We start from the raw sequence: 72,089 nt of genomic DNA, 5'->3' as shown, positions 1-72,089 counted from the left end.
TATGAACCTTCAGATGTTGCCAAATGTCCATGTATAAAACACGAATTTCCTGGTGAGTATTTTTCCTCCAATTTTTCAGATAATGTTGCTTGCAATTTCACCTAAAGCTCCTGAAAATTTCAAGGAAAAATATTCATGACTTTTCTCAAAAATAAAAATGTTATGGAAGGAAATTTGGCAACTCTCTAATGTTCATACGGCGTTCTTCCTTGGCACGGCAGAAGTGACCATGAATGATCAGGGTCCTTCATTTTTTCCCTTTCCCCTCCCGTCTTCTTTTTACGCTACAACTTTTTTGTTACATCCTCACATGCCCTGAGACTGCGGATTGACACACATTGTACGCAAATAAGGGTTGCAAAAAGTCAATTTCATAATTGGCTCGTGAAGTGTCAGCCCGCGGGCGTGGGTTGGAGACAGGAGACATCCGTCTTGGTGCTCACCCCTCGTGCGGTTGAGCGCATTATGAAAATGATACGCGCGCTGCGCCGGATGAAAACGGACAAAAAAAAAACCCAGAACAATACCGTAAAAAAGGAGGAGAAACGTGTTGCAACACAATAAATTAATAAAACAAGAAACATATACACTCGCTCTCGTAAGTGACTCGGTGCGTGGGTCTATTTAAAATCATTACCAGTCGCTCGGATAAAAAAGACAAAACAACACTTAAGCAGACCGCCGCCGGGGACGTATTGCCGATGTCAAAGTTTTGAGGGGTAGTTGCCGCGGTGGGTATATCGGCTGGCTGCCCTTAAGAGCGTCGAAACAATGCAACGATATTGTCACCCGGATGATACAGGAGGGAGGGAGTCAACTATCCCGAACTCTCTCATCAAAAACAACTCGCTGATTGCCGATTGATTGCTCTGACGTGGCCGAGTAGTTTTTTTATCCGATTCGAGGGTTGGCCATGAGCACATCATTCGATACTGTGCTTTTTATCTTTCGGATGACCGATTTATGTGATGAGAATTTTTTCCACGATTTCCTCGTTTTTCGTTTTTTTTCCCCCTCACTCGGTGCCTCTTCAATGCTCTTTTGCCGTGTACTGCCCTATTGAGCTCATGGTCTGATTATCAATTGAGTTGAACTGTTTGATTGATCTTTAATGGGATGACATGCAGAATGCGTGTCCTCAACTGTAGTGGGAAAAGCTCTATCTTTTTCGCACGGTAAGTTATCAATCGCAAAGTTTTGACTAGTAATACAAATTAAACGCTGTCCTGTTAACTTGATTTATTAGTGTGTGCATACGTGTAAAAAGTCTTTAGCAAATCAGTGATATCTACATTGAGAGGTTGAAAAATGACGATTGGAATAACCTAGGACGACTAACATATGTTTGATTGGAAATTAGAGGACATACGACCTATTGCGATAATAATACTCGATTTATGTCTACTCCTCTCATTTTTAGCAATGTCAGGTCTGGTTCTTTTGGTGAATGCAGTTTTTGATAGACAAAGACTAGAATTGTTATTTTTTATGTAGTATACTTAATGGTTTGAATAACATTTTTTACTGTAATGAGACATTTACTTCTGTAGGTAAGAATCTTGATCTCCGGTTAACGCACGTTTGAAAAGTTATAAAAAAGTACATGTAAATACTCCATTTTCACCAAAAAATACATTTTCGGCGAAAGTGATAGGTTCCAGCCTAAGGAAGTTAAAACCTCGTGTTCCCGCGGCTCTGTAGTTTCCTAAATACACAAATATTCACGCATTTTTATGTAAAATTTGCGCACATTAAGATGGAAATATGGAATGAGCTGATATGCTTGGATCGCGATATAGTTGTCTTCCAAAATTTACCTTTTGGATAATTTGACTTAAGAATACTTATTTTAAACGTCCACCGTTACATTGTCCTTGTTATTATGTGTAATGTCACGCTCATTGTCATTTCTGAAATCCCCGGTGAGACGTCATTTAAAGTACGCACATTATGTTTCAGAAAATCATTATATTTCTCATAAATAATTGACGATCTTATTCCTTCCGTCTTTCTTGAAAATTGAAAACTTTCTTATTCCTTATACCGTGTTCCTCCATTACGAATCTCAGCTCAGACGCAGAATGTTTAACTTCCTCTCCGAAAGATTGTTCTTTTATTGAAAAAAATTAATACCTCTTTCAGTTTCGCTCGGCAGCCCTTTTGAAGACATCCTCGAGATTGCGAGTGAGCCAGAAAGCGTCTTGGTGCTTAGCACTGCCGTGCTAAGGAAGAACGCCGTATGAGCCTTCAGACGTTGCCAAGTTTCCTTCGATAAAACCCGAATTTTCTGGGAAAATCGTTAAAATTATTTTCCAAAATTTTCAGACAATTTTGTGCGCAATTTAATCTAAAATATCTGCAAATTTCAAGGAAAAATATCCAAGAATGTCATCAAAAATACATGTTTTATCGAGGAAAATTTGGCAACTCTCGAATGTTCATACGGCGTTCTTCCTTAGCACAGCAGAGCACGTCTCCAGACTCCTTCTTCACTTACCGCCCTCCGCCAAACCGAGCTAAAACCGCGGCTCCACGCCGAGCTCTCGTTGCATTTACGTCGTTGTTGCCTGAAGGGACAGCCCTTGTGAGATCTGAGCAAGTGCGTGCGCCCACATTTCGGGGTCGCAACAAAGATTTCGAGACACCGGAGCGCCTTTTCGCGGAGACCCTTGACTCGAGAGTCCCTGGATTTGAAAAGCTCCATCTCCACCGAGAGGCATGTCATTATGAAAACTTGTCTTGGTATTTATTTAATGAGGGTGACATAACCGAAATCAATGTTTACACTCCGAGCTCCTTCTGAAATTGAAGCCCCCGCGCGGAGCACGACTGCGGGGAGGGGTGACAATTGATCCTTTCGTCGTTTTTGAGGGTGAATGCTGGGTTTCGGTTCACGTATCGCTGTTGAAAGTTGAAATTTTCGTCTTATTCTACGTTACAGTGCTGATAGAACTTTCTTGATTTTTGAGATGAATAAATAGACTTTTTGGTTTAATAAAACCCGCTTGGCGTATTCACTCATATACTTCCTTTTAAATAGCACTAAATGTAAGACAATCTTAAGCGTGCTAAAAACTTCGTACGTGGGACCCGAAGTTGAGATCTCTGAAGTTTCCGGATCACGTATCTAAAAACTTGAGGTCGAGCTGCCGAAGTTCGGGTCAGACATCTGAAGTATTTGCGACATATACCGAAGGATTCGAGTCACATGTCTGAAGTACTCCGGTACATACCGAAAGCTATGAATATTTTTCCTTTAAATTTTCAGAATATTTAGGTGAAATCGCGAACAAATTATCTGAAAAATTGGAAGAAAAATATCCATAAGTTTAATGGGGAAGTCGTGTTTTATTAAAAGAAATTTGGCATCGCCTGGAGGTCCATACGGCGTTCTTCCTTAGCACGGCAGTATAGCCACCCGTCTATTCCCTGATTTGTCAATCATTTCTCCACGTAAGACAGATATTATCCCCCTCTTTCATTCCCGTTTGCCCTAGTCCAGCGCATCTAAAAATACCTTAAAATCATTATGAGGGGTAGCTTAATTACTGCTTTGAATGGACTCAAAAGAGTGATGCCAATGCGTTTCCGGAAAACGCTCAAAACGCCTCCGCTTCAAATGGGTCAGCTAGTTACCCTGTATTGAATTCCGAGCGGCGAGAGGCAATTTGTGAGGCATATGTTTTGGGTGCTTGAAAATAAACGCCATCCCTCGAGTCCGCCGCAGCGGAGGTGGACAACATTCACACGCCCTGACCCCGCCGGCGCGCGGTGCATCGGATAAAATGATTCGATGTCAACACAGTCATGAATGCGGTCGAGGATGGGTCGACCCGCCGACCCGGCGATCAAATAATGGGAGCGTATAATCCAAAGTGCAATAAAGAGTTAGTCAAGGCCGGTGTGTGTGTACAGGGCGAAATGTCAAAAACTGAGGAAGCTACTTGATGAGAAAGCCACACAGCATGACGAGCCTGCCGTTGCCACGACGGTCAACCCCACCAAAAATCGTCGCTCCTCTGTCGTAAGAGCGTATCTCTATCACTACACGAGCTTCGGGAAACAAAGAGTTATATAGGGAACAGGGCTCACTTGAAAATAGAGATATGCCCTTACGTCGGAGGAGCGACGGAATCAGGGCGGAATCAGGGCGCGCGGCAGCCCCGCGGAGGGCAGGCATAAATCAGTGTCAGGAGTTAATAGAGGGTATTGTTAGGGGCGGCAATTTACAAGCCCCGTGTCAGAATTATTGGGTCATATTTACCCTTTGAATGAAGAGAGCGGGGTCTAATTAAATCGGCCGAGCGCTAAAAATAATGATGATCCTTGTCTTGCGGAGGATTCCGGCGAGTGATGCTTGAGTGACTGGTGACGGGCACGCATCATTGCTGACGAGGTCCGGTCCCGGGACCCGGCCGCCGCCGCCAAGGGTAGTTTTCGCACGTGTGATACAATGCATCCCCGGTTTCGAGGGTGGTGGCCGGGGGTTGATGCTCCCGTGTCCGTCCCGTCCGATGCACCGCGGCTCCAGTTGCACAATATGCTCGACGTCCTTCGCTCGCATCACGCGTTGCGTTATGTGCATAATTCACCTCCCTCCCCCTCCCCAGTCGTTCCGGACCACTTTCCGCTCTCATCAGTATGTCCCGGCACAACTTCATTCAATTTTTTTTATTGAGAGGAGGTACGGTGTAGTGTAAAAAGTCACTGCGGTTTTTTACTTTGTTTGTTATTGAAAACATTGCGGTATCTATTGATTCCATCGGGGAAATTCCCACCAGGGATCGGCACTCCTGTCTATCAATAGGCAAGATTTTCTCTATCCGTCAAGCATGACCCTTTCATATCCTCTTCGTTTTGACTCGGGAGCTCTTTGAGGGTCGGTTATGTTTTGAGTTAAGGGTTTTATTCCGATGTGCTCCGCTAAGTTTGAAATTATCGAGGTTTGAGAAAATATATTTAGTTTAAAAGTTGACAAAGAAGGTATTTGAAGGTTTTCAACTCTCATTTTGGTGGGTTTTAGTTTAAACATGGAGGTGAAATCCGGACTTTGATGCGGCCACTCTGCTTAAATTGCTTTGTCTTTAATTTTACTCAACTGCGCGTATAAGAATATATAAAATTTAACAAACCAAAAAATTATGGCTCTGCCGAAATTTCCTTCAAATTTTGAGTTGTGAAAAAAAAAGAAAAAAAGGAAAGAATGAAAGAAAGAAAGGCGCGCGCTTTATTTGAGCATAAATATTTTAAATTTGAATGTACTTATTCATTTATAATCCATAGAAAATCCATCACTCAGAATTTAAAATTTTGAAACAAATTCAATTTTTAAAACATAAAAATGAGAAATCTCCTCCCCCCTCCCTCCCCCTCGCCTCGTCGGTCGTTCCGGACCGCTTTCCGCTCTCATCAGTATGTCCCGGCACAACTTCATTCGATTTTTTTATTGAAAGGAGGTACGGTGTAGTGTAAAAAGTCACTGCGGTTTTTTACTTTGTTTGTTATTGAAAACATTGCGGTATCTATTGATTCCATCGGGGAAATTCCCACCAGGGATCGGCACTCCTGTCTATCAATAGGCAAGATTTTTCTCTATCCGTCAAGCATGACCCTTTCATATCCTCTTCGTTTTGACTCGGGAGCTCTTTGAGGGTCGGTTATGTTTTGAGTTAAGGGTTTTATTCCGATATGCTCCGCTAAGTTTGAAATTATCGAGGTTTGAGAAAATATATTTAGTTTAAAAGTTGATAAAGAGAGTATTTGAAGGATTTCGACTCTCTTTTTATTGGGTTTTAGTTTAAATTTGGACATACGAATGAGAACTTTGCGAAGTGTCTCATTCAAATTAAAAACAACTTCCAATATTCCTTGACAAAAAATGTGAGAAGTGCAAAATATCACTTTAGAAATGATATGGCATTCATGATGTTTGCCGTCATAGGGTCTTGGAAGCTTGCACGTGAATTAAATAAAGCTTCAATTTATCATTTGTTGACAGGCCATAATTAAAAAATCATTACTACCTACTCCTACAATGTTTGACCTGACTTCTCCTTTTCCAGAGCTGTTGTCAGTGCTAAATTTAAAAACTTGGCGTTTATAATTTTTTGATAAGTTGGAATTATCAACCTTAAATGCATGTTTTCATGAATCACACAGTAATGACCAATCCAACTCAGACATGAAAAAAAAAATAATTTGTATGTACTTTCAAAACTCTTCAAGTGAGTAAAATGTCTTGATTTTATTTTCATTTCATTTTCCCATACCATGCAACAATTAAAATCATCAGGACGCTGATTAAAAGCATCGATGAAAAGCTCCAAAAGTTTCGGCTCGTTTGATGTGACATTCTTCCTGGACGGTAACCGTTGAAAGATTGAAAGGAAGCAGAGAATCACGTTTGAGAGCTGAGCGAAGGTAATTATAAAACTTAGCGAGGAAATGGTATAATTTTGAAATACTTTCAGGGCGGACGAATTACAGCGAGAGAAAAAAATGCTTGAATGAGCGAGGAAAAAGTCCATTAGAACTTTTATCCAGGTCCGCGTCTAACACAGCCCGTTATTAGGTATGAGAAAAACAAAGACGCGACGGAGGAAAGCGAGATCAAAGAAAAAAGTTCTCCGTTCAAAGCGGGTGAATTGAGAGCGGGTCAAATCATTCGACCGATCACAAAACGGACGCCCTTTTGCAGTCACCTAATGCGAGTCATTTACATCTCGCTTCTCGCAAAGGACAAAATAAGAATCCGTGAAACAGGGAGGAGTTTCGCCTCAAACAATGTTTACCGAGGGTCTCCTGAAAGGATGTCCTGTCGCATTACGTTGAACCGGCTTGGAGACATAGGGTCCAAATCACTTCATCATTGTACTGTTCTTCATTAAAATCATTTGACGTAAAATGGACTAAAGTAAGGTCTGAATTCGACTCTTGAATGGGATTGAGTGAAAGGATGGTGTCAAGACTTTACTTAATTGTACATGTGAATTCACAAAAATTGTACTGATTACCTCTCTCCTCTCTTAATTTTTTGTTGATGTGTGTTTGTTAATGTAATGAGGTGCCTCACGTGAACCTACTAAAAATATTCTGTCTGTAAAACTAGTTTTCCATCAAAATAAATATTAAACGCATTTCATAGAATACTTTTATACCGTGAAAGCTAATTTTCAGTAAACTTAGTCGGCATACTTAACAGTGTAGCCTTACTTACTAGCTTTTCCTCAGAGCAGCAGTATAGAACACCATACTTGCAGTTACAACAGTTAGTTTTGCCGCTTGGTAAACATTTTATTGTGACAGCGTGGCACACAGGACTGGAGATATAGAAGAAACGTCTGCCTCTCTTCTTTGGTGCCAGAATGGTTGAGAAACCGTGCTTGATGGTGTCGCCACCAAGGCAATCTGTGCTTGATTGAACGGGCATTTTCCACCATTTCCTCCACGCCGTGATCTTTGGAATCCGTCTGCGGATAAGCGGAGAAACCGTGAGCGAACTCGGGCGGAAAAAGTGCAGATAAAATGTTTTATGCGCTTTCAACCCCTAAAAACTGATATTGGCGGAGAGAACCTGCGTAAGTACCCAGCATTTATCTGCCAAAATAGATAAAAATCGCTCAAATTTCCCTCCCGAGTTATAAAAAGCGGCCCCGAAAAAAGACGTCAAAAAACAGTTTAGTTTGGATTAATCTAGAGCCTGCCATTAATGGCCGAAAAGAGAAAGTCTATTATACTTCCGCTATAAAGTCAAAAAGCTGTAAAGTGGTCGAGGGTTGGTGACTAGGGAGGGGCGCAGAGGACATCTGAAAGGGCCGGAGGGGGGGGGGAAGGGGCAAAGGCGCATTCCTCTCGCTTTTTACGAGGCTGAACTGAGACAGCGTAACATTGGCGAGGCGTGCTTTGCGATGTATCGATTGATCTGCCATTTAAACCTATGGGGAATGATCGATAAGCAGGGTGTTTGCAACGAACTTCTCAATAATCGATATTTTACTATAGTTTTAAATGGGAAAATATCGATAGTCGATCATTCACGCTTCGCCACTGCAGCGTAACTTCCAGAAGGAGGCAATCACTGTTCCCGCCACTGCTGAAATGCTGACCGATTCCAATCCCTCGTTGGCCCGCTTCTGCCCCGCGTAATTTATTGCGTCACTCTGCTCGTAAAAGGCCGTCAATTCACCCTTACGTGAACCCTGGAGAGTATAGAGATATGCGGACGGTGGGGCTTATCACAAGGTTTAGATACGCCCTTTTGGCAGTAGGGCGACGATTGGTCCTTTCCCTGTTCGATACGTTTTCCATCACCTCAGGTTTCTATCAACTACTTGTTTTTACGGCCGACGATCCCGGATTGATTCGGCCTTTGATAGAGCGAAACGACGGGACCTTTTGCTGCCGAGCTAAGGAGAAACGTCATATGGACATCCAGACGGCGCCTTTCTGATATTAAGCATCACATTTTCTAGCAAGTGTATACATACATATTTATTTTTAAAAAATTTAACATGATTTTAAATGCAACTTAATCTAGATAGTGACGAGAATTAGGAAAAAAACACTCATAGATTTTCTTAAAAATACATTTTTGGTCAGAAGGAAGTTGGCAACCTTTGACGGCTCAAACGGCGTTTTTATCTGACACGACGGTTTGGTCAGGGCGTTTTATTCATTAATTTGTCGCGTTTCGTAAGCTGTCATGATGACTCATCTGGCGGAAAGTTCGTGCCGTACTAATTTGAAGCGCTTTTCCGCGCTATTTGGAGATGTTCCTACATCATGCAAGAGCTGGAGATTGATCTCTAGTGACCAGTCCATGATGGCCTCGATTTGATTGAATCGCCCAAAAAAGAAAAAAAAGTAGGTCTGGAATTGGGGTGAGACTCAGGTCTCATCAAACCTGCGACACGGATATACTGCATGTCCATCATGAGTTGGACTGATTTCGATGTCCATTCCACGGGCAATGAAGCGTTTGGCTATGTGTATGTGTGCGTGAAGAGGGGACGAGGGGATGTTGAAGGATCAGCACTTTTTAGGCTCTTTACACTCGGAGAAAAAGGAATCTTGGGTACTTTCGTCGCGAGAAGTGAGAAGATGTGATTGGCCGCAGGAACTCAGGCGAGATCGGTATATGTACGGCGCGACGGTTGGAAGTGGCAAATACTGGAAAAAAGAAGTAGCTTGGATCTTTAGTCCGGACTCTGAAAAAAATTGATTAGAAAACAATTTTTTCTTGTCAATTTTTTAAATTTAGGTTTTAAATTTAAATTTGTCTTTTTTAATTCAGAGTATTTCAGACTCTTGATTCAATCGGATCTTTACTCGAATCGAGAGACAAAACTCTTAATTGAAGCGAATTTCCTTTCGATTCAAGCAAAAATCCGATCGAAAAAAGAGTATTTTTCCAAGTCTAATTTTTTAAAAGTCTGAACTCTGGATACAAGGGACTTTATTTCCAGTGAAGCTTGCACAGGCGCAGGAAAACATGCAGAACAAATATGCAGGGATTGCAGGGTGTCCTACGGTATAACATGTCAAACAGCATGAAAGTGTTTAATCGATCAAAATAAATTGTTTCATATTTTACGAAGTTTTTCGGTACATTAAATTTTGGGAAAATTCTACTCCTGAATTTTAGCAACGGTTATGAACTAAAACTCGCGCATGTTGACTGTGGTCCAATTATTGAAACACGTAAATTCCACTCTAAAAAATACCGACGTCCGAATAGACGAGTTGACCTCTATACTGGAGGAGATTAAATTTCACACAGAGATGGTAGAAGAGAAAACCTCAGCACTAAGAAAATTATTCAGTCAAAATCTCCCGGAAGAGAATCTCTCCAAAGTTCCTGAGCGTCTCATTGAAACGATGGAATAACGATTGAAACATAGAGATTTCCCGTTGACTGAACAAAAAGTCTCTTCCGGGATATAAATCGAAATTTCTCCTGATCCAACGGAAATTTCTCCCAGAGAAAGGAAATATCCCAAACCCAATAAAATTGACGCAAGTCGTTCGACAGATACATGAAGATCACCCTTGCGCGGACGAAAAAGTGGGAGAAACGCGTGAAACGAGTGTGATTAAAATATCAAGCGCTCGACACATCGCTGTCAAAAAAACACGCTCCTCTTGTTGTGGGCAGCTTAGGCTGTAATATTGTAATTACCGCCCGTATGATGGAGGAAATCTTAAGTGGTGGCGTGCCCGAGGCCAGAGACAGGGGCTGCAGCGGCACTGGCGTTGGGCGCACGCAAATAATGCGATCATCCCCGACCGTGGGGAGGGGTAGGGGTCCTCAAATCCAGCCTCGGAAGAATACAATTAACTCCCCGTTTCCCCGTCGAAGACACCGAGATAACCCACCAAAATACTCACCCAAAAAAACCAGGTCACGAGGCCGGGCACCGGAACAATGTCCGGTGCGCGGCGCTGAGAGGGAAAGAGGCGGCTGGTGTAAATAAACTCGGGCGCTTTTTCGGACGAATCCGGGAAAATAATAATCATAACAATCCGCGAGCGGCGGTCGCGGCGAGGAAGTTGTCAATAGCATGTAGCGATTAGCACCGTTTACATAGTTGCGGGAATCTTTTATGCATTAAACGTGGAATCGAGGGGTATTTTGGTCGGCGCTGTCAACGCGGTGGGTTGTGCTGTTGACTCGTATTGTTGACGCGCCGTCGAATTAAACGTGACGAAAAAATTGATTTCGGCGATTGGACCGTGGCCACTCTCCGCACGAGTTTGATGTATTACGTCATAACCAGTGCTGAGCATCATCACTTTGGCTGAAAAATATCCGTCGAGAGCAGTTGGACCCCTCCCACGATTGACTCAGGTCGTTGGTAAATGCTCTTTTAATAGAGCCAAAATGTGAATGTTTGATCTGCCACGAAGGGATGTAAAAGAGAAAATTCCTGGGAATGCCCGGTTGAAATCTACTTTTCCGGGAGGTTGTGACAGAAACATACAATTATGCCTGTAAATATTGCTTCATCCAGTATATCATTTAAAATCCTCATAATTATGACGCTAATTTGGTTTTTCTACTCGAGTCTTAGTGATTGATAACAAAAAATGTACTAAAAAAGTAATTAGTTTCCTCTGAAATCTCGATAGTGCAGAAAATTCCGATTTGCCGTGCATGCGAGTCATATCGATGACCAAAGTGCGACGTTGCATACTTTCTGTCATACTTAATTTCTCCTTCGGAAAACTAGTCAACGTAATTTTTTTAAAACTCTCCTCAAATTTTCCTCTGTGTTCCGCGTGAAAGCAATGTGTGACAGGATATTCAAGATTTTAAGCTTTCTCAATTTCACGACAGTATCAAACCGAGACACTTGCGTAAAAAATACCGTTGAGGTGTGAACAATCAAGAAATGAAAACAGAGGAAGGCCTTCGAACATACACTGCTCTTTGATACCACTATTCGTGCTCTTTGGATGTGCTTGAAGTATCATCAAAATTGAAGGCGAATCAAGACCCTTGGTCTTGACTTTGACTTCGTGCTGCGTTTAAGGATGCTGTTTCTCCATCAAAACAAAACTACTGTGGCATTAACCCCCGACATTAGGGCAACGTTTATCTTTGTTTTTATCAATTTTATGTCCTTGCGGAGCCGAGACACCTGATAAATTCAGCTGAGACGTGAACAGTCAAGAGATGACAACAGAATAAGGTTCTCAAACTCACACGGCTCTTAGATACCACTATACGTGCTCTTTGGATGTGCTAGAAGTATCATCAAAATTGAAGGCGGAATGAGACATCGGGTCTTCACTCCATAAAAGACGACCTTTTTTCGGCAAACCGAAATGACTATCCCCATAATTCGAGCATATCGATGGCTAAGCTGCAAAACTGTGTCTCTTTCTTTTGGGACGTTGCAGACTTTATCCCAAAATCCGATAATTTTGTTACACCTTTTAATGTGATTGAACGAATTCCACGATATTACAAGCAAATAAAACCTCACTATCTACGCTTTTGAAGCATCTGCAAGCGACGCGCACAATTTTTTTACTCTGAGAGCTTTTTAAAGCCTAAGTTGACTGAGGCAATTAGAGGTAGATTCTCAATCCGGTGGCCATTCTCGGTCTATAAAGAGACTCTACTGGAACCCTCCTCGATTTTCCAAAATACTGACTACTCAGCATATTTGATCACCTGCATATGAGCCACTAAAATTTTCTCGCAGAAATCTGTTGATTTTGAGATCAGGCACATAAAAAAAAAGTTTCATAGGAAACTTTAGGAGGAGAAATGGCAGAAAAGCACACAGAGAGGGATTAAACAGACCACTACGCACACTTTGATAGGATCCCCTTGGATTGCGCATCGTAAGTAGGCCAATAACAAATGAGCTCCGATTTCCTAAAATCGTAATGCTTTCTTTCATGAGAGCGGGCTCGGGGGTCGCCGGTCGGACGCGGAAAGCGGCGCAAAATGCGAAAAACAACAATGACTTCCCCTCGCGACGCGGTGATGGAGCAGCTCCTCCGGCCGGCGCATCCTCTTCCAATTTTTCCACGTCTTCATTTATGTTTGTTTTCTGAGTTCGGTTTCCACGACTTCGGGCCCAAATCACCTCTCATTTCCTCCGAGCATTTATTTCACTGCGCGGGATTTCCAAAGTTTCCTATTAGCCTTTCTCGAGTCATCGCCCACAGTCCCCGTCGCCGGGTCAACCCCAGTGGCGTGGCGTGCTTTGCGATATATCGATTGATCTACCATTTGAACCTATGCAAAAGGATCGATAGTCAGGGTGTTCGCAGCGAACACCTTAATAATCGATTATTTACCATAGCTTCAAATGGGGAAATATCAATTTATCGATACATTCACCCCTCGCCACTCTCATCCCCCGCGTGGTCCACCCTGGTCCATCAGCGCGGACTTGGACTAATTATTCTCCTTCCTGGTCTCGTCTGTCTCCTGGCTAATGGACCCCTAACAACCACTTACTCCGTGCGAAGAGTGTGGCTCTGATTCCCCGAAAAAGTCATCATTTTTTCACTCGGCGCTGAGAAAAGAATACATTTCCGTCGTATAGATAACTAAAGTGCAAAAGCACGTATCTCCAGTGCAGAATTTCAAAATTTCCGCTCTTATTTTAATTTTTTGAGGAATAATAAGCCAACTTTACATTTGAAATTCGTTTAGAATATTCTGCTCATTTAGATGAAAAATTAGACGGTTTTCAAAGAATTACATTGACTAGCAAATTACTCATGATAAAAGAAATAAATATTGAGCTTTCAGCCGATTTTCTCCTTAATAATAGGTAATTTTTAAAGAAACATTCTCGTGCACACTGATTTTTGAAAGCATGGACTGAGTTAACATATTATTGAAGGGAAAATCGGTTGAAAGCTAAATATTTCCTTCTTTCTTTTATTAAGAGCATCCATCTATTTTCAACACGTATTTGTTTAGCTGTGAAATTTTGCATATTTTCATATTTTTAAGGAGGGACTAACCTATTTTTTAAAGTGCCTCTTCTTTAATCAGTTTACAGCTAACAAGTTCATGTGAGCATCACCCACTACACGGTCTTGTCCTTTCATTCTGCTTCCTTTTATCTAAAATATTCATTATTCCCCCTGTGATCAAACCACAATGATTTTGAAAGCTACCATCAAGAGGCTTCAAGAGCAAAGCCCAGAACATTCACGGGTTCAGCTCTTGAGTATACCTCTCTCCACAACGCTAGTTCTCACAGGATCTCATTGGTATCCATGCCGGAGGGCATTCGCGATGCGGGTGTCACAGAAGTTGCGCAAGAAAAGGTTCGAACACTGAAGAGGATCTGAGTCCCTTTAGGTCACACTCTCATTAATGCGCCCATCAAATGTTTGCGCTAGATCACATCCCTTTTATTATTTTTACCGTTCAAGCAACACATTTCTGTCAAACGTGACGAAAAAATGTCCATGCAGTATACCAAAAGTAACAAGTGATCCTCTATTGCGTTGAAAAATCTGATCTTAATTTTTCAGTTTCAAGTGGGCAATAAGAGCAAATTAAGCTGCGTCTATAGTCTCTACAAATTTGGTATCCATTACAAAATAAAAAATGTATTGCGGGAAACGCGTTCAAAATTTTCCTGGTCGTTTATTCTTCACTAACCTCAAAACTTCATATTAAATTCGGCAGACATAAGGGCGTAACTACACATTGAGATGAGCCCGGAAAAGCATTGAAATGTAAGGAAGACAGGGTTCATTGCAGAGTGTACTTACGCCCTTAAATTAGGTAGGCGACAAATTATCCAGCTAAATTATTGGATTTTCACCTAAATACAAAACAATTTGACAATTTCTACACATGAAATTATAGCTGTTGTTTTTTTTACAGCTTTTTATTTACTTAAAAGTTCGTAATCTTGACCAGACTAGGTGCTCTGATTTTGAGTATGTGTGAAGCTGAGTATGTGCGTAAAATGCTTATTCAAGCATGAATGACAAGAGTAAGATTTCAAAAGTCTTTTGAAATATGCAATGAACTCTGGCAAAGAAAATTCAGCGAAAAGAAGAAAAAAGTAGCATTCACCCAGACGTTCACTCATGAAACAAAGCCTCAGACTTTTATTATATTTTTTCTTATTTTGTGCAAAGCTTCTTATCAGTAAACAAATGAAGCTATCCTTTCTTCAATTTTAAAATGTGGTTTATTGTATCAGTGTTTTTCTCCCTCTCTTTTATAATGGGAATAAAATCTCCCATAAAATTAGCTCTGTTCAAGGGGCGTGAAAGTAGTCTCTCTACCGCTCTCTCCGTAATATTTAAAAAAGGCGGCTGTAAAGGAAATCTTTCGGGGCCTTCGCTAATATAAGCGGGTATACAATAAAATAATAAAAGACGCAAATAAAGAGGAGCTTAAACGAAAAAACTGAAGGAGTGCTATTAAATTATTAATAAAAAATACGTAATAAAGGGAAAAAAAATCTACAAGGTTTTTAAGAGATTGGAGACCTGAAGCTATGTGGACATCGGAACCACATAAAATCTGCGCATGTGTGCGTGGATAGTTACTTTGAAAATAAATTAACTCAACTTTAGGCGGCATTATATTGTATGCATTAAGAAAACATATTAAATCTATGTGCTTGATTACTTTGCAGTTGTGTACTGTATTAATGGCGGGTGACCATAAAAATGGGATTTTTATGAGCAATTTTACAAGGGTTGCTTCACCGTGTTGTACAATGTTAGCCCTCCGCCTATTGAATCGGGGGACCCGATCCAATAAATGCGGTGAGCATTATTAGAGTTTAATTCCTATTAATTTTCATTGAGATTCTCACTTTTTAATGGGTATTCCGAATGTAAAATGTTGCAAGTATGGCGAGTACATCGTGGATTCTCAGGATGAGTTTACTCTGCGATCTATGACGTTTGTGTTCCGGGGGGGGGGGGGGGGACCAAGATTTCTTCTTCTTGCTGATTTGCTTACACTTCAATAATCATCTTTTTTCCTTTACAAAAATAATGACTTCTGTATTATTTTGAGGAGAACTCTGATACAACTCTTATGACATTTTTTTTTCTTTTCCAAGAAATGTTGATATAAATCGGAAGAATGATTTAATGAATGATTGGATAATATAGAAATCGGCATATTGAGCTTAAAACTGATAAATAGTGAATGTACATAGAGTTTTTTTCTTATTTCACAATTTATTGTAGAAGCAGGTGACGCTCACGAACTTATTTTAAACACAAGCCTTACCTACATACACAGAGTGGAACCCGAGCCAAGTGCTGGTAAAGTTGCGGGATTGGGACATTGAAGGCGCAATTAAAAGCCTTCTCTCAACTTACAGCAAGTTACCAGCCTGTAATTGTCATAATGAGAACTTAAGGATAGCACGATATTAAACATGTATTCCTAAATATTCCAGGAGATCTAGTTCAAACTTTAAACATCTCATTAATCAAACTTTAAATTTTTGTTGGTGGTAAAAATGTGGATAAAAGTATGCTTTTCCTTCGTTCACAGAGATATATTGGTTGTTATACCTTAGTTGTAAAAACGAGGGGTTTCTTGTTGTAATGAAATGTGTCTGCTTGTTACAGCTGAAAAATTCAATGAAGCCCTGAGAAAATTCTTGGTATCACCAAAAAAATTTTCTGGATGTTGTAAATCGCTCTCTGGAGCCTTGGCGCAACAACCGTTTTTCTCAGTGCAGGAAAACAACTGCCAAGGGAACGCTTTTCTTTGTTGCAATGAATCCAATTCTTCCCAGTGCATGCTATGTAGCATTACGACTAGAACATATCTAACAAAGTAAAAGTCACTCCTGGCCGCACACTCATTCGTTCGAATCTTGGCAATGCTCATATGCTGGAGTATCTGCGGTTCAGAGGGGTTACGCGGTAGTTAGCTGTCCAATCGTCGTACGTGCCATCATCCGCGAAGATGGTTAGCGAAATGAAGAAATTAAGTTCAATCTTCGGAACGAATAGCTCTGAAACAGATCATTGAGCCAGCTCATCGTCGAACACTCTCACATATGGCACGGAGATACGAGGGAGAAATCCAGCCTGCCGCGCGTATCAAAGTTTTAAAAGCGGATTTCAATATGCAAAAACTCTTTTTTTATACTCCCTCGGGGCGTTGAGTAATAACACATCTTCTATTATTACGCCCTATAAAATGAAATAATTCCTCCTTACCTCGGTAGACGTATGAACTTTATTTTTTCTGCGATAGTCAAAAATAAACCCACGCCGCGGCCCCCGCCTTTCCAGGCAGTATTAAAAATTATTACCTCCGCCCGCACGCTGATCTTACTTCATTTGTATTGTTTTATTATAACTATAATGCGTTGATGCTTGCACAATAAACTTTTATGCGAAAAGAACGATAAAAATTTACACTTTCCACCGTTGCACTACGCGTACAGTGTCATTACTTTTTCTTCTTTTTTCTTAAAAGTGATTTTCTTGAATATGCATGCATTATATTAAACATGTTTCTGTTAAACCTGTATAGCGCTCACTTGAACTAAAAGCAAGCCTGAACCTGTCTCTCTACTCGTGTTAATCCTATTTTGAACCATATGGTTATTGGGAACTCTAGTAAAATGGTTTTTGACTTTGTTTTCTCCTCCCTCCCCCTTAGCCTCTCTAAATATGACTATTCCGCATATTTAGCCCGACCATTTAAAAAAAGAAGATATTTTTCAAAAACTTTACTCGTCGAAGTTTTCATTTTTTTTTTCATTTTTGCACTTAAAAAAGATAAATAATAATAATAATAATAAAATTACAGACAATAATTATTGGTGACACGACTCAAGATGTGGAATCTTAGTAGTCATGATAAGTGTTTACTTGGTGACAAATTCGGTGTAATGTGCGTTATTAATTAATATGCTGTGCATACTCAAAGTCCAACAAAATCGTAAAAAATTTGTCGAATCGTGGAAAAAAAATTAGCTTGCGTACGAATATTGTTCCAACTGCAAGAAATAAACATTGTTTCGGCGAGTATCAGAGGTATATAGGAAACGAACGTATCCTCGCTTATCTCTGGATTAAATTATAGAAGCAGTACCTAGCATGGCTCGCTATTAGCCAAACAATAAGTAGGGTGGTCGAAAACATCTGTTATCAAATCAGTCACAGGGTTGGATTAAAAAAAGATATCCGCGCACAAAGCGACGGAATATTATGTCAAAATATTTTTTACCCGCCCTAAAATATGTTTATTCGAAACTATTTCCGCATTTTTCCCCCGTTTCTTTCCTGCAATGCACGGTGTTTCCCGGTCTCTGTGCAAAGGTGCATGTAAGTACCGGTGTTGAGCTATTGTGTTCCTCTTTTGTGTTCCGTTTTTTTTCCGGAGAACTCCCCGTTTCGAAATGAGTAAATGAATTCAGACGTATCAGTTTTAATTAAGATATTGACAATAACGGCTAATCACATCACAAATCCGATACGAGTGTGCTTCAGACAGGGCTATTTGTATGTATATTCCGTGTTTACCTCGAATTACCAAAAAAAGAGTATAATAATGGGTATCAAATATTATCGGTGAGGGTGAAAAAACGCGAAACTAGGGCAGTGAGCCTCACCCCTCTGGAACAGATCAAGTGCTTTGTCTTGAGAGCTTCCCCGCACAGTTCGATCTTAGATGAGGCCCTTTGTCATAATTTTCACGCTTTTTGGACGCTTCGCGAGCCGAGCGAACGCTCCGAGCACGTGACACAAACAAAGCAGTTCCGTGTTCGCTTAAACGATTCTTTTATCTGCAATTTGATCATGCTCCATTTTTTATTTATTTTGTTTTTCTCCCGTCGTTGTCACGGAGCGCAGGGTGTTTTTGCAAAATTAAGTCGCGAAGTGTGCCCTGCAATGAATTTACGTCCACTCTGAAAAAGAAAATGACAGGAAAGAAATTGAGCTTTATTTGGAATGGGAGCCAGAACACACCAAGTCGCATTTTAAGGGAAAAAAGTTTGTAGTATGTAGTTTTGAATGAAATTAGTCGTGAATGTTCTTCTATTGAAATCCAAAATTTAAAAAAAAAAATACTTTGAACATGAATATATTCGCTAAACTTCAACATTGAGGCTTAGAGAGGAGTAAAATTTCAAACATTTATCTCAATTCAAACTTCATGTGAATTGGCGCCTCTTTGTTAAATTTCCGGTCCATTTCTGATTGAGAAAAATTTAACATTCGTCACTCATAAAGTTTCTAAATGTCGGTTTTTGAGTGAGTGATCGGAGCTAAATTTACTTGTATGATAATTTAAGAACCAACACAAATTTCCTCGCACTGTTTCTATTTTGATAAAATTTCTGAAATTATGAGAATACAATCGTAGGATAGTTCCAACATCAGTACCACCCGCCACCTTTTCTCCTCTCGTCCACTGTAAAGAGGGATGAAAAATCGTCCAAAATGATTTTTTCCTCCCTTTAATACTTGTGGAGTGACTAATTCAGTATCTTTTGTGTTAGTCTTACACAATAAGAAAAGAAAAGAAAATCTTATTCTGTATTCATCCTTAAGAGTGGCAGAGGTTAACGACGCACGTTTCTATCACTGATAGGGGATGGGAGGGATTGTCAAATTGATTGTGCCAAGTTGAAGATTTGGCATCTAATCATGACATTAAATGTCCTGCTGTAGCCATTTTACGGAAAGAAATCTGACCACATAAAGACCCTATGAAAGGCCTCACATTTCTTTTTATGGATTCGCGAAGAGCCTCAAAACTTCGGGTAGAAATTGTATCCAAAGTTCAGCCACCAAGGTTATAACTGCCCCTCAGAAGCGCAGCTTTCAACAAAGACCATCGGAGCGCATCGAATTTATGGACGACAACTCTGATAAAACACGGGCGTAAAGTAAGTGTCACGGGTGCTTTGATGGTGATGTTAGCGAACAGGCCGGTTATCAGGTCTCGACTGACGTCACCAGAGTAGTCAGCAGCCGGCCTTTGAACCGGCATAACCATTCCTATTTTACATGTTTCAACGATATGCACCCCTTCTGGATCACCCACCCGCATTTGAATCGCTTCTCGAAGAAAATTACCCGTTCTTTTTTAAACCCCTCCTTAGGTTGTTTATTTTTGTTGTTATTGTTTCCTGTACCCGGCCTCACTTTTGCGGCTTATTACATGCGCGCGGAAGTATGTCTGCCTCTCTGACGACTGCAATTTTAAATTCATTCGGATGCCTTTAAGTACGAGAGTATAAAACCCAAGCACCACGCTTCAGGAGCTACCTTGTCTGACGAAATTATGATTCGTGCAGCTCGCTTAATAACCGCCCCACACCCTGCCACCCTCTCTCGAATCGCGGCTTGTTCTGTTTTATTAGAAAAAAGAGGTAAATCAGTTTAACATTACTTTTTTTCCAGAGATTGAGGGTGGGGGCTGGTGTAATGGGGACCATATGAGACGGATTAACTGTATAAATGAGGTATCTCCTGAGGATTGCCCCGTGCCCTCCCGCGAAGTTGCTCTAATGGAAGAGACGCGATATCGGCTCCAATCTAATAAATGCTCTTTGAGCGAATGTTCGCTTTTTAACTGAACGAAAACACGATTACTTGTAAAAAATACACAATACTCGTGTGTGGATCTGTTGCTGGTAAACTGCCCCAAGGCGTAGCTTTTTTTTTTTTTTTTATTTTTCCCCCTCCCTCTCCCACCCCTTAGGTATCGCAGCGAAAATACGAGTTGTTATACCTTCTGCATTCCGACCGGCGAACGTCCCTATCTTTGCGTGCGCCTGATTAAAATGATATTTTATGCCTCGAGAGAGGTAATTAGTTTATGCTGTTCGGAATTACATTTCATGTTATCAACAGTCTATCGTGGAGGCTTTTTATACCTCAGCATGGAAAGAGGGGGAAATTGGAAAAGATTCATGATTCGTTTGACTTCCATACGAGATCCTGGAAAGATTGATGGTGGAAGCAGAAAAAATTGGGGATGTGCAATCAGAAAAATAAATTACGGGAAAGAGGATGAAATACCTTTCTCTTGTATTCCGAAGCCAGTCACTGTTCCCAGTAGGTACTCCCATGCTTATCCCAATAAATTTTCTTTTTTTTTATGGAGTAAACAGTAAAGTTATTTTCATTACAGAGCGCGATTTTAGATATATGTCCATTCGGTCAGCCTTGTGATCATTTTTAGATCATCGCAGCTTATAGACTTAGTAAGACAAAACGCGATTTGTTCAAATGCCAACTTCTAAAGTCCAGTATTAACTGGAGAATTACTCTTTGGAAATCACGAGAATCGATATCATTTGGACTATATTTTACTATTGGGAACTAAAATATTTGGCTCAGTATAGAAAATACATATGTGTCATTAGTTTCTTGTAGCACATAAGTGTTTTTACGGAAGACCCAGAAATTGTTATTCCTAAATGCAGAATGTCATCCATTTATACCGGCGTGCTGAAGAAGAACGTATGATCTCTTGGTCATTGTTAAATATTATCCAACAAGATATTTGTTTATGAGAAGGGTTAGGAATACCTAAATTAAAATACTTAAATATTTGAAATTTAATTCAAAGTAAAATTTTAGAAGAATTGAAGGAAAAATGAATACAAACTTCCCTAAAAATTCGTTTTTTATCAAAGGCAATCATTGAGCGACGTCTAAAAGAACATGCTACTTTCTTCATCGTAGTACGACTGTTAAATAGGCCCTACCAAGGTTTCTTTCAAATTGACTCTGTTGATAATGCAAGTAGAGTATGTCAAGTTAGTGTCCACTGTAGACAGGGCCGGATTAAGGAGGTGGCCACGTGGGCCGCGACCCATGGCGGCAAATCTAGGAGGCTGCAAATTTTGCAATTTTTTTAAATGTAGGTAAACAAAATCTCTCATTTCCTAAGAGTATAGAAATTTCTAATTTTGTCGTCTTTCGGTGATACAAGAGACAGCACCTTTAATTAATCTAGTTAAGAGAGAGACCAAACACGCAATTTGGCCAGGGACTGAGAGCGAAATGATGACGAGGACTTGAGATGAAAAGGAGAAGCCCTCGGCGCGGCGGTCGGCATGTAACACATATTAGCGCCTACATTCCTACAAGGCTGCACGAATACTTCACGTATTGCATCAAACACAGTACGGTCACTGCGGTCAGCGTGAAACGGATAGCGCCTTCAAGAATGCATGAATACTTCACGCATTGCGCCGAGCACAGTGCGGTCAGCATGAAACGCATAGCGCCTACAAGACTGCGTGAATACTTCACGCATTCCGTCAAACACAGTGCGTTCAGCAGCGGTCGTCGGCGTGAAACTCATTGCGCCCACAAAATTGTCGGAATACTTCACGCATTGCTCCAAACACGGTGCGGTCTGTGCGGCGCGGCGGTGGAAGTTAAAATCATTAAACCACATTCATGTTTGTTCTTTCATCCTTTTTTCGTTAATTTCTTATGAATGGAAGAATTGGAAGACCTTGTCTACCCAGAGATAGGTTTACGAAACTTAACGTTCGCGCAAAGTTCGGTGAAATTTTGCTAGTAGTGCTGACAGGGCTTTCCGAAAAAATGTTTCCAACACAAGTAAACGCGTCTTATGCACCCCACCCCCGCTGGCGCGTTCACTTGATGGTTTTTATTGATGTTTCAAAACGAATGAGAAGGGGGGCGGCAAAACACAGGCGGCCCATGGGCGGCAAGTATAGGTAAATCCGGCCCTGACTGTAGACAGGATACTAGAGAGGAATCGTTTTTTTGTCTCCAAGGAGCACTTTTAAATGGAAATATTTTTGCTGAAAAGTACTATGTTGCATTTAAAACCTTTCGCACATAGTTCCTTTTCGCATAAACACGTCTAAATGATGATTGGAAGCCTCGAGGTGGAGGCGCTTGCGTAGGCTGCAACGGGAGGAAGCGGTCATTAAGAACTGAGGTTGCGAAAACGTGAAAATATAAGGGATCGAGAGGGGTGAAAAAAATGAAAGTGCAAGTATGATCCTCATTTATCAATGCACAGAAAATGAAGCGATAAGGCGGAGCAGCATGTGATACATGCGTGCACGCAGCGCGTAGCAGTTCATCCACTTCTCCAACCTGCCTGAACCCACACAATGCGATCGGAAGGATTCAGCATACACTGCAAACAAAACATCGGAGTGACAGGGAAAACAAACACGAAAATAATATAAAATGATCATTTTTCATTAGGTATTTACACGGTGTGAAACTTGCTTGCCAGGGGTTGTTTGCCAATCAAGCCGGCGTTTCTCAAGCCGCGTTGCCAAACTTTCGCAAAAATAATTCGAAAATATATTCGACCTCCTGGATGTGGGATGTCTGCGGGGCTAGAGCAACAACACTCAGAAATTGACACAATTTTTGGGATCAGCTCTTTGCACTATTTTGAGCATATTAAGTCTGGCGGTAAAAAAAAACAAGACTTTAAACTTTTGATACCAGGGCAGGATGCAAAATAAGTTATTAGAATGGTATGATAGGAGGAAAATTTTAAATTTTAATTTTAGAGTCTTAAAGGATTTATAGATTCCGTACGGAAGTTTACAGATAAATTAGCAGGGGTTTAAAGGTCTTTTTTTTATAATTTTAGATTTTTTTGTTTGTTTCCTGGTCAAAGATGGGACTGAAACCACCCCGAGACGTCCCAGGCATAGAGCTCATTGTCTGATTGGCCTTGTTTAACAATTTTCTTGTGTTTTTCAGTCAAATAAATTAATTTAAAAATAGGAAGAAACAAATAATTCGTGAGCAATAACTTCTGAAAGACACAGCATTAGGATTTAAGGATTCCGCACGGAAGTTTACAAATCAATTAATAGGGATTTAAAGGTCTTTATCTCCATAATTTTGGATATTTTTTTGTTTCCTGATCAAAGATGGGGTTGGAACCAACCCGAGACGTCACAGGCATAGTGTTCATTGTCTTTTTAGCCTTATTTACCCATTTTCTTGTGATTTTTGTAAAAAGAAATTAATTTAAAAATAAGAGGAAAAAGTAATTCGCGAATAGTAACTTCTAAAAGACACGCAACACGGCAACACGGTGCTGAATCCTTGAGGGATAAGAATCGAACGTGCCAAGCGGGAAGGGGTTCGGGGAGATTTCGTCACATCCCAGTTGACTTCTTATGACGTTGATTGATCGCAGAGGCTCGACTCCCCGGACCCGAAACTGGTTATGAAAAGCAACACTGACGGAATGTGTCGCTCTGTCGGAGTTGTCGCCTCCGCGGATTCGGATTTGCATACGCACACTTTTTCCCGCGACCGGGGCAAAAGGAAACCCCCCGCGATAATATTCTATTTGAATGGTGATTTATGATCCGAGCTTAATCGACTGCGGTGCCCCTTGATTGCCCGCAACCCACGAGGCATGCCTGTCAGGGCTTTCGATTTTGTCACCGAGTAAATGGACTACAACATATGAAAAGCAAAAAATATAATAATGAAGAATTGGTTTGGGTATGTAAGCACTGTGAAAAATGTTTTGTGTAAGTATAGAATTTTCCGGTAACTATCACGGGAGAAAATGCGTGAGTTGTTGGATGATATGGACATTTCCAATTAATGTGGTAATTGATAAAAAACTCTAGCTTCAAGGTGTAATAAACAAGTAATATTTCAAACTACATGTACATAGATGAGAAATAATATAAAACTCAAAAGATTGTAGTTTTGCTAATAGTTTTGTAGCTTTTTAATTTTTTTATTTTGTAAGATGTTTCCACTGGTTGCTCTTAATGCACTGAAGGAGATCGCAGTTGTAGGCGGTTGAAACGTTTGCTGTGTTTCTTGTTACTTTTATATTATTTCTTATCAATGTAGTTTGAAATATTACTTGTTTATTTGGCTTGTAGCTCGATTTTGTAATCCATTACCATGTTCTATACAGCTTAGCCAGCCAAATTTGATAATTACATATGTATTCAATTAATTGTGGTTGTACTCCAAAACATTAGGTTACTAATCGAAATGTTGCGATACTACCCCAACTTGAGTTGCTGTACTACCAAAATTAATTGCAAGTGTCGATATTATCCAACAAATTGGGGTAGCGGTGCTAAAAAGGGGTAAACGCCTAACACTTTTTCCGGGAGGTATCAATTTTTTCGGTAATTATCTATCATCGGAAATTCCCAGAAATAATTTGACCAACTGTTTGTATTGCGGTATGCTCAGGAAAAACATGAGGAAGAAAGGAAAGGGTGCCCAGTGTTTCACATTTGACTTTAAGAAGTTGTCTTATCCATACTACACGATGCGATGCTAAATCGAAGTGATACGCATTTTTGAATTGGTGACGGTAACCTCAAACCAACTACAAAAATGAGTCAAGAGTTTTAAATGCATGGAAGTTACGCAAATTATTTTAAACTAAAGCCAAAATATTGTTTACGTATAAAAATATTTTTTGTACTTACTTTGATTAAAATTCAACTAAGCGAACCTCCTGCGTAAATGAATCCCGATAAAAATTTTCATTTTATACCATAGAGATTAAAAATACATACTTAAAATCTAACAAGTTTCTTCCTCAGGTCCTTTAAACCCTGGAACTCTGGAACTGGAACTGGAACTGGAACTAAGTCATGCCCTTGTTCATATATCAGAATTGCTCTAAAAGATTAACTTTTAACGCTGATAAAAGTCAATGTAATACATGACCTTGCACCTATTTTTGGTGCCTGAAGCAATGAAGCATAAAACTAGAACACCATGCATTATAGCATCCATGTGACGAGACAATAGCGCAACTGAGCAGTGAACACCTTCTTCGAAGAAACACCATTAAGTGTTTCCAAAGGTCGCATATCAGATATAGCTCATCAAGGCTTGAACATGATACATACTAACATACGCACGGGCTCGAATAACTGCAAAGGGTCCCGGAAACGATATTGCCCGCGAAAATCTACTTAACGTACGGTGAGCTTGGGGCTGCACTTATAATGAACCCAATATTAATTGTAATTTGATCATTATCTAACGAGAGCGGGCGACGACAAGCTTTTAGCGACTAATTTCATCAGTAATGCGAGACGCGTGTTGCATCTCTCTCTTTTGAAGGATGAGCCAGTGAGCACTACGCAGCGAAACGACATACGCGGTAATGGCTAAGATACACAGGTGAGCGCGATCTCTAGCTTTAGCTATACTACAGTGCTAAGGAAGAACGCGGTATAAACATTCGAGAGTTGTCAAATTTCCGTCGATAAAATGTTAATTTTTGAGGAAAGTTATGAATATTTTTCCTTGAAATATTCAGGAACTGAAGGTGAAATTGCAAACAAAATTATCTGAAAAATTGGGAGGAATCTATTCATAAGTTTACCAAGAAATTCACGTTTTACCAAAGGAAATTTGGCAACGCTTGACGGTTCGTGCGGCGTTCTTCCTTAGCACGGCAGCTTAGGTAAAGCCCGACACTGCAGTGCTAAGGTAAAACGCCGTATGAGCATTCGGATGTTGCCAAATTTCATCCGATGAAAGTTTTATCTTGGAGGTTAGATAAGAATATTTTTTTATGAAATTTTCATACTTTTTGGAAGAGATCTAGAATAAAATTCTTCACAAAAATGGAGAGACATTATTCCCAAAATTCGTAGACTTTCCGTATTTTATCAAATAAAATTTGTCACCGTCTGAGGGTTTATACGGCGTTCTTCCACAGCACACTATAGTTGAAAAAATTTAAAAATTAACGAATGTGCGTCGTGGGTAACCAGCGGTCAAAGATTGAAACTAAGAACTCCGTTGTTCATTTTTTTTTTTTTTTTTTTTTTTTTTTTTTTTTTTTTTTTTTTTTTTTTATTGTTTACCATTACTCACCGGTAGGAGCTTGGGATCTTTTTTTAACTAAAATATTCATGTTATCAAACATTTTTTAAGAAAAATATTAAGATTTTCGATTATCGATTAACTGACAGTAAGTAGATAATGCTTATCACGAAAGATGTCAATCCGCAATATTGATCCGTTGACTTCAGCGCCTGTCTGACTCCTCTGGATGACTTCTTTATTTAGATTGACACTGCTCCCCGAACGCGGATCTTTCCTTGTCATTCGTTCATTCTTGGAACTCAAATCTTGCTCCAAAGTTGAATTCGGAACTTTCCACAGGGTGAATCATCTTATACTCATTAATTCATTTTATGACATTTTGAAGAGCAAGTAATATTTAAAATTAAGCTCTAATTATCATTGCAAATTTCGGAATATTATTATTTAACTAGTCTGACTTCCCTGTGTCTTCAAATCGTTGAACGCAGTTGTTGGTTAGATTGTTAGTTTACGACGATCAGTAACCAGGCTGTTTACGTCGTTGAATAACCTTTTTGTAATAAACATATAAATGTAATGATAGTTTTTCTGCCAAGAAATATGCAATGCGAGCAATTCTTCTTTTTTTTTTTTTTTTTTTTTTTTTTTTTTTTTTTTTTTTTTTTTTTTTTTTTTTTGCAGACTCTGTACAGCTTTTCAACTTGTATTCACGTGCACTCTATACTCGTTGCGAAGCAGTGAGTAAACTTGCTATCTCTTAAATGACTCGAATTATCACAATCCGCCAATATCGTTTCAAAGACTTTTCCATCACAAAACACTAAAATTTCTGAAAATTCATTAGTATATACCTACACGGTCTCAACGGCAGCGTGAAAAGTTCATCACTCACCAATGACGAAAAATAGTTTTCTGTTATCATGTCGTCACCTTCCGGCCAAAGTATCACAGGCGGTAAAAATTTCCGGTGCCCTTTTATTTTTTTACTGAGAAATTCCTCAACGGAGCTGTCCAAAAATTTCACTGAATTTTATTTGTGCTGCCGATAAAATTCAGTGAAATTTTCAAACAGAATCAACCAACAATTTCTCCGTAACAAAATAAAATGGCACCAGAAATTTTTCAACGTCGCATGGCGCTTGTGATACTTTGGCCGAAAGGTGACGAAGTGGCGGTGGATAAAATGAGTTTCCTCCAAGAAAAAGAAAAAAAATCACAGTTGCTCAAAAGAGAAAGAGAAACTAAATAGGCTGTATCAAATATAATAAAAATCTCATCCTTTTCAGTTGGTTTACTGCTCCCCACAAATTCCAGAAATTCGAAAAAATAAACCGAGCCGCGCAGTTAAACAGAAGAACTTACAAATTATGAATTTGTTCGTAGTCTCAGCCTCCTCACTATACGACCGTTTGATGAAGTCGTAGGAGAGGAATAATTTAAAGAGATGGGGAAGATTGTGGCAGGGGGAGGCGGGAGCGAGTTGGGGGGGGGGGGGGGAGTTGTGTGATACGATTTCTTTATCCAGACAGTAGAACAACGCGCGTAACTGTCAATTAAAATAAACACGCATATTGAAAAGATGAAGATAGCACCAACCTCGTCGAGGCGCTCAATTTCGTGAAGTCGAGAGTCAAATGTTATTTCATCCTCGATCATTGTAGATGAGCAGCATCCTATAACACACGCTGAGGCTGTTATTATCTCAGCTGCCGTTCTGGATAGCTCAAGCCACGTTCCCATAGACAGGGTGCGATACGAAGTTGGCCGCGCAGTTGGGTGCAATCATTTTAAACCTATCCGTTTCCATTGGTCATTAGGTTTGGGAAACGTTTCATCATGAGACAAAAGGTCGTCACCTCCCGGCCAAAGTATCACAAGCGCCATGTGACGTTTCAAAATTTCCGCCACCATTTTATTTTTTGTAGAGAAATTGTTCAACGAAGCTGTCCAAAAATTCCATCGCAGTGTTTTTGTGCTGCGGATAAAATTCGATGAAATTTTCTAACAGATTCAACCAACAATTTTTCTGTAAAAAAATTAAATGGTGGCGGAAATTTTTAAACGTCGCATGGCGCTTGTGACACTTTGGCCGCAAGGTGACGAGGTTTTAAAATATACAAAGAGCTAATTTGGCATTAAATTTAAAATCATTTGACTCCGTCACGCGGGCAACTTAACGTCGCGTATGCTGTTTGTGTGAACGCGGCTTCAAGCTACTGCTCCGCTCTTCCAGATCTGGCGGAATTATGACGCTCACAATTTTCGTTTTACGGAGGCGCAAGGTGAATTATGGTCTCTTAATTTTATTTAAATGGCGTCTTGCCTTAAGCCTCTAGTCAGTGTATTTGTTTTTCGAAGCAGATTGGTGGCGTCTGTGGTTATTATATCACGGGCTGTCTCGTGTTAGAAAAGACTCGGTCATCTAAATTGCCTCCTTTTAAACAACCTCTTGCTTGATCAACAAACGGTAGACGTATCAAATTTCACGCACGTCTTGGCCTACTAATTGCAGTTGGGAGAAAAAAATTTTTACCTAGCGTGCCCATTATTTCTGGCTTGATGAGGATTGTCAGCTTCTCCCACTGCAAAGGACTGACGTGCAATTCAATTTGGCATGTTCTTGTTTTCAATGACAATTGAACAGATTCAATCATTATCAACTTAACTGTTAGACCTTGTTTAATGTTTACGTATATTTTCAATGAAAAATCCCGCAACATTCAGACCTGAAATTCGGTGAGTGTCACCTGAATGATTTTTGAAAATTCGCAGAAAAAGCCAAGGGGGTACCTCTAGTTATCTGCTTGAAACAAAAAATAAGAAAAAAACTCGGGTAACCTGAAGTACAGTCTAGACGATTACGTTATATCGACGGTGAAACTACCAAACCACGTATCTCGTTTGCGGTGTTTAAAAATCTACGCTCACATTTTATTTTTTTGAAGTAGACCAAATCAATATCATTCCTTGAAATTTTCACAGAATTTTCTCCGCACGAGGAGGAAAAATCGCAGAAATTTTCAAAACTGGACGTTAAGTAGTTTTTCATTTAAAAAATAAAGTATGACAGGAAGTCTGCGGCGTCGCAAACCGAGATACGTGGTTTGGTAGTTTCACCGTCGATATGCGTCTAATTACACATAAAAAAAAAGAAAGGGGGAATCAAAAGAAAATGATCTGATGAACTAATTCTTGCCGTCTATACTTGTTACAGAGTAATCTGGAAGTGTTGATTTTCGAAACTTGGAATGCTACATACGGTTTTGCATGGAAAAAACTTACCAAGGCTTTATTCAAATGTACTTAAAACTTCCGAGCGAATCTGTGCTTTAGGACAAGGATTATTTTCATTGGAATGAGGAGGGTGGCAATGGTGGCATTAAAACTCCTACAAATGCACGTAGAATAAGTAAAAACAGATAATTTGTTTTGACTTATGAATGGAATTACAAACGCAAATTTTACCGCAATGCGTTTGATTTCCAGTGCTTCATCACGTAAATTTTTTCATTTTCAATCTCTGCAAATTTATTAAGTGTCTCTTGGACTTACAGAAAGTTACGAACAAGGCGAGTTTTTGTAAAAGTGAGTTTAGTTTTAAATTACGGTGCGGCATACAGCTTCAGTATAGTATCTCAGTGCAGCATTTGAAAAGCTATGACTCCAGGAATTTGGTATTCTATTCATCAACAGTTATTGCATCGAGGGAAGTTTGATACATTTAACCAATTTTCCAGCTGAGTTCAGCGCCAACCAAGAAATGTGATTGTTATAACCATTTTTCTGAGAGAAGTTACCCTCCAATTTCCAAACCCAAAATATAGTTGACTCTGACATGTGTTTTAGACAAATAAAGGAGAGTGCTTAATTGTATCTTTCTGACCGTTTATGATAAACCAAAAAAAACAAAAACAAAAAAAAATGGATTGCACTAAGCCTTGAGAACAGAATTGAAAATAATTACTGTTCTCAATTTCTGAAATCTGTGGCTAGATTTGCTGCAACGGAGTCTAACTTTTTCTCTTTCTTTAATTATTCAACCCTTATATTCATCATGTAAGAAAGAACACAAGAAATAAGTTCATATTTACGTTGTTTATTCCAGTCTTGAGCATATTTTTGTACAAATTACACAAATATTTACAATATATGAACTTACATGACAGATTATGGCTTCTCGATGTTATCAGCAATCAATTCAACTAATTAAATTCCTGTGATTTAATCAATCAATTGATCTGCGCAATCGTCGGTAACTTGAAGATGAGGTATCAGAAGGCGGCGTCCTTCCCGCTCAACCGTAGTAAGGGTATCCAGCATGGCCGTAAGCGGCGCCGTGGTAGGCGGCGTAGGGGTAGGCACCGTATCCGTAACCGGCGTAACCGGCGTATCCGCGGTAGCCACCGTAGTAGGGGCGGGCGGCGTAGGAGGCAACAGGGGCGGCGTAAGAGGCGACTGGGGCGGCGTAAGAAGCGACAGGGTGGGCAACGGCGACTGGTGCCCTAACGGCTGCTACGGCAGGTGCGGGTGCTACGGCTACGGGGGCGGGGGCGGGACCGGCGGCGTGCTTGGAGACAACAGCGTTGAAACCGTTGACGCCATCGGCGGTGTAGTCGACCTTTCTGATGGAGCCGTCAGCTTCGACGAGGCTGTAGGAGCCTTGGACGACATCACCGTCTCTGGTCTCGTGCTGGGATTTGGAGTCACCGGTGAGGGGGTCGCTGACGGAGTAGCCGAACTGGTAGGCGGGGTGGGCGTCGGGGTAGGCGGGGGCAGCGGCGTAGGCGGCGGGTGCGTAGGCGGCGGGGGCTAATCCGGCGGAGGCGACGGCGACTAAGGCCAAGAGGACGGTGCACTGGAAAAGAATTAGGGGGCGGATTAGTGGGGGATTAAAGCTAACTAAAGATACCCTTAGGTAAATGATAGCACCAATAATCGTAGAGAAAACTTTCCCAATAATATATCTGTTTGTTAGTTTTTAAAAACTTTTGAGCATTTTATCAGACTGGTAAAATATACATTGGAACTTTTAAATCATTGGTAAACAAAGGCTAAAATGTCAATCAAAAGAAACACTAAACAATTATGACGTTTCAAGCCGTCGCAGGCTCGTTTTAGCTCAAAAACCCCCAAAAGGAGGGATCAAGATTGAAAAGCAACGCAATTTTAGTTCTTATCACGCAACAAGCAGCAAAATTGGATCAGATTGTCTGAATTTTTTTTTATAAATTTTTTCATTTTTTTCGCTCAAAAAACGGCTCAAAAACGTCGTGAATTGTTTGTGTGGTCTGTCTTAAAAATACCATTGTTTATGCATGTATTTTATTTTTACTGTATCGTGGAGGAAAATATGAACTTTGCTTGGTTACTTTTGCCAAAAATCAAATTTCATATTTCTCGCAAAATGGAAATTAACAGGACTACCATATTGAAAATTTTCAGAAGAAGAGTGTGTGATTCCTGAGTATTTATATATGTGCCTTCCCTATTATTCGGGTCAAATTGTTTGGAGCACTCTAGCAATTCAACTTTGTGCACTTACAACAGTCTCTGGGATATCTCTTGTGAGTTATTCAGAAATATTTGCGCCTCAACAAACTATATATATTCATTACGCATAAAACAGCGAGGTGCTACATTTAAGAGAAAAATAGGTTCTCTACACTGAACTGAAAAAGATCCCCTGGACATCTCATAAAAATGTTGTAATATTAAAGATGGTTAAGATGCTTAAAAATGTAGAGAGAATTTTTGACAAATTGTGTGGGGGGACCTCTTAACAGAGCAACTGATTTTTCGGGATCTATAACAGAAACTAAAAGCTTTACTTTTATCAAATGCCACTCAATAATTTTGTGTAGGGATTAATATAATCAAGCTCCGATAGAAAAAAAAAACTTGCTGTTTCATAAATCTCAGTATATATAATTCTTTATCGACGAAAATTTTCGATATAGGGTACTCTCGATTATAATTTGTGCTAAATTTCTACAAAGGAGGCTTCAATTGGAAAAAGCCGTGATGTAAAAAGAGATCAGACTTTGAGGTTAGGAAACTGGCAGGTCTTACCTTGATGAAAGCCATGTCTGTGTGCTGTGAGTAGCTGCTGGATGTATCCTTACTGAAACAAGTCACAGAAAACGATTGTGATTTTTCACCGAAACTTCAGCGCTTATATAGTGGATGGATGAGCAATTTTTTTTTTCTCTCTCTCTGAGGTAATGACGAAGAGCTGCTGGTATTTCGTGGAAACAATTTGAACTACATAAAGTGGCCGTGAATGATTAAATGAATAATCAATGGTAGACCGGAATAGAGAGAGAAAAAAAGGGAAAAGGCTTCATCTTTCCTCTTTTTCTCAAATTTTTAAATCAAGGCTACCCGGGGAGTAGGACGACTTGAACTTAGGAATTCAATGCATCTCATAATCGCGCATCAAGTTGCGGTATGAATCTTAGATAATCATCCTCGTTGACAGATTAGGTGACAGTGGAATAAGGAAAAGTTATGCTATGCGCGGGTGCAAAAAATAAGAAAAAAACCGATTTAAACGCTGGAAGATACATCTAAAGGCAATTAAAATATTAACCTCTCGTAAAAACAAGTTCAAACACACTTCCAGTATGAGATCATGAGCAATATCTGGTATCTCAGAAAATTGTGAACAATAATTGTTTGATAATCTGCAGGATTTTTGAGGGTATATAATTGTTTTAATTGCTTGCGTGCGTCGATTACGGAGAGGGCATTTAATCATTTTTCAAAGAGCAACACTGAAGTTGATCCACAATTTCCCTTGCAAAAAACATGAACAGAAGTAGTTGCTTTTGTATTCGATTCGTGACTGTCATTCAGACGTGCACTTTTAAAATCTTATTTTTACACATAATATTATATAGAAATAATAAATGTTAATATTTAAATGAAGAAGTAAAAAGCAAACCTGCAGTACTTGCATTGTTAATAGAAGTTTATTTTCTCGTGTGCATTTCGGGCAATCCCACAATCCGTAAGAATTTATTTTTCATAAAAACACAATAACAATTACCCTAAAAACGTGTCACAGTGGATTATACGTGGGAACAATAACTACAGGGGAGATCAGTGAAAAATTTATTCAGCATAAGTCAAGAATATGATGCTTGATGCGTCAATATTTCTCTAGCTTAACTTTTCTTTTAGGGAAAATCCAAAATATTTTGAGTAATATTAACACGAAAACTTCTGTTAATTCCATACAAAAAATACAGCGATCAAACTTTCCTCTGTAAATTCAAGAAATAAGATATTTACTTTAAAATTGATATCGGAGGTATTCACACTCCTAAATCTGAGACTTGTGAAATTTTTTATAAATTTAAATGTTACTTACCTAAATGCAGTTGTCAGCTTTTCGTCGGGATTCAGGATAGAAGCAACCTCACTACTTCAGCTCCGTCTTGGACTGATATCAAATAGTAAAATTTATATAATCTGAAGTCGTTTAGTTCCCATTAATTAAAAACATAGATTCGTGTCAGAAAAATTCGGCTCCCCTCTCCAGCTTCTTTTCTAGCTTTTAAAAATCCAATATACAAACCGGTACCACTCACTACCTGTTTCTTTCGAGGAAAACTAGTGAGTAATGAGTAAAATAAGAAATTGAATAGTCATTTCTGAGTTTTACGGACAGCCCAAATGTATCGTTAATAGCACATTTATACAATATTTTATTCCCTTCAGAAGAGGAATATATTAATATAGTAGTATAGGTATACACTGGAAAAAAAAAAACACATTGGATCTAGAGTCCAGACTTTTGAAAACATTGACAAGAAAAGATACTGTTGATTCAATCAGATTTAAGCTTAAATCAAAAGGAAATCCGCTCAAATTAAGAGGCTGGGTTCTTGATTTAGGCTTAAATCCGATTGAATTTCTTGTCGATGTTTTTAAGAGTCTGGACTGTAGATCCAATGTGTTTTTTTTCCAGTGTAGTATAGGATAAAGTGTTGATATACATTTTCCAAGGCAGTTCTAAAATAGTATACAAAGGATTTTAACCTCAGTATACTCAAAAGGGTCAACAGCATCTATGTGCAATGAAGTTTGAAGAGAATAACTAAACTTAAAAAGTTGAAATACATATTGCGTCCTAACAAATATGTTGGTGGTGTAAGTATGTGAAGTTGACTTCGACATTTTGGAGCTAACTTTTTTGGTAAAAGTATTAGATTATCTCTGTCAAACTCTCATGATGGACTCTGTTAAACGAGCCAATTAAATAATATTCACATCCAGAACATTTAGACTAGACTTACTAACGGAGGGCACGAGTTCTTCTCAGTACGTATTATTTCATGATAAAGAAGCCTGAGCAAAAACATATCCAAGTGAGTTTTTTCGTAGGAAAAATTGCATGACTACCCCGTTGAGCATCTTAAAATCCTTCCAGAAAGCCCTAATTTCCGCGGTCCATGTCACGCTATTTTTTTCTTTCCTTTTTTTCTTTTTATTTTTTTTTAACACGAAGCTTTTTTTTCTTAGTCACCGGCAATTATATTTTTCCACAGCAGGCTTTTAGAAAATCTAAGCTAAATAAACGAAAATGTTTAAAAAATTCTTATCAATACCTCGTGTAATTTAATTTTTTTCAACCGATTGTTTTCTCTTCATTGAGCAAAACAAATTAAACAAACGATACACAAACAAATGCTTTTAAACGATTAAAATCAATCGTAAGAAGGAGATGTTTCATTCGTTTGCGAGATTTTTTGTCTGTACCAGGGCCAGATTTACCTCCTTGCTGCCCATGGGCCGCCTGTATTTTTCCGCCCCCTTCTCATTAGTTTTGAAACATCAATAAAAACCATCAAGTGAACGTGCCAGCGGGGGAGGGGTGCATAAGACGCGTTGACTCGTGTTGAACACATTGTTTGGGAAAGCCCTGTCAACACTACTAGTAAAAGGTCACGGAACTTTGCGCGCAAGTCAAGTTTCGTAAACCTATCTCTAATGGACAAGGCCTTCCATTCATAAGAGATGAACGAAAACATTATGAAGGAACAAACATAAATGTGGTTTAATGATTTTAACTTCCGCCGCCGCGCCGCGCAGACCGCACGAAGCAATGCGTGAAGTATTCCGACAGTTTTGTAGGCGCTATAAGTTTCATGCCGACGACCGCTGCTGAGCGCACTGTGTTTGACGCAATGCGTGAAGTATTCACGCAGTCTTGTAGGCGCTATGCGCTTCACGCTGACCGCACTGTGTTTGGCGCAATGCGTGAAGTATTCACGCAGTCTTGTAGGCGCTATCCGTTTCACACTGACCGCAGTGACCGCACTAAGTTTGATGCAATGCGTGAAATATTCGTGCAGTCTTGTAGGAATGAAGGCGCTAATATGTGTTACATGCCGACCGCTGCGCCGAGGGCTTTTCCTTTTCATCTCAAGTCCTCGTCATCATTCCTCTCTCAGTCGCGCCGTTCCTGGCCAAAGTGCGTGTTTGGTCTCTCTCTTAAGTTGATTAATTAAAGGTGCTGTCTCTTGTATCACCAAAAGACGACAAAATTAGAAATTAATATACTCTCAGGATATGAGAAATTTTGTTTGTAATTTTTTTTTCTGAATCCGATTTTTTTTATACCTATATACATTTAAAAAAATTGCAAAATTTTCCGCCTCCTAGATTTGCCACCATGGGCCGCGGCCCATGTGACCACCCCCTTAATTCGACCCTGGTCTGTACATATAGCAATGTGCCAATCCTCTTGCGCTGTACTCTTTCGAATGCGTTGCACGCTTCCAAAGTACAAGGTGACGGAACATTTTAACTATACTGAAAAAGAAACTTCGGGCATGGAAGCTGTACTTACGGGCTATATAGACATACCGTCCGCCCGTCCGCGTTCCGGGCTCGGAGGCCGAAACTTCCGGGCGAAGCACCCGGAGCAATCGAAGCTCCATGCTGTACCCGGCACTTTGGGCCTTTGAGCCCGGAACGGACGGTATGTCTATATAGCACGTAACTTTCTTTCAGTGGATAGGCTTTTCCTCTTAATTTTCTCTTTCTTTGCCCAGTTTATGATTAAATTAGGCACCTCCTGAACAGTTTTGCCATCAGTACACTCTTTAGGCGGGCACTCTCTGCGACACCTATCTGTAGGCATATATAGGGTCCCAATCTAGAACCCGATCAAAGTGTAATAGGTAAAGTAATGAAAATGAAGGGGAAACCCTAAAATCCGGTAAAAGAAAAATGTTCTGAATAATCGTTTGATTTACGGATCCGTGTGTCTGGTCGGAGAATAAGACAAACTGGTTGAAAATATAAGTGATTATAATATGTAATTAAAATATTTGAATCATCGTTAAGTATCCATAAAGCGTTTCATTCGTTTTTCGCATTCTACTCAAGTCTGTTAAACCGTGTCGGTATGATAATCCTCTGTCCTCCTCCCCTCTTCCACTATGTTATATATCTTTACTTGTTTCGAAAAACGGTCAAAATTGTGCACTTATGCTCCGTCATTCATCAATCATTCGTATTTTCTGCTACAATGTAATATTCGTAGCTTTGCAAGGCTTTTTCCAGTTAGTAATTAAAAATCAGTGACAAAAATAGAAGAGTATTATTTTGTGTTCTCTTTAAAAAATGTTTAATTTGATCATTTGAGGTACTTTCCGTGCGTTAATATGGTCAGTTCTCTTTTGTTCAGTATTTCTATTGGCCCGGCAAATAAATGATAGTAAGTCTGGTGAACCTGTGCAGGAATACAAGGGGAAAAATGAATACATTAATTTTGATGCGTCCATAGTTTATTTTATAAAATCTACTTGAGTCGGAGGATTGCCCTCCTGCTTTTTTTTTTTTTTTTTTTTTTTTTTTTTTAAAAAAAGAGCAACACGGCAGCACTGATGAAACGAGTAATTAGTACCATTCAAGTAATTTCGATGAGGAAAGTTTGGAATATCGTACAATGAAGTGATGGAGACTTTTTTATTGAACTTTTGTCATCACGAGAGAATGTGGAGGAAAAAAATTGTTTCAGTCAAGGGATTTTTTTTTTTTGTTTCGTTGTAGCTCTTTGGTATTTGGTGTTGATTGTTTGTGCGGAGAGTACATCGAATCACCTTTGAAATAAATTCAGGTAAAAGATGATTTATATTGAAGAGTGATGACTAAGTGAATTTCTTTTTTTATTATTCTGATTAAAGATGATATTAAGTGGGAAAAACATGAAAAATTCGGCTTTTCGGGTACAAACAATAAGTGTTTTGTTAAATTTATGCATTACTACTTTTAGTCTTGTCTGGAAAACTAGAATGCTTGTTTCTCAGGCAAGACACTTTTTTAATGCGGTACGAACGATCGAGTTTAATACTCGTCAGGACCTTGCGAGTCATTATGTCAATCAGTGGCGTGGCCTGAATTGCGATTTATCGATTGTTATGCCATTTAAACCTACAGTGAAGCTGTTCGCTGCGAACACCCTGTTTATCGATCCTTTTCCATAGGTTTGAATGGCATAACAATTGATATATCGCAATTCATGCCACGCCACTATGATGTCAATGAACTCTTTAAACACTAATAGATCATTCAAAGGGTATGTTAACCCGTAAGGAGGAAACAGATATATGTTGAGGAATTAAACAAGTATTTATTTTTAAACAAAGAGGATCACCACAAAAATTAATAGCATGGCAGTGATTTCATGATTTTGCTGACAACAAGCGCCGCGCCGCTTTCGTTTCTTATTCTGATTCAATTCTGGATTAGAAAATAGTAGCCTTGCAACGAAAGTTAGAAATCATTAATTGATCGATTGTATCGAATTGGACATTTTGCAATAGGGAACCACTATCTGTCTCATCTCCGAAAAAACGTATGTGGCCTTAGTGCCTAATGCAGATACATGCTTTTGTGGGTGAACCAGAAATGATAGTACTTCATTACAAAATGGTCTAATGGGCCACTAGACACGGCGTGAGTCAAAACACTGCGGAACATGTTTTCTCTTCAAGATTTTACGAGGGCAACGAATTACACTAAGAGCAGTCTTGGAATAAGCTCCTTAGTAAAATCTGTGGGTGTTTAAATTAACATGGGTTAAATGGCAAAAATGCGAAAAACGTCATTTGTGAAGCATTACAACTACTTGCTAATATCTCGTTGAGGAGTTAGCTTCCGAACTCTCGGTTGTGTGAATCGTTTCCTGCCTAAGATTCTGGAGAAGAAAATGATGTTTTCTTCTTGGTCAGACCTTAGTCGTAAATCAGTTTTCACTCATTCCTCTTAAAGAAAGTTGACTGAAAACGCTTTGGTAAGCGGGATCACCAACGCCATATTTTCAACAAAAAATTATTTGGAAATTCATATCAATTATTACCTCCCCCCCCCCCCGGTAAACAAGATAAGCATGAAATAAGATCTTCATTTTTCCATTAAACTGCGCCAGGACAGGTTTTTTTTTTTTTTTTTTACTCTCAAAGCGATATTGATCAAACCAACAAATGCCAATAAATTGCCTCGATGGGAGAGCAGCATTAAAATCGAGAATGAGATAGTCTAAAGGGAACGGCTGCAAGTTCAGTACACTGAAAAAAAATTCTCGGCGTTTTTACCAAGGTCCGTTGGTACCTTTACCATCTCACTTTTTTACCAATTATTGGTAATTTTACCAATACAGACTGGTAAGCTTACCTAAAAACTGGTATTTTTACTGTTTTTTCAGGTAAGAATACCACTTTTATTGGTAATCAATTCCCAGTAACTTTGCAATTTTATCTCGGTAATTTTACCACAGTCGATAAAAAATATTGGCGTTTTTACCGGGGATCAGTAAAACTACCGAGAAAGTCGATAATTTTACCGGGATTTTTCGGTAAAATTACCAATTCCATAAATGGTAATTTTACCAAGAAAAAACTGGGATCAAATAGAACCCTGAATTCTTGGTAATTTTACCCTTTTCTTGGTAAATACACCGAGATTTTTTTTCAGTGTAGGCTTAATAGACGTACGGAGCAAAGTGGACAGGGTCGTGGAGGAGCGCACCAAATGGAGTCGGCTGATGGACATGCGGATAGGCACTAAAGTAGATCGGCGGTGGAAAAGCAACACGAGTTGTAGCCTTCAAGTTCGGGACCGAACGAGTAGGCCTCCCTCGGTCGGAGATGTTGAACAGAGGGCTCAGCAGCAACTTGGATAGGTGTATTTTGAATCGCTCGGTATTCGGGTTGAGCATGAGCAGGTCTCTGTTCATGTGCAGCTTCTTCATAGATCTGAGAGTCGTCGGTGCAAGGCAGCCATGGGCCGGTTGTTAGGGCAGATTCCGCAGCTCCTGGTTGTGTGGCAGCCTTTGGAACACGAACTTTATCAGGTACCACAGCTTCTGACGCTATGACAGGAGCGGCCGCTCGAACGAGAGGGATGGCGATCCGTGAGGGGGTCAAGGGTAGCTCGCGGGGGTGTTTGGAGACGGCGGCGTTGAAGCCGTTGGTGTCGTGCCAGTCGACCATCCTGACGGACCCGTCAGCCTCGACGACGCTGTAGGAGCCCTGCACCATGTCACCGTCGCGGACCTCCGAGAGAGCTTTGGCGTCGCTGGTGACGCCATCGGTGACGGCGTATTCGAAATTGTAAGTGGGGTAGGCGTCAGGGATGGCCGGGAGGGCGGGGGCTGCGGTGAGGGTGGCAGCAGCGGCCGGGGTCTCAGCGGGGGTTGCCGTTGAGATGCTGATGACGCCAAAAGTGATGATGAGCTGAAACAAAAAGTGCAATCGGCGGTGAAAGTGGGGTGAAAGCCTGCTAGTCGGACGTAATAAAAGTAAAAGGAACTGTAAGACATGGACTCTACCATGTATTTATCGTAACGAATCTCAGGGTCCATAGGTCACAATGGGGATGGCTCCTTTTAATTTAAATATGTTTAGTTAAGCTCTTCAGAGGTTGAATTCTTACATGGGGTACGATTTTGGATCATGAGGCCACATCTTTTTTGAAGCGTGTAGAATCGAAAGGGCAGTCTTTTTTCCAAATTTCAGAGAGCCGCGCAATGCTTTTTTGTTCAAGGTGCATGATAAATCTCGTTGATCCAAAGTATAGACTACAGCTTAGACCGGTGTGATTACAGATAAACATTTCAAAAGTAAATGCTAGTAGTACTGAGGAAATTCTTTAGAAAAAAAAATGAATGTGTGCCTTTTTGACTCTAACTCTTTTTACCATTTATAAATCCCATGAGGACTAATATTTTTAAATCCTAAGAATTTGATGAAGTAATTCTGGACATGTTTTTTTTTCGATGACGCAGTTAATGTGGAAGAGGTAAATTATATGAATGAGTAAGCTTGTTTTTTAAAAGTTTAAGTTCAATTTTTGTCTGAAAATGTTTCCCCCTATACCCCCTAGAATTCAATTTTTACTGTTTTTCGTTCTATTTATTTGGATGTGGCTTGAAAAGTTATATTTATCAATGCAATCTCAGTTTTGTTGTAACGTCATGTTGTGTCCTTTTAATTCTATATGTTTCAGTAAAAGTAACATATTTTATGCTCTCTCCTTAAAGTTTTACGTAGACAACGATTATTGCAGCTGGTAGTTCAGAGATTACTTCTAAGTGCCATGCTAGAATGATCATGGCTACAGTAAAAAGATGCGTATCACCAACTGTGACGTTGCAAACCTCTGCTATTTTTTTTACTTTAAAAAAAAAAAAAATTAATCGACTGTTTTTCTTACGGATATCTTATTTAGTCAGCAAGGTACGAGGTGATCACGCTAATGACGTCATTGCCAAAGAGGAAAATATTGGCCGGTCAACTCTTTTGCTCTGCTCTTAGTTTGCTCCAAAGCGATCGAGTTATTATCTCATCTGTCATAAACAAGTTCGGGTAGAACAGATTTGCACGAATAAAGCTTTGTCACACAATTTAATTTTGTGTCATAATCTCGTTCAATGAAAAAACGGTGCCGGTTCTTCATCATTACGTAACTGAAACTGAAATTATTAACTAACAATTGCATAGTTTTTGAACAAACTGAGATCAAAAATTGAAATTTTATCAGTGCTCCTAGATAGAAGAAAACTAGTTTATTTCTGGGACGCGCAAAAGAGTGCAAATGGATCTCAAGATAATCCATTTTCCAAAACCCAAACCCTGTGACAAATCCTAAAAAGAAGTAGAAAAAATGGAAACGGATGGCGGGAAAATGCACCTTCAAAACTATAAGAAAGGCAAAATGTTTGTCAATGCCGTTGTACATATCGTCTATAACTGATTCAACTTCGAACGAAACATTTTATCCCACTTGCAGAACTTAAAATAACCCTATAAAATCCTTTCTTTTAAACAGCTCCTGTACAAGGTCACATTATCCAACTTGAATGAAAAACTTATAAAACATTTTTAAAATAAATGAAGAAAATAAATGAATAAAGAAATACATAAATTAAAAATGAAAAATAAACTTCGAACGCATAACACATGGCAGGCATTAATTTTTAAAAACTTACCTCCGCAAAGGCCATTGTCAACTTGGTTTTTGCGAAAGCCTCAACACTAGTAATTCTGAAACGCTGAACTTGGAATAAGTTCCGATTCCTCACACACGTGATATTTATAGTAAAAATGTATTTGTAAAATGCGGTTGCGTGCAACTAAGCGATAAAACAGCAATGAAAATTCAGCGTGAAAAATTCAGCTTAAGCGCGGCGAAGGATAAGGAGTTTGGATTTCTGCTTTTAAAATAGGAAAATAGAATCAGACGGATAGTAACTAGAAGAATCCTAACGCTAAAAATAATCTACTGGTCAAAGCTGATGACCTTTTAAGGACAGAATGATTCTAATTAGAGCGCCTTAAGTTCAAAGACTGTGGACCGTTAATTTACAGTGTGTTATATTTGTTGGCTTGGGACCAACAATTGTCACACCTAGTGGTTCCCTATTCGAATAACTGTTGGGCATTGGTGCAAAATGTAAAGACCAAGAAACCAATATTTTGTATCCATATCAAATCATATACCCTCATATCAAATAACAAGAAAGTAGCAATACTTTGGCTTACAGTAACGTACCGAACACACGGTGCAATGACATTGCAATGCAATGTTACGTTCATCCACACCGGATGAACAAGACCACCAAAAAATACTGAAAATTGTCAAATGCCAAATGTCAGCTTCGGCCAATTATCTATCGTATTTTTATAGAACTTAGTCATTTAATTTAATTTAATTTAATTTAATTTACAAAAAAAAACCACTCATATTTCACCGAGGACACCGGTTTCGATTCGGACATGTCGTCACCTTCCAGCCAAAGTATCACAAGCGCCATGTGACGTTTCAAAATTTCCGCCGCCATTTTATCATTTGGCAGAGAAATTGTTCAACACAGCTGTCCAAAAATTCCTTTGCAGTTGTTTTTTGTGCTGCCGATAAAATTCAGTGAAATTTTCGAACAGATTCAATCAACAATTTCTCTGCAAAAAATTAAATGGCGGCGGAAATTTTGAAACGTCGCATGACGCTTGTGATACTTTGGCCGGAAGGCGACGATGTCATTTCTAGAAATACCTCGTTTTAATGGTGTAAAGCTACACCGGATAACCGCGAAGCACGGCTAATCGTTGCTTTACCATAATTAAAACTATCCAATCCAAGTAAATGCCAATATCTTGCAATGCTTAAAATAGAGGAACAGAACAGGATCGTATGGAGCACTAAATCTGTGGTCAAACCAACGCTTCGCCATAGGCCACGGTGTCATAATAAACCAAGGGTAAACACCCCCACAGCTCACCATCAATCCAGGTTACCGTAATCGTAGATTCAATCGCAAATCGAAGGGAACGGATACTTTACGATCAGGCTCCCGCAACTTGTTCTTGGGGTGAGCGCCAGCTCAGGGAGAATCACAAAGCCCGCTAAGCGCAATTAAAATGAAGCTGTAACCATGTTTAATGGAGTGGTAAATGACGCAAAATTAAGTGAAAAGTGGAGGATGCATCTTCGTTCGGAAACGTCAAATGGCCCGGGCTGTGCAGCTGTAAAACTGTAAATTAAGCCGCGTAGGTAATACGACCAGATCGGTCGAACTGATTCATTATCGGCCTGAATGGGGCTCTATCTACGCCCGCATCTAAAACCTGGCCGTCGTTAATTCAGAATCGTCTGATTCAATTGAGGGGTGTTTAGAAAGGCATCGGCCACTCGGAATGTATCGTCTATTATGCTTAGTATAGCTTTGTAATTCAGCAGAAAGCCAAAACTATGATAGAAGGGGTACGAGTTGACCAAAAATAAGGGCAAATATATATGCAAAATGGCAAAGCTGACTTTCTAGGTAGAGTTAATTTTACAGTAAAGATTTGTTTGTAAAAAAAAAAAAAAAAAAAAAAAAAAAAAAAAAAATGTTTTCACTCAAAAAAAACTTCAGTTTTGACTTTAGCTGTATTTCAGCTCTGGGAGCTTACCATGCATGAAAAAAATGAAATTGCTGATTTAACAATTTTGTAGTTGAAAAAAGTGTCCAGCATGTTTCAATGTAGATTTTACGATAAAAAAATGCTAATTTATCACCCCGTTAAATTAGCTTTCCACCATTGTGGAATGTACTTGAAACATGTCGGACATATTTCTATAACAATTTAATGGTTAAATCAGCCATCCCTTTTTTCCGTGTGGTACAACGATCCGAAATCTTCAGTAACTATAAAAAGTACAAACAATTTTGATCGGACTTATACGGTTAACGTCATTTACTATGCATGACCATGAGAGGGTAAGCGTTTTTAAACTTTTTAAATCGTCAGCATTCCTTCAATTAAAGGTTCGATTTGAAGATATCGTTCATCTAATATTCCTCGCTGGATGATGCGAATCTCTTGTTACTTTTTGAAGACCGTAAAATAAATTTTCCAGCGCTGGATTTAAATATGCTACTCATTTCTCTCATATGTAATAAATTTTATTGTTGCGCCAATTCGAAGAATGACTCTACTCTCGGCTGGGTTTTTTAAGCCACGCTGCAGAGGCACAAGCCGTCGTACTTCGAATTTTCTTTTAATGTGAAATTTTCTGGAAGAAATAACAGCGGAATATAACAAAGAACAAGATAGAGACTTGAAAAAATTTTGGAGCAATTTTCCACCTCTGAGAAATCCTCGATAAGTCTCGAAGCGATTTTACTTGATCCTCTTGATTCACAGGGAATGGAAGCATAAATGTCAAATCATAATTTAAAATAAACGAGTTTCTACACCTCGAGCGTTTGCTTGCATGCACAGAAGAATGTACTAATACCTCTATCTATCAGACGTTATGTGGTTTGGTGTTGTCTGTGCTTTTAAAATTCTAACGAGTCGCTGGTGTTAGAAAACAGGAAGAATAAAACTTGACAAATGTCATCGACTCCACTTTGCTCGAAAAATGTCAAGGCTTTGACCAGGCTGAGTTCACTCAGGCTATCACTGTATGAGTTCAATGCTATAGTTCTCGATGTTGCAGCGGTTCATCACGGCTTATGATTATGACAGTCTCCTCGCGCTACGTACCCTTTTCTTTTTAGTTGTATTTCATCCGTGCTGAATTGATTTTCTCTAATAAAGTTTACAGAAATATTTTTTGCACTCACGAAAGTAGTTTCAAAAAAAGTTCTATCCGTTCATCAGAGAATTACACGGGTTTACTATTATTTTACTATTTTTTTGTCAGCATTAACACCTTATCCCCTAGGTAATTTCAGAAGTTCTATCCTCTTAAGACACAACTGTATAATCTTAGAAATCAATGAAACGACATGCTGCTATCATATGTATTAAGTATATTGGAATTGTGGCTTGTGAATCACTTTCGGTAAACTTTAAGCACACTTCTAAAAATATTTTATCATTTTTTGTTTTTGAAATACTCGAAAAATATTACCTACAAGCTCATTCATAAGAAGTAAAAATAATCTCCCAAATTTGTCATTTTGGTCATATTCCATTATGATGAAGATAATCGTGCTGATAAAAGACAGACAGTGATAAAATATTAAAATTTGAATTTTGAAAAGACTACCTAATTAGCATTTGTGGGGAGGGTGTGAAGGATTGGGTCCTAAAAATTGTGTATAGTGACTTTATAATCCTTATTGATTCAAACCGTTTAATTTTTTAATTCCTACACTGGAAAGAAGAATCGCCAATTTGCCGCCAAGAAGTAGGTATTTAATCTTAAATCAAGAATTTTGCTGGTTAATATAAGCTACTTTTTTGCTTAACCCAGGCATTATTTTTCTTAAATCAAGAAAAAGTCAGCGTAAAGGAAGATAAATAAAATTCTTGGCGGCAAATTCAAGAATTATCATGCTTAATCCAAGCTACTTTTTTTTCAGTGTAGTTTGCAGCCACTAATTGTTGATTTTGACTTCTCCATCGTCATCATTATGATCTTTTTATTTTCTTTTTCTTCTCCTGCTCGCTTCTTTTTCTTCTTCTTCTTCGATCTTAAAATATGTCCAACGAAATTCACTGAAACCTCCCCGCCGCCCCTCCAAAAATCAACAGTCAAATTCTAAGCAGAATAAGTGTGTTTGAAACTTCAAAACCCCGCAACTAGTATCCAACTAATCTAATAATTAGCTAATTTAATATATAAAAATTGCGGCGTCAAAACTGGGTCAGTAATGAATGATGGGTGGGATCCGACTGGCCGTGACCAAGAACCGGTCAGCCTTTGCATCTGGTGCAGACTCTTCGCTCTACATCATTCCGAAGCCCGAATTCCTCTCTCGCCTCTCTCGCGCCACTTTTTAATCCAATTTTAATCAAATATCCGAGGCCGAGGCGGTCGCTTCCCGGTCCAACCCGCGTCCGCGCGAAAACTCCACCGAAATTAAAATTCATTCCGACCGCGATGTAATTGGCACGCACCCTTAGGAGCAACAGGAATAATCAAAATTAGCATAGCTCTCCCTGGACTGGTGCGGCGCGGCGCACGGTGGATCGAGTCAGTAGGAGAGCTCGGACAGAATTCGGAAACTTTAAACGCTTAAAACTCCGTTTATACGAAACTTAGAGGTTCTAAAAGTGGCTCCATCGGTTTCCTCGTGAAAATTTCTCCTACAACCACCCCTTGAGATTTAAAATGTGACGAAATAAACATCAAAATTTGCTGTTTTTAGTCAAAGATTTCATGTCCGACGTCGCGGATTGACACAATACTCTTGTGCGACGCCGGCTTTTTAATGCCTTTCCGAGCCCGCGCCCGAAATGAAATACGACAACCCCTTCGTCCGTGTTCATAACACGAGTGCAATGTTTTATAACAGCGCCGGTGTTGTATTATCACGTCCGTGCATTATTTATTACCCCCGGGGGTAGTTTCACCCCTCGCTGACCACTTATCGGCCCATTCAGTTGACCACCGTCCACCTGTGACTCGGCTCTTCATCAAAATCCACCCAAAACAAAAAACTGCCGCGGTGACGAGAAAAAAATCAATTAGTGAGTTATTGTATTAACGCTCCCGTGTTCTTTCCCATGAGCTTCCAAGGAGCTCCTGACCTCGTGGATCTTCGGTGACACAGCATCTAGTCCGCTGGACCAAGCGGTCTTGACCAACGCGGTGGGTCGGTCTATTCAAAGGCCTTCGAGTGTGAATAAGCGAATTACAAGAGGGATCGATGAGGAGTTAAGATTGCTCCTGATGAAGATGCGAGTGTATTCACTCCGTGTCACTCTGTGCAGTTATGGATGAGGTGTTGAGGTGAACTTTGACTCCGCATCTCAGGAAAGAACCCTTGAGTGAGTCTCCTCTTCTGGAAACGGTTACGAATTGGAAATCAGTTAAAATCATCCGGTTGTGGACGTTACACAAATTTTGTCTGCGATCATTTTGATAACTTGTTTGGCTTCATTTTCTTACTCAGCTACGTGCAGTGTGTGCTTAACTTATTCGAGTTGAAAAGTTGACGAGAGTACGAGCTCAAGTTCTTATGTGGGTTACAACAGTTCTTCACTGGAAAAAAAAGGTGCTATGGCATGATGATGATTCTTGAATTTGCCGCCAAGAAATTTTTTATCTTGATTCAAGCCGTAATTGTCTTGATATAAGATTAATAATGCTTGAGTTCAGCAATAAAGCAGTTTATACTAAGGAGCAAAATTCTTGATTTAAGAGAAAATACTTCTTGGCAGCAAATAAAATTCTTTTTTTTCAGTGATTTGGGGATTTTTTGCGTTGTATTTTATTTGAAATTTTATTCATTTTTTGAAAATTTGATTATAATCAGGGCAGGATTTACCTACTTGCCGCCCATGGGCCGCCTGTATTTTGCCGCCCCCTCTCATTCGTTTTGAAACATCAATAAAAACCATCAAGTGAACGTGCCAGCGGGGGAAGGATGCAGAAGACGCGTGTACTCGTGTTGAACACATTTTTTGGAAAAGCCCTGTCAACACTACTAGCAAAAGTTCACGGAACTTTGCGCGAAAGTTAAGTTCCGTAAACCTATCTCTGTGTGGACAAGGCCTTTCATTCATAAGAAATGAACGAAAAAATTATGAAAGAACAAACATAAATGTAGTTTAATGATTTTAACTTCCGCCGCCGCGCCGCGCCGACTGCACTGTGTTTGGAGCAATGCGTGAAATATTCCGACAGTCTTGTAGGCGCTAGGCGTTTCACGCTGACCGCAATGTCTTTGACGCAATGCGTGAAGTATTCATGGTTTCTTGTAGGCGTTATCCGTTTCACGCTGACTGCAGTGACCGCACTGTGTTTGATGCAATGCGTGAAGTATTCGTGCAGTCTTGTAGGCGCTAATATGTGTCACATGCCGACCGCCGCGCCGAGGGCTTCTCCTTTCCATCTCAAGTCCTCGTCATCATTTCTCTCTAAGTCGCGCCGTTCCAGGCAAAATTGCGTGTTTGGTTTCTCTCGTGTTTCGACTAATTAAAGGTGCTGTCTCTTGTATCACTGAAAGACGACAAAATTAGAAATTACCATACTCTCAGGAAATGAGAGATTTTGTTGCCTTTTCTCGGTTGTAATTTCTTTTCTGAAACCGATTTTACTCTCTCTTTTTTTTATACCTACGTTTAAAAAAATTGCAAAATTTGCCGCCCCCTAGATTTGCTGCCATGGGCCGCGGCCCATGTGGCCATCCCCTTAATCCGGCCCTGATTATAACTCATGAATACGCCTGAAAAACCTGTCGGCTTTTACAGGAATACTGACGACTTCATTTCACTTTTAAACATTTCCTAACGCGGATTTCATTTTTGACTAAAATACCGGTTGGCGCTCCTGTTGGAAGATTTAATATATTCTTCACTCGAATACATGAAAAAATCAGTAAATTTTTAACAGAAATTACGTCTTCATGTTCTTCTAAAAAGTTAAATTATTCGAGTAAAGCTATCTTCGAACTAACTTATACATTTAAAACAATGAAAAAAGCTGGTAACAAAGCTTCTTCTAACATGACCAAGACGTCTCGGCTAGAAATACCACAACCTTCTTCAATTGGTTACAAAAACAATACAACTGTAAAAACTCAGTATTCAGTTGTGTCTCTTTGAAACGAAAAAAATGTTGTTATGAATAGAGCTATATTCCTTCATTTTGAGACGACGATTCGACATTTATGATTTGGTAGTTTCGCCATCAATACGATGACTTATTAGCATCCTGAATATCCAAAATGCATTATATCTTCAAAGGATCGGTAACCCTTGAAAGTTTTGCTTAAAAACCAGTGCAATATTAGAAGCGCAAATCGAGAGGAACTCAAAATAAACGAGTACCCTACTCTCAGCGAAAGGCAATCAAGAATGAAGTGAAATAAAGTATGAAAAAATCGCTACAAAGCGCCGCAGTGAAGGGGGTTGAAATATAATGCGGTGCTTACGCGAGTTCGCGGTTTTGTAAACAGGAGTCTCGTCCCGCCATGCGCGCGGAGATGAGCATCCTTCGACGGAAAGCGTTTTATTTATATCGCTTTAAAATTTGTGATATGGGAACCGACCGAGAAATTAGGGTCGGGAACTGATTTAGCGGAAATAGCTGTTTGAAGAAATATAAAAAGTCAATAACAAGGAGCGCTTCCGGTAAAGGATTATGGGTTTGTCGATGGTCCCGCGAAAAAGTTTCATTTTTTCCGATCCATAAACTTTATAACAATGGCGGTGCTCCTCCGTGCATGTTTCCTCTCTTCGATTTTGTCGAAAACACCTCAATCTTCCCTTAGTTTTCTCGCCACTCGTTCGCATGACGTGCATGTTCATGCGAATGAAAATGTGCATGTGCATGTGCATGTACTGACAGGCATATGCTCGGGAAAGGGCTCCAATAATTGTCTCTTCCCTGCTTTGCTGAGAAGCTGTGGTGAACAAATAAAAGAATGTCTCAACTAAAAACATATTGAAATTGATGAATTAACACAGAGAACCACTTGGTGACACATTTTAAAGAACTGCACTCTTTCATTTTGTATCACAGAGATTTAATATTATTTAAATACGACATAACATTTAAAGTGTTAAAGTATTTTAAAGGAGAAAAAGACAGTAAGAATCGTGGCGCGAACTGTATGTAACAAGGCGGTAAACATTGCTAAGTACAGACTATTTTGCGGGGAAACAAGGCCAAAAAGTTCAAAAAAAATTGTAATTTCATTTTTTTAAAGTGAATTTTTAGGTCTAATTTAAATTTTTTAAATTTTTGGCGTCGCTTCCCCGCAAAATAGTGTAGACCTAGCACTATTTTAAACCTTGTATTTTAAATAAGGGTTGCATTGAGATTCTTTACACTCAATTTTTTGTGCAATTAATTCGGATGTTCATCAAATAGAGGAAGAATAAAAATGTTTTCCATATTAGATTTTGGTGAACCTATATCACGTTTCGAAGATCCTTTTTAACTGACCTCTATTCACTGCCTTCCTCCCTCCCACCCTCTTATTTCTCCTTTCCAATCCCCATTAATGTATCCCCATTTGTTACCGTAATCATAATGATAAAGTAAGAACAGGCGACACATTTTTTCTCATTTTGATAATGCTGCTCTCCTAATACACGCGGCCTGCCGCTAGCAAATTCAATTTTAATAAATTGGCCCGAAGGTGTGATGATCGTTTCGAATTTCCTCTTTCTGCCGTGAGCGGGATATCCCTGCAGGCCGGCGGCGGGGTGCAAGGGAGTGTGAATCAATGGCGTGACATGCTTACGATATATCGATTAATCCGCCTGGAACCAATGGAAAAGGATCGATAAACAGGGTATACCTCAACAATCGATTCTTGACCACAGTTTCAAATAGGAAAATATCGATAATCGACCCTTCACGCCTCGGCGCTGGTGTGGATCGAGGGGACAAATCAATTGCTGACAATGAAACGCGGAACATACTCCCCTCCGTGCATAATTCACACATTTATCTTTAGAACTCTCCCTTTACAACATAACCAATATTACTATTTTCATAAATAACTTCAGTCGTCATCATTACTTCCCGCCGTTCGGCTATTGCCGGGTCACGAGATCGGGCCGAAATATAGCGTAAAGCCCGCCTAAAAATCTATTATTTGTATAACAATATGACAACGTTGCTCCGGTTCTCAAACACCACTAGTCTAGTGCATCGGACCGCCCAAGTCTGATATTTGCATAGGGTTTTTGTCATCCCTTTCGTTTTCATCACCGTCGTCATTTTCGTGATAGGTGTCATTACTGCTGGCCAGCCCGAACACGCATACCTACCCCTTTTTAGGTAATCGCTGGAACCCCGCTGAGAGGAGAATATCCATTGCATCTGAGAAAATAGAGTGGACGTGTAGCTCGGCTTTGCACCATATATGAGCGCATTTATCACGTGATGTTGTAAGCGTAGTTTTGCGCGAAATTGAAGGTAGGCTATTGAAGTCGGAAGAAGGCTCACAAGTTTATCTTTTGACTTATGTGGGAACCTGCACGCAGATTTTATGTGTTGCGTTTAAGAGTTATGCTTTCAAAATTAAAGTTCAGACACATCGAGAGCCCCCTCATTTTGAATCGATGGAAACTGTGCGCACTTTCAATTGCGCCAGTGATTCTTAGTGACACTGTGATTGTGAGTGTGCTTCTCGCGATTGATAAAATGGACCTATAAATGAACTCTAAAACCAGTGAATTAAAGTAATTAAGCACGGATTTATGAGGGATGGAAATATTGTCGCAACCTTCTAATTTAATTTTCTACTCTTCTTTCTCGAAAAATTTGCAACCACGGACGGTGCGTCAAATGTTTGCGCCATTTGCAGAAATTGCATAGCTATAATGAAAATTACTGGTTCAATCTATCTATCATGTACAAATAAAAATACCAAAACCCTGTTTTGGTAGGACTGTATTTTCATATTTTAGTATTTTCAATTTTCATCCTGAGGGTTAAGTAGCCTTACATCTATAGAATTTGACGAGCAAAGTGTTGCTCTATAGTTTCTGAATACTTTTTTGGAATTTCTAGTATAAGAGAGCTACAGATTTGATAGACGGTCGAAATAATGTATCTGCTCGGGCAGTTTCAAGAAAGCACTAAAGTAAAGCTCCAATCGAAAACTTTTGAATAAATCTCCACACCTGACCTGACGCGAACGCGAACTTGTTAGTGCTAAGATTTTATGTACGCCGATGGATTTACTTCTCAGCATTTAGAAGACTCAACAACTGTTTACATCGCAAAAAAATCAATGTAAAAATTACAAAAAACCCACCCCTTATAAGGGTGGTCTACATTAATATCTGGAAAGCTCAAGAAAATTTCTTTGAAACATCGCAAGCGAACTGTTTAAATCGGGGGTCAAGATCAAAGACTAACATTTGAACGTGCACAATCATTGATTCGAACATATTTGAGCTTTCCATCAAATCAAGTGGGTAATGGGTTTTCCGACGTCACTGAAAGGAGAAAGTTTGATGAAGAGAGACTGTCAGCCGACAATTAAAAGCAACCCGCAAACCAATTCTCGAGTGAGTGGCTGTAAACGGGGGGGGGGGGGTTTGGCGTGGGCGCCGTGAGGGGGTGAAAGGGGCGCGAGTACTCAAAGGGTTGCAAAGAAAAATGACCGAGATTGGCAGGTAGACAAAAGGCCGCGGACAGAGTCAAAAAGACAGGCGAGTGCATAGCGGAAGACCAAGGGATGGAACGTCAAAAGAACAAAGGAGAATTATGGAAACAACTTCTCGATCCAGCGGACTGTGACAAAAATCACAATAATTACCAACTTGGGCAAACAGGGAGGCATAATAGATAATAAATGAGAGCACGTGTGTGTTGCGGGTTGGCCGATCTAGAGAGGCACTTTAAGAGCGGCGGCGGTGGCAGTCTCAGTATGTCCATGATTTATTTACTTATAATAATAGGCAAATGAAGGCTGGGAAAGGGGCCAGGCAACTCTATCGCGCCGGACCCGCGGTCGAGAGCGCCTCACGCCCAAGGGCCGCCCCATTAAAAGAGAAATTAATCGATTATGTATATTCTCCATTATCATTATGCATGTTTAGCCATGTTTTCCGAGCATCCGAGCGCGAGCAAGGAGTTGACTCCGTTTAGATATACATCATTAAACAAATGATATTCACACGCCCGATGAAGATGTTAGCGCACGCACCGCATCCCGGGGATCCGCGATTTTTTTCTCCCGATGAATAGAGTCTCGCCACTTAACTCTTTCGCATTTTCCATTCACGCCGCGGCCGGAGAGAAACAATGGGCCGAGTGCGAGAAAAAGGAAAATCAGGAAGTTATTTATTTTCGAGGTGTCGGGGATGGGAAAATATTGGGGTGGGCTTTCTCTCCGACGTGAATGTGTTATGATCATGCTGTTCTTGAAGCTGTTTATCATTAAACAAAACAAATATAAAATTGGCAGTGGGAAGAACAAGGAGAAGAAAAAACGTGCGTTTATAATTTTCGAATAGTTAGTCTTTGAAGGTTACATTTACCTGATATATTATTTGGTGCACGGAAAGTGAAAGGGATTCTCTCCTAAAATTGTGATACTACCCCCAATTTGTTGGGTGATATATGGATATTTCCAATTAATATTGGTAGTACCGCAACTGAAGTTAGGGTAGTATATCAGCATTTCTGCATTTGGGATAGTAACCTGATTTATTGGGGTACTAACACAATTGATTGGAAATGTCCAAATTGAGACTGAACTCCCAACTCTTCTTTTTTGTGTGCACGTAAACTTTAATGAAGCTATCTGAGATTTCTTTTTTACCGATCTGGGATGAACAATTATTCCAGCAGGGCTTTATGCTTACCATTAATAAAACCGGTGAAGGTCATGCATGAGCTTAAGATTTTATACCTGGAGAGAGTCTAAAAACACCACAGGTGAGAATTTTTCTTTTGTTTTGGCTCTTCAGGAGATTACAGATTTTCTTATTCGAAAGTTATATTTTCACCCCAAAAATTATAAAGTTAGTTGAATTCAAGACTACTCCCAACTTACTCCCAACTTACTCCCAACTTACTCCCAACTTACTCCCACCCCCCAAATGCTACCCGGTGCGTTTCGATTGAAATCGGTCCAATTTTCGATAAAGTTTTTTCTTCATCATCCAGTCATGGGAAATTGCCCATTTTCCGAAGCTATTTTTTCCCAACGCTCGCAGTTTAATTTTGTATTCCACGATTGACTTCGAGCTGAAAACGCACAATACAATCCCGCGATCCAGGCTTTGTCCAGCAGCAGCGGCCAATTTGGGAGCCTTCTCCCAATTTTCCGGTGATCATCAATCCGCTCGCTTCGGACACTCCCACAGGAATGACAAATTATTAATGATTTTCGAAAATTTCAAACGGGAAGTCGAAATTCGGCATGTTTCGCGCCGGAAACGGAATATTTGTGACCGCGGCGGCGGTACAATGGTCACTAATTCACTCCGCCTCCGCCAGTTTTAAAATTATTGAAAAAGCATAAGCGAGTGCGCTCTGGAGTGCGGAGATGAAAAATCTATTTTCAGTTCCGATTCGGGACGGGACTCCCGTGTCCCTTCGCAGGGGGCGGCACGCGAGCCCTTCAGAACGCCACGCTCCTCGTCGCAGGAGTGTTACACTTACTATTAATCAATAGAAGTTATTTCGAGCAATTAGGTTTGCAATCATTAGTGCTTCGGCTGGTCCTCTGTTAATTGTCCCTTTGCTACCCTTTGGTTATCGTGCGCACCACACCAGTATTGCCACTTCCCGGAATTAAGTCCAAATTTCGGATTTTTCCCCGGAATTAAGTCCAAAATTCGGAACTTTTCCCGGAATATTCTGAATCCCCGGAATTTTCAGCTGATTTTGGAATTTCCTCGAAATTTGCGGTTTTTTGCCAGTTTGACCATTTATTTGATCGAATTTAGGGACTTTTCGATCAAATTTGACGATCTTCGAGACTAAATCCGGGCGTATTTCGGGATTTTCCCCCAGAATTTTTCTAGGAACTTTGGCAAATCGGAATATGTTTCCGGAAATCGGAATTATTTCGGAATCATTTGATAAAATAAAATTGCTTCACCGCACCACATTAATACTATACTGTGCTAAGGAAAAACGCCGTATGAGCCTTCAAACGTTGCCATGTTTCCTTCAATAAAAAAACTAATTTGCTGGGAAAATTAAGTTACTTTGAATTTCTCGGATAATTTTTTTCGCAAATTAATCTAAAATATCCGAAAATATCGAGAGGAAAATGTATAAACTTCTTCAAAAATACATGTTATGTCCGGGAAATATGGCAACGCTTGAATGTTCATACGACTTTCTTCCTTAGCACGGCAGTGATTTAATGTTGTGCTAAGGCAAAACACTGCAGGAACATTAGGGGGTTGCTCGATTATCGCTATTAAATATGTATTTTTCAGGAAAATAAAAAATATTTTCCTTGAAATTTCGAGGTATCTTAAATTATGCTAATAAAATTCTCTAAAAAATTTGAAGGAACAGGTTTATCAGTTTTGCCAGAAAATTTATATTTCCTTACAGTAAATTTGGCAACGTCCGAATATCCTTACAAACGCCAGTTTTCCTCGTAACGATCGAGTATCTGAAATAGCCAATGTACATGCCTATAACAAATCCAAATTCTGATGAGCTTTGGGCTCCGCCAGATTACTAATATTGTAGGTCTCATCCGCGCGATTATGGGAGTACTCGGTTACAACATCGACCATTTCAAGTACCAACTTGGCCAAGAGTCCATTAAAGTCGTTGCTTGGCTTGAGTATCTTTTGGAAACACCAGCACATAGTACTTAAGAAACGTGGTTGGGCCTCACAATGTTTGGTTGAAAGTTCGATGGGAGAAGCCTGTGAATTATGTGGCCCTAATTTTCCTGAATTTAACTTGGATTAGTGTCATACATCCAGTCACTGGCTGAGTCCATTTAGATTTCTACTCGATTGATTCAATGACATTTAATCGTGTGAGCAGTTAATTGTCCGGAATTTTTTTTCCTCCGTTTTTTTGCTAACTCTTTTTATAGGCGGAGTTGAATTTAAAATATGTTTGGCATATCGATCAACAAAAGTTAGGAAAAATATCAAGAGACGATGCAAAGCCCGGATATGATCACTTTAAAGAAATATGAAAAAATAAAAAATAATACGAAAAAAACTGAATAGAATATAGTTAGATTGCGTGACAGGTTGACTCAACCCGTTTCGTTGAATTAACGAGAAAAATAATCACATCCTAAAGTAGAAATTAAAAAGGAAATTTGGGTTTGTAGAACATGACAAAGGGGAGAAAAAAGGATAATAACGAGTTGGTTGACGATTCAAAACCTCTCAGATGAGACGCAAATGGACGCAAAGTAGAAATAAAGAAAGGAGGTATCAATGGGATTAAACATATGAGTTATTTCGCATGTGATGTAGTCAGACTTATTCTAGACGCTAAGCATTTAATATTTTTATTCGGCCCAATGGTCGACAAAAATTAGGAGATAGAGGACGTGTAAGGTATTGTGTAAGAAGCCCCACTACATCTGTTACAAACAAAGCAATAATTTCATAAATCCCAGAATATCAAATCTAATAGGTCAAATCGACAATGGCTATGATTTAGAGTCAGGAACGTTTTAACACCTTCAGCCACCAATACAACTACCCAACCCATTCTATATTAAGTAATAGAGGTTATAACCAGATCCCTGGATTTTACGTTTTTGAGGCAGTTGGGTTATTTGAGTTCCTCCCGCATCTCACCACAAATCACTTTTCCATCCATCCCTCCCTCCGACACACTCGTCGACTCGTCGTGCTTCTCGTAACTCAGTCATCACTGCCGTACTAAGGAAAAACACCGTATGAACATTTAAGAGTTGCCAAATGTCTTCTCCGAAAACAGTTATTTTTGAAGAACGTTACGAATATTTCTCCTTGAAATTTTCAGGAACTTTAGGTGAAATTGCCAACAAAATTATCTGAAAAATTGGAGGAGAAATATTTGCAAATTTTCCCAAAAATTCGTGATTTACCGAAGGAAATGTGGCATCGCCTGGAGGTTCATACAGCGTTTTTCATTAGCACGGCAGATCAGGCATAACAGCAAAATGCTTATACTGACATCGCTGCTAATGAGATTTGAAATTTATAATTTGCCGCTGATGAAGATTTTTTGGGAAACATAAACTTTCGTGGACAGGCAGACACACACGAATGCCTCGACCAGTTCGTTAATCAGGTGGAGTTACCTCATATTTTTCCCTTTCTTTCAGGCGATGCCGTGAATCTTGCTTACCCATATGGGCCCTTCGCTCTGCATGTTTCGGGAAAGAGCGGTTCCTGCATTCTAGGGTGAGCCTCGAGACTTATAGGAGCATGTGCTAACCGTGGCTCATTCAAAAATAGACTTAATCGCAGCGTAGAGATGTTTGTACCCTTGTCTAAATTATTATATCCACGTGCTCTCCCGGCCTGTTAATTTGGTGATGTGCTGTCGCGCTAACTCGAAGGGACTATAGCTCAAAAGGGAACCTGGAGGTATTTAGACACCAGGTTATCCGTTTTTCAAGGCTATTTTATTTTGTTTACAGTGGAGAGACGTGCATGACGAGCTAAATGAAGAAAATTATGATCCTCCGAAAACAATGTTAATTCTAACTACCAGGTGTCCTTTTTTTCTTCCAAAATACTTTTTTAATTTTTTAGGTGTTCTTTTTCCTTATAAACAGCCTCTCAAGGTGCTTTGAAAGTTTCAAAACATCGTTCGATGATTTTTCCTTACAATTAGTGTGAAAGATTGCCAAATGTTTCTTCGCAGTTGACGATTCTTTAAAAGTTTTTTTTTCTTCTTCTTCTTTTTTTTACAATGAATGAATAGAGTCTCTGCATCATACATTTTTCTACTGAGAGTTGTAAAAAGTATTATTTCAATTTCTTTGCAGTTTACACTTCTTCAAAAGCATGCTTTTTTCCTATAATAGATAGAGTCTCTGTATCGTACATGTTTCTACTAAGAATTGTTTTTCATACTTATTAGATATATTTCAAAATTTTAGACGTATGTCTATGATTTTTTTGAGATGCTAAACGATCGTTATTAACTTTCACTTGTTATAATATTTCTCACCTTAAAGTTCATTTATACGTAGGCCTATTTGAAATAGCTCTACAAAAGTCATAAAATTGGATCAACATGAACCTGCCGAGCACATTTTTTAAAAAAATTCAGTTCTAAATGGCATGAAATTCACCTGCAATGTATGCTTGCTACTACAATTTATCTTTTTCTAGAGGGAGATCATGCATCTTCCTCAAAATAGCATGAAAGTTCGTTTGATCAAGATAGAATGATTTCATTTTTGTCACTGTTCGTCATCGACGCTTCCGATCAAAAGCTCTTCACACGTAGAAAAATATAAACTAAGCCAGCTCTAAGCTCGCAAATAAACCAAACGCATCATCCATCCAACCAACGGAGCAATTTTTCAAGCAAACTCAAATTAATCAAAGAAAGGTCACGTATCACAGCAAAATAGGTAGATGCGTGATGTAATATCACGGATAAGAAAGGCCCGAATCTTAAAGGGGGAGATGGACCCTTGTCCCACCGCAGGAGCCGCTCCAAATCCAGGGATTAAGATCAGGTCCCGGAATCTTCGCCCCTCTGACGTAAGAACTCACTTCCTATTCCACTTGAGCTTCGGAAAGAACGAAGTTAGACGGACGATAGGGCTCATCTTAAAACGGAGTTACGGGCTTACGTCAGAGACGCAACGGTTTGACGTCACATTAAGAGTAGGTAATGAAGTGATCGAACTGGAAGTCAGAAGGATGCGAGCTAATCCTCACATTAGCGGATAGCTCCAATTACAGAGCTACAACGGCTCCCGGCATTTTGCGGCTGAGATATTAGACGGTATTAAGAGTTTGTCATTCCTTAATATCGCGAGACCCGCTCATAAATATCAAAGTTCATCAAGGACGCATGGAATCGAGAAATAAGTCAATCCGTAAGTTTCCCCTCTTCGAGTCTCTTTGTTTCGACCTCCCTCGGTCCTCATTTAACTTTTTGTCGATCCCTCTCGTCTTGGTTCTCTCTCTCTTTCCTCTCCGGATTTTTTTCGTCGATCATGAGCGATTTTTGCGTAATTTTGCAGTCTTGTAAATACAGTTGCGCTTTCATATTCTTGGAAATTTCGTTGTTTATTTAAGATGGAAAATTAATCGTGATGATGATTGCGAGGGGAGAGCGAGGGAAAGCCGATATAAAACAATGAAATTTTATGGTAAGGTTGAATGTGGATAATTTTACAGGTGCATAGATGTTAGGCAATGGTGGTATTAAAGGTTAAGTCCAGACATATTTAAGTTATTTTAGACGGAAAACTGAAAAAAAAATCTTGAGTACTGCAGCAATACTTGTTAAAAACCAGGTGAGAACTTTGCTTTTCAAGATAATTATGTTGACTTTAGTTAAGCGGAATTCTATACACGGCTCAACATGACTAACTCTCTTAGCTACCTTCACACTTATGCGGAACAAAGTTCATGGATTTTTCCTTTCATGCATTGTTTCATTAAGTTTTCCTCCCACAGTAAAAACCAGACTTGGCAATTATAACAAGTGCTTTTCCGCTAACATGTTGTTGATTTTTGAAAGAGCTGTATGAAAAAATGATATCTCATTATTCAGTTTCCCTCTTGATCCACAATTACTTTTTGGAAACTTTTTTGTTCATAAATGTACAGAAAATTGAGTTCAATAAGTACTTTTCTTCCTCCAAAACTCGCTAGGAAAAAAGAATTGATTTTTCCGTGATTTAGATGACCGATGAAAACTCCTCGACGACCGCTTCAAGGAAATCAACAATAAAATATTGCAAGTACAAATCATTAGGACATGTTTTTACACTTAATTTTTAGGTACATAATTAATAATGAAAATAAAATATATCGATTATACTGATAGAATGATTTCCGAGAAACTTTTTATATTAAGGCATTCAACCTTAAGATTAAAATTATAGATATAAATAAAAAAAACAATTAAAATTTAATTTCGTATAAATTAAAATTAAAAAATAATTGAACTGATCAACAGTTCTTTAGGTATGAGGAACGGTTAAAATCGTATACCTCCAGTGTCAGAGATACTCAAAAATTAAAAACAATTTCAGATCTCGAAATTTAAATAAATACAATTTTAAGGTTTTTTTTGTTTTTGTTTGTTTGTTTGTTTTTTTTTTTTTTTTTTTTTTTTTTTTTTTTTTTTTTTTTTTGTTGCAAGAATCTCGGGAGAGGGAGCGCCTCCAATTCGCATTTTTATTGAAAGGGCCATTGGCCAAAGTCAGCCGTATAATATTCACATTTGAAATTTAGAAAATAAATTTTTAGGCCTTTAAAAGGTAAAGCGGAGAACTTAATTTTCAATCCGCACGAGTACTCAAAGCCTGATATTAAAATCGAGTTTAATTCGTGTAAAATACCACGATTCGTCTACACAGGCCATTAGTTGAAAAAAAAAATCTAATACTGCTGTGATGTAGGTGTGGAAAAAATCACAATTGTATGGGTCAGCGGCCGGTAGTACAAGCAATAAAAAAGGGATCAGAGCGCGCGTCGGGCTAAATATGTTCGGTTGCGCGCACACCGAATCAAATGCTTCCGGTTTTAAACGCCGCAAAAAAACGCGAATCAACTCTAATTGTCAAAATAAAAGTCGCACAAGCTAGCCGCGATAAATCAATATTTTTTTTATCGTATCTTCTTTCGAGTGCCGCTCGGACCGGACTCCGGGAAGGAAACGAATCGGCATTAAAAGATGATCCGAATGAAAACAGAACTAATTACGAATTAGACATTTTCACACAGTGAACACTACCGACACGCTAAGAAAAAACGACATAAGAGCACTTGGACATTGCCAAATCTCCCCCAGTAAAAACTTTATTTTTCCAGAAAGTTATGAATATTTTTCCTTAAAATTTGAAAAAAAAACTTTAGACTAAATTGCGTATTAAAATTTCTAAAAAATTGGAGGGAAAATATCCATAAGTTTTCCGGCAAATTCATACTTTAAATAAAGAAATTTGGCAATGTTTGGCGGCTCGAACGATGTTTCTTCTTAGGGAGGCAGGACAGAGGGACCGCTTCGCGGCGAGAGGGGTGACAATTAAACACGCAAAGAAGCGCGATTAGGGGCCGCTGTACGCGGCAGGAGGGAGGGCGGCGCATGATGAATGGCCCAAACAGAATAAATACTCTATTATATAAATAGTAAATAATAGCCGTATGGAGTCTCCTGGTGTAAAACACGGGGTTCGAATCCGAGGTCGGGTCACGTGTTGGGAGCCGGGCTCCCGTGGGGAGTGTAAACGCTAACTGCTACATCCATCCACGTGGCGGCGCTGGCGTGCGTTTTCGGGAAAAGGGACACCGGGATACCGGGAATATCCCCCCTGTCGCGGGGCTGGCAAGTCAAGCGGACGAATTTCAAATTGTAAATATTTACTGCCTGCTCAGCCGAGAGTGGAGAGCTCGGATCGGTGACGGGATCAATCGAGCGGGTTCGCGATTTTCGAGGACGAGGTTCGGTAATGCGGTGAGATTTATCGCGGCGGCGGTGGGGGTGTATGAAAATTCGATCGTTTTAAAATGAAAAATTAAGTTTCTTGAGATCGTATGTTTTCATTTTTTTGGATTTTGGTGGAAAAATGATGGAACAGTGTGTCGATTTAAAGTTTAAGTGAAATTAATGGGAAAGATCTGGACTTATTATGCATACTATATTTCATAAATAACGCAATTTGATCCTTTGCTGACGGTCCCTGTTAAGTAAGAAAAAATCAATTGATCACATTAAGGCATCGAAATGAGCGAGAAGACTATCCACATATCCGATAAGTTTTTGTATTTTGACACGTTGCCACGAATATGTTTTTGCCTAATCGTTTAATTGAAGGCGAATTACGATTCATGTCGTAGAGCCTCAGAGTCATAATGTTGTTTCGTAAATAGGGCAAAACTAGCTCTTACACATTGAGATATCATTATTCTCGGATAATGATTAGTATGTATACAGAAAATTCTTACTACATACTTATGCAGAACATAAAAGCACATGTGCCAAATGACCATTCTTCAGAAAGCTGAAGTTATTACTTTGAAGAAGTATTTTGAAGAGAAGGTATATTTGCAGTGAAGAAAATGAACTGTGAATATGTGCATTTAATTCGGCAAATTTGTCATTGCCGACCTGCGAGAATAATTGTAGCATGGCATCATGTACGGGAATTATGACCTAGGATGAAGGGCTTTTAAACCGATGCGATGACCAATGAAGCCAGTGCACAACAGCTTGCTTGCATCGAATCCTCAAAAGCAAAAAATTGCAACAGCTCCATCATTAAAACAATACCGAGGTAAAATTGATCTCAATTTTCCCGAATCGGTAAAATCATAGTAGTCCGATATGGGTGAACCCTCCATCCGGAGCAATCGTCAGAACGCATATCACATGTCCAGACTCGGAGCACACGTATTTGTCATGCGATACCCTTTCCCCCAACCGAGGCTATCGATACGCACAGACTCCAATTTAGCGCGGACGGCACACACGGAAGGTCCGAACTTTAATTAAACCAGAAATATGTGTAATTCGAGAATCGGACGCGAGCTTTGAAATTTGTCATCGGAGTCGTTTAAAAGTCACACGTCCGGACCGAGGAGCGGTCAGCGAATAGTTCCGGAAAAGCGGAGCGAATCCGGAGCGAAATTGTTTTAATGGGCGCTGCGACGCGTTAAAAATGACGCCCATCATCGGATCCACTCGATGTAAATTAAAATTAATCGGGGGCCATTTATAGTGGGCAGAGGGGGAGGAGGGGCGTAAAAAAGGCGCCCCGGAATTATTCATTAATCCGGAGCCGTTGCGGGGAGGGCGCGGTGACTAATGCTCGTCGATTAAAAAGACGGGGATGATCTTTGTAAAACACGCGGGAGCTCCTTATTAGAATGTGAGCGTGATCGCGGTCCTGCACCGGTCTCTGGAAAGTGCCACCGCACCGCGTCACACGAGCCGAGTTAACCTCGATGTTGCCTTTCCAGGAACCTTAAACGGCAGAATATCTTGTCCTAAAAATGCATCAGATTTCGAGCAAATTCTCCTTCATTTCAGGAGATCGGCAAAACCAGGGGTGCAGATTCTACCGTGCAATGCAAAAATGCCATAAACGCAATTTTACATTTTTTGGAAACAATACATCATAGTAGAAAAACTTGTGTACTGTGGGACAATGATTTTAAAGAATTCTTTCGCAAATACTATCAAGAACTTAACTTGAAAATTTGAGGTGCATGGGTAAAACAGTTTTTATTTTATAAAGTGTTAAGTTCCTAAAAACGAGGGAAAATCTTGATGGATTTACGGCGTTCTCACTTAGCACGGCAGAATGGCTCTAGAATTTTCCAGGAGGCCTCCGCAATGTTCTGCATCGCAAAAGATTTTCGAAAAAAGGTCCAGCACTTCGCGCTGATCGAAAGTTTGTTGAATCTTTGGAACGCGCAAGGTTTTCACAAAAAGCAAGTCTAATTGAAACGCGCTGATTTAACCTAAAAACCCGAATGCAAAAAAAAAAATAAAAAAAAAAAAAAAAAAAAAACAAGAAAGAAATAAAGATCTCTCAGCCTCCGCAATTTGGTCGAGAACAATGTGTAACCTTGGGCAAAACTGGGTACCAAAAGCGGGGTCCAATAGTGTATCCCCAACTTCTACCTAACACAAAAATGTATGGATTACGCCCGAAATTGGCTAAGTCACAGGATTCCAGGATATTGCGAGTTTTGCATTTGACAACGTTATTTATCAAAAACAATTGAATTTTGATGGTGCATACATTTTCTGACCTTTAAACAATAACCTTAACCTGGAAATCGAAGGTTAAAGTTGATTAAAATTCGAGTTGAACCATCACTTCACCTCAGAACATGTAGGTCTAAATGTGACGGTTAATGTGCTTTAGATATGTCATTCTGGACTCTTTGACACGTTCAACTATCACACTTTGGTCCGCATAGTTAAATAAATAATTTTTTGCTACTTCGAATAAATTTCCTTTTAAGATTTAAATCGATCGAACCGACATATTCGGGGCTGCGAAAAAGTCTTGTTTAACCGCAAGCCTAATGGTCACGGTGAGTCATCTTCATATTTCTATGACTCAATAAAATGTTCACAACGACGTGAGTCTGTTTAACGTGTCAATTTTTCCTGTCTCTCGATAAAGTTCAAATTGAACTTAATGTCAATCGAGCTCATGTAAAAATTGCCCTTTAAAAAATGTGTAGTCTGACTTTAAACTAATTCTGGAACTTCTAACTGATCGTCTTCGAAGATTAACTGCGCGCTTCTTATGGAATTTTTGAATGACTCATGAGGACGTTTCAATAATGCTAATCCTCGAAATCACAATTGGACTAAATTTTGCAGTTAGGAACTATAAACTCTGCCTCATTTTAAAAACATCATGTGTGCCATTAGTTTCTCTATGCAGATAGGTGCCTCTAAAGATAAGTCAAAATTTGTAGTTCCTCATTGCAAAATGCAGTTAAATTAGTCGATCAACAGCTTAAGAACAGGTCTACAGATTTATATAAAAGTATCTTTGATTTTTTTTTTTTACATTTTTTAGTCTAATAGATTTTGATGGGAAATAAGGTGAATAAAAAAAATGTTCCTATGAGTAAAACTTGAGTTCAATTGAACTTTATGAGATTATCATATCGAAACGAAGGTAAAGTTATTCGAGTTCATATAAAAACAAAACAAATAAATATATATAATATGTAAAATCTTGTTCTAATTACTGTCATTTTTTATTCTTTCTTTCTTTTGAAATGTTAAAGAGACTGTTCTCTGCAGAAAATGTATCCTATACCGTCAGTGATATGGTTTCATGGCTGGTCTGCTCCAAAAATGTTCCGGATGACGAGTTATTAAAATATAAATAAAAATACGTAAGGGTTGAAGGAAATCGAATGTTTGGCAACAGAGTACATACTCTATGGTGGCGAAGGGTGTCTCAGTAATGCTTGGCGGCGGGCTGTGACACTTTGACGAATTTGAAGTCATTACCGATTTGTAAACGACGTGGCGTTTTGTCAACATCTTGTTTTTGAAGACTAACAGAAACGATTCGCGAGCGTGTCACTTCCGTCCGAAGTCATTATCTACCTCGTATGCAGCGCATCCTCCCTTAATTACCGAACCTTTTTCACGGCGCTCTTGCCACCTTACCTCCAACCTCCCCATTAATAAATATCCTAATTAGCCTCCTTGCCATTGGCTAACCTCATCGCGTCTGCTTTTTGACGATGACAATCGTCCGCCCTTCGATTTGTCATTTTCTACCTCTTTTTATCCTCATCGAATCTGATGTTCGTTTTACACGAAGCCGCGGCTTCTCTGTCTCCGGTGGGAAGTTTACACACGCTGTCCGTCCCATTTAAAAAGCTTACCCTTTCTTCGTGGCTGCAGTCATTGCTACGGTTAATGACCTGGGGTCAGTTAAATCTTTCAGAAGCTATTTTTATGTATATTAGAGAAGTGACTGTAGTTACACCTCTATTCAGTCTTTTGGGTGACGAGAGTCTTGATATGGGTCATTTTGATGTTAGCATATACATATCTAACGGTTCTCATGGTAGAATGAATTACAAATAAAATAGTTCAGTCTTACTGCTATGAGTAAAAGTTCAACGATGAGAACAGATAGAGGCAGCATTGGATCTAGAGTCCAGACTCATGAAAACATTGACAAGAAAAAATACTCTTGATTCAATCAGATTTTTGCTTAAATCAAAAGAAAATCCGCTCAAGAGGCTTGGTTCTTAATTTAAGCAAAAATCTGATTGAATCAAGAGTATTTTTCTTGTCGATGTTTTCAAGAATCTGGACTCTAGATCCAATGTGTTTTTTTTCCAGTGAGTGCAATTGGTCATCAGAAATTCATATTATTTTTTAAACTAGAAGTTCCTCGTCATATTTTCTAAGAACTTCAAGAAAGAGTAAGAATTTCACCATCGGTTTAAAAAATACCAACAGGTTTGAAAATATTCAGAGTGATTTACAGGAATGTGTAACTTCATAATAAATCACCAAATGCGTTGAATGAATCTTAGCTTCTCGTGCACTAAAAAAACAGCCCGATAAGTATAATTGCAGTATGGTAAGTATCAATACAAGTTTACCTTGCTTTAAATCTGGGTAGATTTTTGTGTGAAGATTCATCTTATTTTCTATCGGTATTTCATCCCAAGGTCGCAAAATTGACTCAAACATTTATTTATTGTTTTTTTCTTTTTGCTATTTTTTTAAATAAGCAGATAACATCATTTCTATCTAAATCGTGCAGTGTTTTTCGTGGAATCAGCAGGAAAAAATGAGTTTTTTTCAGTTTGCATTGTCTGACGATTTCCCAGTAAAAAAGTCAGTTTATTTGTGGGAATTTTGTAACGTCAAAATGTATAGTATAGTTACGCTATTCTTCGTCCGGGTGACGGTTAATTTTTCCATACCCTAACTACTATGCTATATCCAATGCCCCATAAGCTCCGATATCAGTCCTCGAGAGAACCAGGGCTCGAGATAAATACTCAACCCGTTATTGTGAGATAAAAGGAAAGCAAGACCGCTTAATTTTCACTGCAATCATTTTCCTCTTCTCCCTCTGTAGTGTAAGTATACCTTCAAAGAAACAAGATAGAAGAGTGGTCGCATCTATCGCTACTCACAATAATTCATCAAAAGACCGGTCGAAGCGTCGAGAGAAAAGTATCAATTAAAATCCATCCAGGAGTAAAGGAACAATCCATCAAAATTGGCCGGCGTGAAGGGGAAAGTTTATTGGTCGAGAGATTGACAAATTCCTTCCCACGGTACAATCAATTGTTTGACGGGACAAGTAAAACAGAAGCCCAGTGGAGTGCTGCGGACATCATAAAACAAGCCCAACTTCAAAATGCTAATGAGGAGTCCTCGAAAAAAAGGCAATAATCGATTGCGGGCCCGCCGAGGAGGCGAAAGGGTGCAGGCTCCGAGAGGTGTAAAATTGCTACAAGCACTGAAACGTGTTGGCTGAACGTTGAGTATCGCGATTCGGTCCGCTCCTTGAATTTTATAAATGCCATAAAAATAGACCAATAATTCTCAACAATGATAACAATAACTCATCCAGGCGAGTGTATTAAACGATTTTTTATCAACTTAAATTAGACATCATTTAATGGAAGGGTTGACGGTGACGGTGCTGCACTGCGCTGGCTCGAGGCGCATAAGTTATGTTAATCTATGCCGTGTAACTGAGGGTCCAAAGTGAGGCAATCGACAAAACCCGTCCTTTGGCGACCTACGTTTTCTTTCTTCTCTGTTCTGTCCAGAGGATACCTTTCCTCTGTAGCCTCTTCATTGTTCGTTTTGGAGTCCAAAAATCCTGAAAACCTCTAAAATTTAGTAATTACAATAAAGCACAAAAATATAGCCCGAATATACGAATAAATAGGGATGGAATTAAAACATGGGTAAACAGGACTAAAACATTCAAAATACCAAAAGGCAGACACTCTCAATTTTTCATTTATTTTTTTGTGTTTTTGCAGCTAATAATGAACTGGTAACAGCTCAAAATGTCCTATTATCCTGCCTTTTAATTATTTAAATGTTTTAGGCTTGTTTAACCGTGTTTTAATTCCATCTGCATTTAGTAGTTACTATATGAAATAAAAGCTCAAAAGAGTCAAGAGTGTACTCCTCGTTTGTGCGTTTGTATTTCTAGGTGGACTTGAATTTCCTCTGCTTAAAATTGAAGCTCTCAAACTGAAATAGTGTCACACCTCATTTTTCCTCTTTTGACTTTGTCACTCAGTCCCTATTTGCTAGACACACATCTGAGTTCCGTTTAGTTCTATTATAAAAATTCATTATTGTCATTTGCTTCCGTTTCCCAAGTTTATGAGAGTAAAAACTGCATTATGTTATAAGCTTTGTTCAGAGGCATGCTATATCATGAGCTTTGAGTAAAAAATAAAATAATGAAAATAAATTAAAAAATAAAACAAAGAGAAAAACCAAAATAAAAAGTATGTTATCGACTGAAAAGTGAGTGCAATCTATACACCTAATCTAAGTAACGCGTAAACACACAAGGACCCCTCTTTACATTTTATAGACGTTAGAAAACGTTCAAAACTTGCATGAAAAAATGCATTTTATAAAGTGGTGTCTCTTCAGCTGGATCGTCACAACGAAATTTTTGATCATCAATTCGATTTAAAATGTTTAATGCGTTCGTATACTTTACCGAGCGTTTAAGTCTCCCAGTTAAAAATTTTTAGGTTCCATGATTAGAGACAAAAACTCGATGGAGTAAGTTGAAAATCAAGTGCCTCGGTTTGGTAGAATGTACATTTCTATGAAGTTACAATTTTTGACGGGTAATTTGGAAATGTCTGTATTATTAGTAGATAGAGTAAAAATTTTTTCGGGAGTTCACCATCTTGCTGTGGACGGCACACAGTGGATTGAGTCAATCAGAGAGGTCGGACACGAAATTCTTCATTAAGACTGTAAATTTTGTGTTTATTTCGTCACACCTTAAATTTTAAGGGGACCTGCTAGACGAACATTTCACGAGGAAACCAATGGAGCCACTTTCAGAACCTTAAAGTTTTGTATAAACGGAGTTTTAAGCTTTCAAAATTTAACAAATTTCGTCCGACCTACCCTATTGACTCGATCCACTGCATGGCAGTGCGCGGTATTCCGCTTAATCCAAGGACCCATTCAACAACACTCGACAAAAGTGGCTTAGTTTCGCCTTTATGTGCCATTTTGATTTTTTTTTAATCATGATATAAATATAATTTCATATTGATTCAAGAGGAATTTTTTCTTGGCAGTAAACTTGAGAATATTTCTTGCGAAAATCAAGTCATTTTTTTTTTTATTTCGCATCAATGACTCCCACATCCAGTCCTCACTTTCGGCATGCGAGGCGGGCGTTTAAGGTTATTTTGTCTCCGGTTTCATCTTGTATTTTATTTGAAGGTGGTCTTTGCAACTTCAGTTGATGGCATTCGTCCCCTCCTGTGACGTCTGTCCGTCCTGTATCGAAGGAAATACTTCTCAGGGTACCGAGCGGGAATAGGGTCGTATTTCGGGGATTCAAACATTTATGAAAATGAGATTGTACACAAGTGCTTAAAAGAAACGGGCGAACGGAGCCACCGGTAGAGTCCCACCCTCTCGTCCGGTACGCAAATCCGCAAACCAGTTCCAACGACGTGGACGAGGGTGCACCGACCAACGCAGAATTGCCTCCAGGCATTCTCAAAGAGCCCGAGGGGTCAGAAGTTACACGCAAAGGATTAAAAAGCCCGGAGTTTTTTTAATACGCGCATTTTCTCGACTACGCTTTCGAAACCGGACACTTATTATCGATCATTTAACTGCTAACAGTGCCGTCGGAAAGTCAAGTAAGTTGTGTCCGTTCCAACGGGCGATGTTCTACCCTTCTGTTTTGGACGCCTCGACCGGAGCAAATGCGTCTGCGGCCAAAACACGAGACAATGAACGGACAATAGTTTATCATTAGGACTTTCGTCCGCGAGTTGACGAAATTCAAATCAGGTCTTGGTATTTTTAAATAAGAATGGGTCTTGCGGAGACGCTATTGACCGGCATTGTTCGCCCGGCTCTCAAAATGCCCAATTTCACATTAATTGAATCCTCAAGCCTGGACGCGGGTCAGGAGATTATAAGGTCAATCCGATAAATTTTATAAATTCCCGCCGAGGTGGACATTAATGGCGACCGGTCATAATTTGAGGTTCGCTCCATGGTGCGCGGAACTTAGCGCCTTGTCTTGTCTTGCAAAGGCCGGTTTTCGACAAGCATGGAGTTTTGGGGTTTGAGCAAGTACTTCGCTAACACATTTTTTGTAACGTTTGTTGTCTTCAAGTAGAATCGCTATGGTCGAAAATAAACTCTGTATTTTCTTTGGCCTAAATGCGAGAGGAACAATATCAAAAATAATACTGTGCACAGGGTAGGTTTTGTAAAAACTTAAAAAAAGTGAAAAATTGGATTTTGGTAAAACAGAAAGACAGGTAAGCACCCGTCCCAAAGATTCGTTCTAATTAAAAATAGAGGTAACGCGGACAATCCAAATCTATATCCTATAACATGTTGTATTCACGGAGAAAAATAGAACCGCGCTGAGTACCAGAAGATGGACTTCATCACATGGGACGGATGATGATTTTGCCTTAACATTCCATTCCGCACTTGGGCACAGCCGACCCTTGTCCCCAGCACATTCCTCCTGTGCTTCTGCACATACCTCCTCTACTGAGTGACATGTTTTGCTGCACTTTACCACATCCGGCGGATATTAAAGCAAAGTTGGTGCTGAGCACGGTTCTATTTTTCTCCGTGTTAAGTATTGATTGAAGAGAAAAGGAGATAAATGTAAAATTATTACTGTAAGGGTGATATCTTCAAAATGGGAGCCGGGTATAAAGTTCTTACGCACACTGAAGTTACTTTTTTCGTCTAGTCGATTCGGGCCTAAAGCCAACAGGAGCCTGACTCCTTTATGAAAAAAAGTTCGAGATGAGTATGTCTTTATTGTATGTATGTACGCATGGTCCTTAAAAATATGGAAGGTAAACTACGGAAAGAAGCTTAGAAAATACGAGTCCAGCATGAGTAGAAATCAAAAGCAACATCAGAGGAATAATAAATGGATCTTAGAAAATTAAATTTCTTTGGAGGAAATCCTCAGGAAAATTTCCAGGAAAATTCTTCAGCTAACCATGCCTTAATTACACTCTCAAGTCCAAAGACTAATTATAAGAACTGAATCCAAAAAAAGTGCTACATTTTAAGGTGAACCCATACCTATTTGACCAAATTCCATCTCCAAAAAAATCACGAGGCACAACTATATTTCCGAGTATTTAACACGACGGAAGAATTTGTTTTGCAACTGTTATTTTTATCCGTACTTTTCAGTTCCTCTCGCCACCAGCGCGTTTTCATATTCAGCACATTGACAGATGCATCATTTTTTTCTCTTTCTCGACTTTTAAATTGCACATTTTTTACCTTTATAGACAGATAATAAAACCAAACTACTTGTTTACTCAAGTTTTATTGCAAACGATCTTTTCCTCTGAGGTGATGAACAATATTCCAAATTTTACGACTTTAAAACACAGGCCGGAAGGATGTTTGTTTGATTTGAGTAATGCCTCAAGATCAGCGGGTTTTCACACAATCCAGCGAGCCTTTGTTAAAGAGGGGACAGCCTTTCAAGAGGGATGATACGACAAGGTCAGAGATGAATAAAAGTGAGCGAATCGCTGACATTCACAAGATTTCGGATCACGGAGGAGTCACATCATTTGATGTCTTGTCAGGAGGTTTCATTATTCCTGGTACCCGATTTTTCATCACACTGCCTTGACTGACTTTTATTAAAGCTTACATCACTTAAAACCCGAATATTCCTCCTATTTTAGGGGAGGGTCTCTCATATTTTATGCTCACTGGCTTTTGATGAGTCCACTGCCTTCCCATTTTTCTTTAATTGTTCGACTATTTCCCAATATTCCGCACCGTTTGAAAAAGGCCGAGACCCGATGCTCGTGCTTTTTTTAATCTGTTGATTGTTTCTCATTGCACAAATGGACGATGAAAATATTTATTGGCTTTTTAAAATCCATTTGGCTAATCTTTACAACGGTGACATAAAAATCGGGAATTGCAAGTATCATCGCAGATGGTTCCGTTATTTCCCTTTGAACGACTTTTTACGGCCTCCTTTTTAACTATGGCCTTTTTTCTGGCGAGGGATGATAATCAATGCATCTTTTTCGCGAACAGGAGGGACGATCGGCGTTCCGTGATTCAGCGGGGGCCATAAAATGCTATTGATTGATGTTTTTATGACTCCGAAACCCGCATACCATATCTCGTCCACTTTTTTACAGCAGCAGGTCAGTTTTTTCGATTATCCCCGTCATTAGGGTTCACTTGTGTTTGTATACTGTAAAAGCCCGTGAAACACGTAAAATTAGGGCATCTCATTATTTTCACATTTCTGTTTATGGCTCATCAAAGCATCACTTTTTTTCTCTTTTTTGTCACCCCAGTGATGCTGCGCTGCTGGACAGGAAGAAAAATGAAAACGAACCTCGCGCTCACCCTACCCACATAATCACTGAAAGAAAAAAAGCAGGCCTGTGTTTTTTGGTGTTTTTGTTCAAATAGAAAAATGCTCTTGAGGC

At 39.4% G+C, this 72,089-nt stretch overlaps 1 protein-coding gene across 1 annotated transcript; it reads right to left on the bottom strand.

Moving 5' to 3' along the window:
• Nucleotides 1–30,359: 30,359 nt before the first annotated feature.
• On the bottom strand, nucleotides 30,360–65,281 carry LOC109044798 (uncharacterized). The gene is made up of 4 exons (XM_072300641.1): nucleotides 65,259–65,281; nucleotides 39,361–40,074; nucleotides 32,353–32,404; nucleotides 30,360–31,138 (listed from the first exon to the last, which is right to left on the bottom strand). Exons 1-4 carry the CDS (start codon nucleotides 65,279–65,281, stop codon nucleotides 30,578–30,580), a joined length of 1,350 nt encoding a protein of 449 aa, XP_072156742.1. The 3' UTR covers nucleotides 30,360–30,577.
• Between the last annotated feature and the right edge of the window lie 6,808 nt (nucleotides 65,282–72,089).

The sequence above is a fragment of the Bemisia tabaci genome, chromosome 5 (assembly GCF_918797505.1).
Source record: "Bemisia tabaci chromosome 5, PGI_BMITA_v3".
In the NCBI taxonomy this organism is placed as follows: Eukaryota; Metazoa; Arthropoda; class Insecta; order Hemiptera; family Aleyrodidae; genus Bemisia; species Bemisia tabaci.
The sequence above is the reverse complement of the archived record's forward strand: the minus strand, read 5'-3'. Positions and strand labels throughout refer to the sequence as shown.

Excerpts from the sequence above, each read along its gene's own strand:
- LOC109044798 (XM_072300641.1), bottom strand. The coding sequence starts at position 65,281 with ATGACTGCAGCCACGAAGAAAGG. Across the intron at positions 40,075-65,258 it reads ACTGCAGCCACGAAGAAAGG|GCTTTCACCCCACTTTCACC; the intron begins GTAAGCTTTTTA and ends TCCGACTAGCAG. Across the intron at positions 32,405-39,360 it reads TCCACCGCCGATCTACTTTA|TAAGGATACATCCAGCAGCT; the intron begins GTGCCTATCCGC and ends GACTTGTTTCAG.